Genomic DNA, 70,975 nt, shown 5'->3' with positions numbered 1-70,975 from the left:
GCCGTGAACCATTCCCCAAGCCGCACGCCTTTTGTTTCCAGATTTCTGTCACACAGGTCTTTGTGGTGGAGCGCGCACACCGAGTACCCATGAAACCACCTATACCAGGCGGGCGCTCCTCCTGGACCCCTGTTGGCAAAGCTGCTCAACTTCTGGGATAGAGAGGTGATCCTACAAGCTGCCAGAACAGGAGGCCCTCTTAGATGCAACAATGCTGCAAAATCCATCTTCCCGGACTTCTCGGCAGATCTGCAAAAGCAGAGAGCGCACTTCTTTGGGATTAAAAGGCAACTCTGAGATCTCCAGCTGCCATACTCCATGGCATATGGATGGTGACCGCACACGTTTCTTCTCCTCTCCGTCTGAGGCTGAGGAATGGCTGTCTAACAGGCATCAACCAGAGTGACTGAAATGTACACTTATCCAAGAAAAAGAATCAGCTATACTAATAGATCATAGACTGAACATGCGTCAACCATGTGATGGAGCAGCCAAAAAGTCAAATGCAATTGTGGGATGTATTAAGAGAAGCATAGAGTCTAGATCACGTGAGGTCATTATCCCCTCTACTCTTCCTTAGTCAGACCTCATCTTGAATACTGGGTCCAGTTCTGGGCACTCTGATTTAAAAAAAGGCATCGACAAACTGGAGCAAGGTCAGAGAAGAGTTACCAAGATGGTGAGCGGTCTGCAAATCATGTCCTACGAGGAACGGTTAAAGGATCTGGGAATATTTAGCAGAAGAGAAGGCTGAGAGGAGACTTAATAGCGGTCTACAAATATCTGAAGGGCTGTCACAGTGCAGAGGGATCAGCCCTATTCTCATCTGCACAAGGAAAGACTAGAAGCAATGGGATGAAACTGAAAGGGAGGAGACACAGATTAGATATTAGACAGTGAGGGGATCAATGAGTGGAACAGGTTGCCACGGGAGGTGGGCGAGTAATCCTTCAATGGGAGTTTTCAGAGGCCGGACAACCATCTATCTGGATGTTTTAGTGATCCTGCACTGAGCAGGGGGTTGGACCCGATGACCCTGGGGGTCCTTCTAACTCTACCATTCTATGAATCTATGACTACCTTCTTCTTTCAGGCAGAGAGCCTATTATCTGCTGAGTGGGCCCGCTTCCAAATTACCCTGCTTCGCCTCAGAGGCTCAATGATTAGAATATTTAATTTGCATTCAACTTCAGGTTAGCAGGCCCAGGATATATATGTGCATTTAAATGATAGGAGCCTGGAGGCATAGAGATAAAAGCTTTCCTCTATGTATTCAGTATGTGCCCATTATAACAAGAAAAATGCAAACGTCTCAGGACGTACCGCCTAGGATCGAGCGGTATGGATGAGAGACTGCTTTCTTCATGCAGAAAAGAGGACACAGCAAGAAGTATAAGACGGGAGCTAACATAACCTGCTACATAGGTGAGATCATTACCATTGCCAGGATATATATATATATATATATATATGGTTGCCCATGGATTGCCGTGTTCCTGACTGCTGCGGGTGTGACGCCCCAATGGTTCACAAGCACTACGCTCAGCACCCTCGCAGGGTGATGTTCACAACTACTCTAGTAGATAGATATGCACCGAAGAACAGTGTGCACCACAACTGAAATGCATAACCCTTATGAAAAGCCTGTGCGACACCAGGGTACCACATTCAGCACGGCGACGGGAAAGGCATGCCCTATAGGAACGAGCCGCACACCATGCTATGCTGAATGGTAGCACCGATCCATTCCTAACCTAGTAAGGGAGGTGAAGGGGCCCCGCCTTAAAGAAGAGCAGTAGCCTCGATAGAGACGGCCCCACGGTCTTCCTCCTGGGCCCTGTCTGTCCCTGAAAGGACCCCTGGAGAGATGAACCGAACAGCAAAGCAACACAGAAATGAAAAACAGAAATGCAACTGAAAAGGAACCCACAGCTACTCATCTGCAAGTAGCACAGAAGAGCTCCAAACTCCAGGGACTCCACTATGGAACAGAATAAGCAGCACTGAGCAAAGGGAGGCGTGAGAATATATAGCCACTATGCACATGGGAACTGGCAGAGTGAATGGGAAACCACACAACATCACCCTACTCCCAGGCATGACTAATCTAGCATGCATCAAAGACAGGCAGCACCAGCAGTCTCTGCACATGGTGCATTAACCCCTGTCCTCCATAACAAGGCAACAGGTCTTGACCTGTGTCCAGACCACCATGCCCCAACAGCATCAGGGTACAATAGTACCCTTCACTCCTAACCGTTGAAGAGGATGGACTCCAACTACACCTCAATCACCCGCATTTATAGAAGGCAGACATCGTGTGACGGTACATGTATTGGTACTTTTGCAGACATATCCCAGCCACTTTCAGACATTAGCCCCTTGCATGCTGCAGCTGTGCAATGCATACAACAGAGTACTAGACCCTTACACGGGCACTGCCCGCCCCCCAGCAAGCAGACATGTTTCAATGCTTCAATAAAGGCCCATTTAGCTAGCTGAAAGACAACGATGAGCCTTATCCATGCTGCATGCTGCATTCTTAGCGGGATACCGCTGACACTATTGTTTTAGCTGGTATCCCGCTTGGGGAACACAGCCGGAATATGAAGAAGACAAGCGCTCCAGCTGTGTTCTGCATACCCCGCTAGGAGCGCTTAGCGGGATATCAGCTGAGCGCTCTGAGAAGACAGCAGCTGTATGGAGAAGATAGCGGCCCCGCTTGTATTCTGCATACAGCGTGAGTCTTCATTTACACGCTTATGCAAAGCGAACGCTCAAAACTGTCCCATGAACTGCCGTGTGCGTGGATTTTGAGTGATAATCGTTGTGTCTAAATGGGCCTTTAGAATGATCTTCATTAAACACTGGGAGATACTTAAAAGTGATATTTTCCTATAGATACCATAACCCCCAGGCCCAATATAGTATTCTGTAAGGACGCATCAAAAAAATAGGGGCAATTTATCTACCCTACTGGGAGGATCCTATAAGTGCCAGCATGGAAGATGCACACGCTGCAACAATATAGCACACCACATGCAGCAAGCGGAGATATGACCGGGCACATTTACGACAATACAATACTGTTTAATCTGTAACCCGTCCGAAGTGGAGACTGACTTCAGATGGTCACCAAGCTCCAGTATTCATCATTCTATACGGCCCGTGTCACACCAGATTGATGACATCACAATGCACAGTCAACTGCCAGACAGGCAGGCTCATTAGCATGCAATATGTTTGTATGTCTGTCTGTCTATCTATCTTTAGATATACTATGTGTGAGGGATTAGCGTCTAGGATCAGTAGCAACCTGGGCATAAGCAATCAGAGACAGTGACACTTGTGATGAAGTCTTTAGTCCAGGCTTTGCCTGGGTTTATTTCCAAGCAAACAAAGCAAAGAACAGGCCTTAACATCAGGCAAACATAAAGGAAATCCTGCTCGTCTGAGCACTTACTATACGTGGAGCGTCCCTGTCTACACACTGGTAACCAAAATGGCTCCTGCACACAGCCAGCCAGGACTCTCAGACCTGCAGAGGTCTCAGCTCTCCTCTAGGCCCTGTAGGCCCAGGCTTTATAAGGCCTGGTACCAGCCTCACCTGGTACGTGGGAGTGACCATCCCACCCCTCACTTTGGTCACTTCAGGAAAAGCCAGCCCGGATTATGCGGCTTGGAGCCACTTACTTGCTACAGCGTGTTAGTAGCTTAATGCAACTAACACTATACTGCCGGCTTCCACCACCGAGCCCAGGCTGCTCGGTGGCACGTATCTGCCCAAGCGCTCCCCAAGGCAGCATAGGAGAGCATCCTAGGCGACACATACCTGCCCTCCAGCACCTTGCCGGTCACCGTCTCACATATGTAATCAATATAAATGATAGAATCCACATTGATATAATTAAGGTAATAACGAGAGATGAGCGAGCACACTCGCCCGAGCATTAGGGGACTCGAGATGCTCGTTACTCGAGACGAACACCACGCGGTACTCCAGTCAATTCCATGTCCTTCCCTGCATGTTTAGCGCCATTTTCTAGCCAATAGACATGCAGGGAAGGCATTACCACTTCCTGCTGTGACACGCCAGCCCTATCCCACCCCCCAGCAGTGAGTGGCTGGCGAGATCAGGTGACCGCCGAGTACCTAAAGCGGTCCCGCCCGTGCCTCGCCCCAGACACACGCTGGGAGAGTATAGGGACAGTGCTGCTGCTGATATAGGGTTAGCGTAGGATCCCGTCTACAAGAACCTCAACTGTCCTTCTTAGGGCCACATCTGACTGTGTGCATTACTGTTGTGGCAGGCTGTGAGCAGTAGTACCCCCCCCCCCCCCCCCATCTCGGGCTGTGCACGCCATTACAGCTATAGTGTTCTAAGTCTGCAGTGAATTATACAGAGTATAGGGAAAGAGCTGCTGCTTATATAGGGAAAGTGTTAGAGTAGGATCCTGTCTACAAAAACCCCAAAGCTCCTCCATTGGGCTGCATCTGACCGTGTACATTATACTTGTGGCCTGCTGGGAGTTGTAGTGCATCCATTTTTGTATTACGCATCTAGGCCTGTTCCCAGCCTTTCAGTAATAGGCGTTCTCAGGCTGCAGTGCCGTACAACCGGCTCTCACCATAAAACTGCACTCAAATATTTCCTAGCCTACAGCAAACGACTTCAGTTATACCGTTCTGTGTCTGCAGTGTATTAGACAGAGGTCTCACCGCTAAACAGTACCGTAATATTACCGGGGCCACTGCAAAGTATTTCAGCTCTGCCGCTGTGCAGAGCATCTCACAATACCCTTTCCTTTGTGGGGTTGAGATCGCCGCAGTTACCAGCACTATCCACTGGCGTTAGACTCTTCTCCCCCTCCACACAGCCTCTATAATCTACCAGTCTCTGCGAGCAGTAAATTACACCTCGGTATCAGCGCAAGACAGCGGGTAAATGTTTTCAAGTCACAGCATAGAGTCCCCGCTATCTACAAGTCTCTGTGTGCGGTGAATTAAGGCCCAGTTGTCAGTGCTGTACAGTGGGGTAATTTATTTGGCACTGCTCTATTCTTAATCCACCATGATGAGGAGTAGGGGTAAGGGTCGAGGACGCGGAGGTCCAAGTGAGGGTGTGGGCACAGGCCGAGTTCCTGGTCCAGGTGAATTGCAGCCGGCTGCTGCGGGATTAGGAGAGAGGAAAGTTTCTGGGGTCCCCAGATTCATATCATAATTTTTGGGTCTACTTAATAGACCTTTATTACAAACAGAGCAGTGTGAGCAGGTCCTGTCGTGGATGGCAGAAAATGCATCCAGCAATGTATCGACCACCCAGTCTTCTACGCAGTCCATTACTGCAACTCTGAATCCTCTTACTGCTGCTCCTCCTTCCTCCCAGCCTCCTCACTCCATGAAAATGACACATTCTGATGAGCAGGCAGACTCCCAGGAACTGTTCTGGGGCCCCTGCCTTGATTGGGAAATAATAGTTCCTCTCTCACCTCAGGAGTTTGTCGTGACCGATGCCCAATCTTTGAAAAGTTCCCGGGGTCCGGGTGATGAGGCCGGGGACTTCCGGCAACTGTCTCAAGAGCTTTCAGTGGGTGAGGAGGTCGATGATGATGAGACACAGTTGTCTATCAGTGAGGTAGTAGTAAGGGCAGTAAGTCCGAGGGAGGAGCACACAGGGGATTTGGAGGAAGAACCGCTGGACGATGAGGTGACTGATCCCACCTGGTTCGCTAAGCCAACTGAGAAGAGTTCTTCAGAGGGGGAGGCAAGTGCAGCAGCAGGACAGGTTGGAAGAGGCAGTGGAGTGGCCAGGGGTAGAGGCAGGTGCCAGAGCAAAGACCCCCCCCAACTGTTTCCCAAAGCACCCCCTCACGCCTAGCCACCGTGCAGAGGGCTAGGAGTTCAAAGGTGTGGACGTTTTTCAGAGAGAGCACAGACGACCGACGGACAGTGGTGTGCAACCTGTGTCGCGCCAAGTTCAGCCGGGGAGCCACCACTACCAGCCTCCCCACCACCAGCATGCGCAGGCATATGATGGCTAAGCACCCCACAAGGTGGGACAAAGGCCGTTCACTGCCTCCAGCACACCTCCTGTGCCCAAACCTGCCACTCAGATCCACCCCCCCCCGCTCACGACACAGGCACATGCGCCTCCCAGCCTGCAACCACACCCTCACCTCCACTGTCCTCCACTCCACCCAGCAATGTCTCTCAGCGCAGCGTTCAGCTGTCGCTAGCACAAGCGTTGGAGGAAAAGCGCAAATATGCCACCACGCACCCGTACACACAAGCTGTAAATGTGCACATTGCAAAATTAATCAGCCTGGAGATGCTGCCGTACAGGCTTGTGGAAACGGAAGCTTTCAAAAACATGATGGCAGCAGCGGTCCCGCGCTACTCGGTCCCAGTCGCCACTATTTTTCCCGGTGTGCCGTCCCAGCCCTACACCAGCACGTCTCCCGCAATATCAATCGTGCCCTCACCAACGTGGTTACTGGGAAGGTACACTTAACCACGGACACGTGGACAAGTACTGGCGGGCAGGGCCACTATATCTCCCTGACGGCCCATTGGGTGAATTTGGTGGAGGCTGGGACCGAGTCAGAGCCTGGGACTGCCCACGTCCTACCCACACCCAGAATAGCGGGTCCTACCTCGGTGCTGGTATCTGTGGCGGTCTATTCCACCCCCTCTAAACCCTCCCCCTCCTCATACGCAACCTGTACCTCTCAATTAAGAAGTGTGAGCAGCACGTCGCCAGCAGTCGGTGTGGCATGACAGCACAGCGGTGGGCAAGCATCAGCAGGCCGTGCTGAAACTACTAAGCCTAGGTGACAAGAGGCACACGGCCCCGAGCTGTTGCAGGGTCTGACAGAGCAGACCGACTTCTGGCTTTCGCCGCTGAGCCTCCAAGCGGGCATGGTCGTGTATGACAACAGCCGTAACTTGGTGGCGGCTCTGCAGCTCAGCAGCCTCACACACGTGCCATGCCTGGCCAACGTCTTCAATCTGCTGGTTCAGCGGTTTCCTAAAAACTACCCTCACTTGCCTGACCTGCTCGGCAAGGTGCGCCGCGTTGTTACTAATGCTGGGCTATGCCAATACTGCTGCTACGGAAATGTTACAGTCGTTTGTCTATTCTGTTACTAATACTACTCAAATGTTACTGGGGTCTGTCTATACTGCTGCAAATGAAATGTTACTGGGGTCTGTCTATGCTGTTACTACTCAAATGTTACTGGGTTCTGGCTTTACTGCTGCAAATGAAATGTTACAGGGGTCTGTCTATACTGTTACTACCGAAATGTTACTGGGCTCTGCCTACGCTGCTGCTACTAAAATGTTGCAGGGGTCTGTCTATACTGTTACTAGTGAAATGTTACTTGGTCTGTCTATTGCTGCTGCCAATGAAATGTTACTGGGGTCTGTCTATACTGGTGCAAATGAAATGTTACTGGGAACTATGCACATGGGCAGGAGAAACGGATGTCACCAATATTCACTTAATGGGGTACCACTAGGGAAAAGTGATATGGAAAAGGATCTGGGGGTATTAGTGGATAATACACTAAACTGGAGTAACCAATGCCAGTCAGCTTTTGCGAAGGCAAATAAAGTCTTGGGGTGCATTAAAAGAGGTATAGGGGCGAAGGACGAGAACATTATCCTTCCATTATATAAGGCACTTGTCAGGCCTCACATGGAATACTGTGTACAGATCTGGTCACCGTTGCTCAGGAAAGATGTCACAGTGCTTGAGGGGGTTCAAAGAAGGGCAACTAAACTAATACATGGAATGACGGGACTGGAATACCCAGAGAGGCTATCCAAATTGGGACTATTTACTCTAGAAAAAAGAAGGTTAAGAGGCGACCAAATAACCATGTATAAGTACATGAGGGGACAATATAAGGATCTCTCCCAAGATCTGTTTACACCCAGGACCATGACGGTAACAAGAGGACATCCGCTACGATTAGAGGAAAGTAGGTTTCATCACCGACATAGAAGGGGATTCTTTACTGTCAGAGCAGTTAGACTGTGGAACTCTCTACCGGAGGAAGTGGTGATGGCAAAATCCATAGAGGAGTTTAAAAGGGGACTAGATGTCTTTCTGGAGAGGAAGGATATAACAGGATATACATATTAGGTTAAGTGTCAATCTGGGTATATAGGAAGGTAGGAACTATTAGGGGTTGATCCAGGGATTAGTCTGATTGCCATTAGGGAGTCGGGAAGGAATTTTTTCCCCAAAAGGGCTAATTGGCTTCTGGCCTTGGGGTTTTTTGCCTTCCTCTGGATCAACTCAGTAGGATAGACAGGCTGGACTAGATGGACATTGTCTTCATTCAGCCTTACACACACTATGTATGTTACTATGTCTGCCTATGCTGTTACTACTCAAATGTTACGGGCTCTGCCTATACTGCTGCTATGGGAATGTTACTGGGGTCTGTCTATACTCTTACCACTGAAATGTTACTAATTCTGGGCTCTGCCTATACTGCTGCTACGGCAATGTTACAGGCTTGTGAAAACTGAGGCTTTCCTAAGACATGATCAGTGGCGAGGCCGAGCTAGTAGGTCCACAGTCACAGCAATTTTTATACCAACGCGGTTACTGGGAAGGTGCATATAACCACGGACACGTGTGCAGGACACGTACTGCCTCAAAAACATTCCCCTCCTCATCCTCCAACAATGAAAACATTCTTGGCAAATGCTTTCACAGTGGTCCATCTGGCAGCAGTCCAAGAATTTCACCTAAAACGACACAATAAGAAAGACCCCCCCAACCGATGATGAGGCCTTTACTTGTGATCATCTTTGGTAATTCCTAAGAAAGATGCGTGGTAGTAGCCGGAAACTTGGATTGCTTTTTGCTAACACTTTGAAATGGACAACAGAAAACATATGAATGAAGCCTTTCCATATTTCAGCTTGAGATGGGGAGGAGTGCAGACTTTCAGTACCTTGAATATCCTTTTCATTGCAATCAAATGCCCCTCTCTTGTCTCAGAAAATACAAACTTTTCCACATAGGTGTTGTCAATCTGTCTATACTGTTACTACTGAAATGTAACTGATACTGGGCTCTGCCTATACTGCAGCTACTGAAATGTTACTGGGGTATGTCTATACTATTACTACAGAAGTGTTAATAGGGTCTCCATGGACTTCTGCAACATAACTGTTAGTGGGGTCAGCTTATACCTTTGCTACAGGAGTATTACAGGGGTCTGTGCATACTATCAGTGCACTAAGTGTTCCCATTGTGGTGTTCAACGTACATGGCCACCCAAAAAATTATCCAGACTGACTAGGGCATGCAGTGTGGGCCGAAGCCTACCTGCATTTTATCTCACGTTACCTTAGCTATTCGGGGCACTGCAATGTTATGAATAATTCACAGGAAAAAGTCGAAAATCCAACAACCCTTAGTCTTCCAAGCAGACACGGTCGCCATAGGCAGTATCGCCACAAGGCAGGCACAATCGCCATCGGCAAAATCGCAGTAGGACAGGCGCAATCGCCATAAGCACTACAAATATGCCGGCAGCCAGACAATGCTGTGGAGGACAAACTTGTCCATGGCAGGCTAATATGCTGTCACTCACTCAACCCACCCCGTCAGTGGGTTCCAGGGAGCCACCCACACTGTGGTTTCACACAGACTTCCCATAGCGGAGTTCTACGTACCAGTGACAATGTAAATAACACATACTGACTGGAGCATGCAGTGTGGACCGAAGCCAACCTGTGTTTTATCACACGTTAGCTCTACTATCCGGGGCGCTGCATTGGGACAAACTAGAGTAGCGATACAGCGCTAATGAGATGAACACAGCTACGCTAGCATTGGAGTTCGCAGTAGGCCCGCGATTGCTGAGGGTTATTGCAGAGGCCTATGTCCTAGGTGCAGTGAAAGTCCGCTTCCTGCCTACGATGGCTGAGGCTTTGGGCCGAGGCCTATGTCGTTGGCGCGGTCCAAGTCTGCCACGTTTGGCCACTGTGATTTATTTATTGTTTATGTCTTGGGTTGCCTAGGACCCACCTATGCTGTTGGTGCAAACTTAGTTCCCATCGCAGTGTTTGACCTGTCTGGCACAAAGACACTGACTGACTTGGGTAGGGGGCAGAGTGCAGATGGCTTTCCCCTTGCGGTGTCGATTGAGCTATGCGACACTTAGACAAAATGAATACTGTGTGGGCACATGGATTCCCCATAGCTATGTAACTCATGCCCACGTTTGAAGCTCCTGACGGAGGTGGCACAGGATTGGAATGAAGATTGAACGTCAATTTCTCATCGATTCTCTACAGAATTGTGGGCTATCACCCCGCCCCTTTTAAAGAGGGTCGCTGCCTGGCCCCGCCAACCCTCTGCAGTGTGTGCCTCTGGTTCCTCGTCATGGCAGACACATTTATAAATAAACATGAGGGTGGTGTGGCTATGAGGCCAGCGTGTGGCATGAGGGCAGCTGAAGGCTGCACAGGGACACTTTTGTGTGCGCTGCGGACGCAGGGTCGTACGGGGGGGTTGGGCAGCATGTAACCCAGGAGAAGAGGCAGTGGTGTGTCTTGCAGGCGGTGCTTGTGCTTGGTTGGAGGTAGTGTGGTGCTTAGCTAAGGTGTGCCTTGCTGATGAGGGTTTGTCCGAAGTAAAAATTGTAAAAGGGGGGGGGGGGTCCACTCTTGCCGCTATTTTGGCTTAATAGTGGGACCTGGGAACCTGAGATACAGCCCTGCATGTTTCCCCTCGCCTGCCCTATCCGTTTCTGTGTCGTTTCCATCACTTTCTTGGGTTTTCTAGATTTTCACATAGAAAACCTTAGCGGAGCATGAGTTATATACAAAAATGCTCAAGTCGCCCATTGACTTCAATGGGGTTGGTTACTCGAAACAAACTCTCGAGCATTGCGGAAAGTTCGACTCGAGCAACGAGCACCCGAGCATGTTGGTGCTCACTCATCTCTAGTCTTGGCATAACATGAAGTGATTTCATGCTATTGTTATCGGACCACACCGGTACCGATCTGATGACCTCGTTGCCAGGTGCCAAATTGGTAGATATGGAAGCCCGTGATGAGCAATTATCTATCAATAGCATGAAATCACTCCATGTTATGTCAAGACACTTCTCCAGTGAGAATCCCAATGAAATTCTACTTTCTTATGAACATTGCCAACTCTTATACAGGAAGAAGAGGGCGTATCCAAATGTTGCTTGGTACAAAGATTAGTGTTACGTAGCTTACTGTTACAAAGGTGAAAATACTTATTGGTCATAAGACTTATTGACATCTACCAAATATTCTCAAAGCTCTTAAGGCCCGTCTCAGACACAGAATTACCTAAGTCAGGATATTGCTGTTGCATTAGAGAACATTTCTGCAATAGTTGTGTGTCTTCTCTGTTAACATAGCTCAGCCTTATTTAATTTGTCTGTTGACTTCTTATCTTAAAGTCCTAGTTCACGGCACTACAAAGCATAGGTTTCAGTCTTCTATTTAAGGGTCAATAGTCCAATAGAAGGTAAGAAACATAAACTTATTGCATTCTGAAACTTAACACTTTATATTCTATGACACTATTGATAGATAATTGCTAGCAAATCTTCTCATCACGGGCTTCCGTATCTACCAATTTGGCACCTGGCAACGAGGTCATCAGCTCGGTACCGGTGTGGTCTGATAACACAGAGGATGAGTGCTGCTCTGGTGAAGTCCTGAAGGCGAGCATGTGAGGTTCGTATTAGAGGGGTGTTTAGTCTGAGTGTGTTAACGGATGGGAGTGAGAAGGCTGTGTGGTGTACGGAAAGGAGGGATGTGATGCATGGTGGTGCGGCACCATGCACAGCTTTGTGGGTGCGGTTGACGAGTTTAAATTTAGTTCTGCAGCGGATGGGCAGCCAATGCAGCGACTGACATAGTGCAGAGGTGCCTGAAAAATGGCTGGATAGAAAAATGAGCCTAGCTGCCATGGTTAGTATGGATTGGAGCGAGTCTGGTGCGGGGGAAGCTGATGAGAAGCAAGTTGCAGCAGTCGAGTCTGGAGTGGTTGAGTGCAACCACCAGTGTTTTTAGGGTGTCCGTGGTGAGGAACGGACATAATTTGGCAATATGTCTGAGGTGTAGGTTGAATATTTGGGCAAGAGATTGGATGTGCGGGTGTCTATCAGACCAAAACCAAACCACTCGGGGTATTTAAAGCAAACTCGGATGCTAGTACTTCTGTGAAAGTCTCATGAAATCAGTTACAGTTCCTTTCATCGCTCCAAAGACAGCATGAAACATGAAGAAATTTTAATGGGCAAAGCAGGACAATTCATTCTGCGTATGTGTCAGATAGCTGAACACCGCGCTGGGAAACCGTTGTGTAACAAGAGTTTAGACGAACCACTGAAGCATTTCTGTACCAAGAGTACAAGCGAACACCTGAAAAATTGGTTTACCCAGAGTGCAGGTGAAACCCAGAAACTGTGTTTTTTTTTAACATAGAGCTCGTAGTTGCTTAATTTGTAACAGAGCCTGGATGCAGCCCTTCACAAAATTTAGTTTTAACAGAGCCTTTTGGCCCTCTGAAAACTTGGCTGTTCAGCGTGATGAGGAGGAAGGAGGAGGGGGAGGAAGATCAGAGAGGCATAGACCAAGCTACTTTTCCCCTTTTTGGGGGTGACAGGGGGTGCATGGTTCTCTAGTTCAGTGCAAGTTTGTACCACGTGTCCAGCTTTGACACCAACTAGTTGTGTAGAGCTGCTATTTGGCCCACTGAAGTACGTCCTCTACCACTAGCGTTGCCAGATGGGAAGTTTAGCATCAGCTTTTCCACCAGGTCCTAGTGGTATTGCATCACTCTCGTACTCCTTTCCTCTTCGGGAATGAGAGTGGAAAGCTTCTCATTATACCGTGGGTCGAGAAGGGTGAACGGCCAGTGATCCTGGTTGGCAATAATGCATCTTATGTGAGGGTCATGGGAAAGGCAGCTTAACATGGAGTCAGCCATGCATGCCAGAGTCCCAGTACGCAACACATCACTGTCCTCACTAAGAGTATGACTTTCATGATCCTCGCCCTCCTCCATCGCTTCAGTCCATACACGCTGAGCAGATGTGAGGAAAGTACCATGGGTACCCTATGAAGTGTGGGCGGCAGTCTCATCCCTCTCCTCCTCCTCCTCCACCCCCTCCTCCTCCTCCACCCCCTCCTCCTCCAATATGCATTGAGAAACAGGCATGAGGGTGGTCTGGCTATCAAGCAACATACTGCAATCCCCCATCTCCTGTCATAACCGCCAAGCGTCGGCCTTTATGCTTAGCAGCAAACTTCTCAGCAGGCAATGCAGCGGGATGGTTATACTGATAATGGCCACATCACCGTTCACCATTTGTGTAGACTCCTCAAAGTTTTCTAGAACCTGACAGATGTCTGCCATCCAAGCCCACTCCTCTGTGAAGAACTGCGAAGGCTGACTACCACTCCACCGGCCATGTTGCAGCTGGTATTCTACAATGGTTCTATGCTGCTCGTACAGCCTGGCCAACATGTGCAACATAGAATTCCAGCATGTGGGCATGTCGCACAGCAGTCGGTGCTCTGGCAGCTGGAACTGATGTTTCAGCGTCTTGACGGTGGCGGCATCTGTGGTGGACTTCCTTAAATGGGCGCACACGCGACACACCTTGCTGAACAGGTCAGACAAATGGGGGTAGTTTTTCAGAAAGCGCTGGACCACCAGATTTAGCACGTGGGCCAGGCATGGCTCGTGTGTTAGTCTGCCAAGCTACTGAGCCGCCACCAGGTTACGCCCATTATCACACACGACCATGCCTGGTTGGAGGTTTAGCGCAAAAGCCACAGATCTGTCTGCTCTGTCAAACCCTGCAACAGCTCTTGGGCAGTGTGCCTCTTCTATCCCAAGCCAGAGAAACCTTCACGGACGTAGGACCCGGAATTCTCGGTGTGAGTAGGACGTGAGCAGACCCAAGGTCAGACTCGGTCTCTGCCTCCATGAAGTTCACCCAATGTGCAGTGAGGGGGATGTAGTGTCCCTGCCCGCCAGCACTTGTCCATGTGTCGGTGGTTAAGTTGACCTTTCCAGTAACCACGTTTGTGAGGGCACGGTTTATGTTGAGTGAGACGTGCTGGTGTAGGGCGGGCATGCACACAGGGAAAAATAGTGGCGACTGGGGACTGAGTACTGAGGGACCGCCACCGCCATCATGTTGCGGAAAGCCTCAATTTATACTAGCCTGCATGGCAGCATCTCCAAGCTAAGTAGCTGTGTGATATGCACATTTAAAGATTGTGCATGTGGGTGGGTGGCCACGTATTTCCGCTTTCATTCCAACGATTGGGTTAGCGACAGCTGAACGCTGAGCTGGTGCGCTGGGACACATTGGTGGGGGACCGTGGAGGTGAGGGTGTGGGTCCAGGCCGGGAAACACTTGTGCATGCGTCCTGGGAGGGGGGTTGCATCTCAGTGCCAGGATGTAACACTGGGGAAGAGGCAGTGGTGTGACCCGCAGGCGGTGAACGGCTTGCGTTCCACCTTGTGGGGGTGCTTAGCCATCATATGCCTGTGCATGCTGGTGGTGGTCAGGATGGTAGCGGTGGCTCCCCGGCTGATCTTGGTGCAACACAGGTTCGCACCACTGTTCGTCGGTCGTCTGCGCTCTCAATAAAAACACCTCCAGACCTTCGAACACCTATCCCTCTGCATGGAGGCTTGCCGCGAGGGGGTGCTGTGGGGAACAGTTGGTGGATTATTTGCTGTGGAGCTGGTTCTCCCCCTGGCCACCACACTGCCTCTTCCTACCTGCTCTGCTGCTTGTTCTCCCCCCCCCCCCACCCCCCCTCCCTCTGAAGCCCTGTCTTCAGTAGGGTTTACAAGCCTGGTTGGGTCAGTCACCTCATCGTCCATCAGCCATCAATTCTTCCTCTTACTCCTCAGTCTGCTCCTCCCTCAGACTTATTGCCCTAACAACCACTTTGCTGACAGACAACTGTCTCATCCTCATCATCCACAAATAGCTCTTGAGACAGTTATTCAAAGTCCCCACCCTCATCACCCTGAGTCTGTGAAAGTTCCACATTTTCGGCATCGGTCACGACAAACTCCTCACGTTGCTGTGCAACCGGTTTTTTTTAGACTCGGGGCAGGGACGCAGGAAGAGTTCTTGAGTGTATGCCTGTTCAACACAAACTCCCTTTTTCCTGGAGTGACCAGGCTGGGAGGAAGGAAGAGCAGCCTGAGGATATAGAGGTGCAGTCCCTTGGGTGGCGTGAGTGGACTGTGTGGAAGACTGCGTATTGGATAAAGTACTGGAGGAGTTATTCGCTATCCATGTCAGCACCTGATCGCACTGCTGTGCTTTAAATAATGGTCTACCATGCGGACCTGCAAAATATGACATGAAGCTGGGGAGTGGAGACAAGCGGCGCTCTACCAATCCCTCAGCAGCAGGCACTGTTTCACCCTGCCAAGGACCTCGGCCTGTGCCCACACCCTCATTCTAACGCCCGCGTCCACGTCCTCGACCCTTACCCCTAATCCTCGTTGTGTAGGGTAAAGGACAGAGCAGGGCCAGAAAAAAAAAAAAATCAATGTATACCGCTGATACCTAGGGCTAATTCACCACCTGCAGAGGCAGAGACTGGTAAATATGAGAGGCTCAATGCAGTGCTAGAAAACATTTAAGAAGTGTAAATCACTGAAAACTATTCCTAATACACCGCACACAGAGACTTGTAGATTTGAGAGGCTTTGAGCAGAGCCAGAAAAAAAAAAATAACTAGTGTATAGCGCTGAGAAGCAGGGCTTATTCACCACCCACAGAGACTTGTAGACTTGAAAGGCTTTGAGCAAGGCCAGAAAAAATTGAACCAGTGTAAAGCGATGATACCTAGTAGTAATTTACCGTACACAGAGACTTGGAGATTTGAGAGACTCTGTTCAGGGACAGAAAATCAGTTACGGTTCATTTCATCACTCCAAAGACTGGATGAACCACAAAGAAATTCCACAGGCCAAGCTTGGCACAGTTGCCATCACCCAGGACCTTGGCCTCTCCACCCACCCTCAACAAACGCGGGCATAAAGTGGACTCAAATGCTAGTACTTCTGTGAAAGTCTCATTAAATCAGTTACGGTTCCTTTCATCGCTCCAAAGACAACATGAAACATGAAGACATTTTAATGGGCAAAGCAGGACAATTCAATCTGTGTATGTGTCAGATTGCTGAACACCATGCTGGGAAACCGTTGTGTAACAAGAGTTTAGACGAACCACTGGAAAATTGGTGGACCAAGAGTACAGGCGAACACCTGGAAACATTTGTTTAGCAAGAGTTTAGGTGAAGCCGAAAAAAGAAAATAGTTTGCTAAGAGTAAAGGTGTAGGCCTGAAAAAATAGTGTACCAAGAGTACAGGTGTACCCCTGAAAAATGTGTTTAGCCCTCCGAAAAGAAACAATAGTTTTTACAGAGCCGTTTGGCCTGCAGAAAAATTGGCTGCTCAGTGTGATGCCGTGCTGGTTTAGGAGAAGGTGGAAGAGGAGGAAGATCAGAGAAGGAAAGACCAAGCTACTTCCCTCCATTTTTGGCGGTGATATAGGATGCATGGTTCTTTAGTTCCAGCTTAAATAATCTTTATGCTTGGCTGCTCCCCATCGGTGGATAAGAGAAGTCAGGGGAAATCCAGCCTTTGTTCATCTTAATGAGTGTAAGCCTGTTGGCGCTCTCAGTCGACAGGCGGGTACGCTTATCCGTGATAATCCCTCCAACAGCACTAAACACCCTCTCTGATAATATGCTAGCGGCAGGGTAGGCCAGCACCTCCAGGGCGTACGGCGCCAGTTTGTGCCACGTGTCTATTGAACCAGTGTAAAGCACTGACATCTAGGCCTAATTCACCGCCCACAGAGACTGGTAGATATGAGAGGCTCAATGCAGTGCTAGAAAAAAATTAAAGCAGTGTAAAGCACTGAAATCTATTCCTAATACACCGCCCACAGAGACTCGTAAATTTGAGAGGCCTTGAGCTGGGCCAGAAAAAAATAACCCACTGTATAGCGCTGAGAACTAGGGCTAATTCAAAGCACGCATAGACTGGTAGATACAGTATGCTCCAATACAGCAACAGCACTTAGAGCCTCCCAAAAACTAAATATAAAACCCTAGTAGTACACAGCATAAAACCTCTAACAGTGGGCAGAATACAGCTGGGATGCTTGGGGGGAAAAATGGTGCACTACTGGTCCCAGCCAGCCAAAATGCTAAAGCACACACTAAGAGTAGTCCAAGAAAGGACTGTTGGGTTCATGTAGTCAGGATCCCTGCTTAATTGCTACCTAATCCCTACAGTAACACTTTCCCTATCTGCTGTAGATGTGCACAGGGTTGGAAAGTCTCAGCAGGAAGTGGTAATGCCGCCCCTGCGTGTTTAGTGGCTAAAATAAAAATGGCACTAAACATGTAGGAGGGGACATTAAAGTTTTTCAAGGAAAGGAAGGGAAGAGAAATCTTTGTGTGGTGGAAAGTGGGCCAGGTCCCACAATTAAGCCACAATGGGGACAAGAGCCTGCCCCCCCCCCCCCCTCCCACACACACACACACAGCAATTTTTACTTTGGTCAAACCCTCATTAGCAAGGCACACCTTAGCTAAGCACAACACTACCTGCAACCAAGGACAATCACTGCCTGCAGGTGACACTGCTGCCTCTTCTCCTGGGTTACATGCTGCCCAATCCAACGCACACTGCACTCCTGCGTCCACAGCACACACAAATGTTTCCCTGCGCAGCATTTAGCTGCCCTCATGCCACACGCTCGCTGCATAGCTACACCTCCCTCATGCCTATTTATAAGTGCGTCTGAGATGATGAGGAACCGGGGGCACACACTGCAGAGGGTTGGCAGGGTCAGGCAGCAACCCTTTTTGAATTCCAATCCTGTGCCACCTCTGTCGCAAAATTGTCAAGAGTCGCAAACATGGGCATAAAGGGGACTCAGGTGCCAGCCCAGCACTTCTACTCATTTCCACAATGCAGCAATACTCTGCGTGGGAAGTATGTGAGCGGGCCCTGGGTCAGGCTTGGTCCCAGCCTCCATTTTGTGTGACCCAAGGTACCGCCAATGACATAGCAGTGGGGACTCCATGTGTCCACACACTACTCCTTGTGTTTGGGTGTCGGGTACCTCATCGACAACGTAAGGGGAAAGCCATCTGCACTCTGCAGCCTACCCAAGTCAGTCAGTGTCTTTGTGCCAGACAGGTAAATCACCGCTATGGGAAGTCTGTGTGCACCCAAAGCATAGGTGAGTCCAAGGAATCCCAAGGCATGAACCATGAAGAAATCAGAGTGCCCAAACATGGCAGACTTTCACTGCACCAAGGACATAGGCCTCTGCACAAACCCTCAGCAATCGTGGGCATAGAGCTGACTCCGATGCTAGTACAGCAGTGAACGTCTCATTTAATTTGTTGCGGTTGCTTTCACCGTTCCAAAGACTGGAATAACCAGGGCCAAGTTCCACGGGCCCAACCTGGTGCAGTTGCATTTCCATCATGAACTAGGCCTCTGCACAAACCCTCAGCAATGGCGGGCATAGAGCGGACTTCAATGCTAGTGCAGCTGTGAACATCTTATTTGTGCAGTATCGCTCCTCTTGTTTGGCCCAAACCAGTCCCGCTTATAACTGTGGTAACGCAAGAGAAAATACATGTTGGCCTCAGCCCACAATTCATGCCCTAGTCAGTCAGTGTTTTTGGGCCAGATAGGTAAAACACTGTGATGGGAAGACTTTGTGCACCAATAGTATAGACAGACCCCTGTAACATTCCAGTAGCAAAAGTATGGGCAGACCCCTGTAACATTTCTGTAGCAGCAGTATAGGCAGATCCCAGTAACATTTCTGTAGCAGAAGTATAGGCGAACCCCTGAAACATTGGTGTACCATTAGTGTAGGCGAAGTCCGGGAAAAAAAGTTAGATCATAGAGATGAGCGAGCACCAAAATGCTCGGGTGCTCGTTACTCGAGTCGAAATTTCTGCGATGTTCGAGGGCTCGTTTCGAGTAATGAACCCCATTGAAGTCAATGGGCGACCCGAGCATTTTTGTATATCGCCGATGCTCGCTAAGGATTTCATTTGTGAAAATCTGGGAAATTCAAGAAAGTGATGGGAACGACACAGAAACGGATAGGGCAGGCGACGGACTACATGTTGGGCTGCATCTCAAGTTCCCAGATCCCACTATTAAGCCACAATAGCGTCAAGAGTGTGCCCCCCCCCCTCCCAACAATTTTTACTTCTGAAACACCCTCATTAACAAGGCATACCTTAGCTGAGCACCACACTACCTCCAACAAAGCACAATCACTGCCTGCATGACACCCCAATGCCACTTCTCCTGGGTTACATGCTCCCCCCCCCCCCCCCGCACGGCCCAGTGTCCACAGCGCACACCAAAGTGTCCCTGTGCAGCCTTCAGCTGCCCTCATGCCACACGCTGGCCTCATAGCCACACCACCCTCATGTCTATTTATAAGTGTGTCTGCCATGAGGAGGAACTGCAGGCACACACTGCAGAGGGTTGGCACGGCCAGGCAGCGACCCTCTTTAAAAGGGGCGGGGCAATAGCCCACAATGCTGTACAGAAGCAATGAGAAATCCAATCCTGTGCCACCTCCATCAGGAGCTACACACATGGGCATAGCAATGGGGAACCCATGTGCCACACATTATTCATTCTGTCAAGGTGTCTGCATGCCCCAGTCAGACCAGGGTTTTTTTTATTAATAGTCACAGGCAGGTACAACTCCGCAATGGGAATTCCGTGTGCACCCACAGCATGGGTGGCTCCCTGGAACCCACCGGCTGTACATAAATGTATCCCATTGCAGTGCCCTGGACAGCAGAGCTAACGTCAGATTAAATGCAGGTGGGCTTCAGCCCACACTGCATGCCTCAGTCAGACTGGGGTTCTTTATAAGTGGGCACATGCAGTTACAACTCTGTGTGGACCGACAGCATGGATGGCTCCCTGGAACCCATCGGCGGTACATAAATAGATCCCATTGCAGTGCCCAGCACAGCTGAGGTAACGTCAGGTTTAATGCAGGTGGGCTTCGGCCCACACTGCATGCCCCAACCTGACCGGGGTTTTTAATTCATAGACACAGGCATGTACAAATCCCCAATGTGAAGTCCCTGTGGACCCACATCATGGGTGGCTCCCTGGAACCCACCGGCGGTACATTAATAAATCCCATTGCAGTGCCCAGCACAGCTGAGGTAACGTCAGGTGTAATGCAGATGGGCTTCGGCCCACACTGCATGCCCCAGTCAGACTAGGGTTCTTTAGAAGTGGACACATGCAGTTACAACTCCGTGTGGACCGACAGCATGGGTGGCTCCCTGGAACCCACCGGCGGTACGAAAATAAATCCCATTGCAGTGCCCAGCACAGCTGAGGTAACATCAGGTTTAATGCAGGTGGGCTTCGGCCCACACTGCATGCCCCAGTCAGACTGGGGTTCTTTATAAGTAGACACATGCAGTTACAACTCCGTGTGGACCGACAGCATAAGTGGGTCCCAGGAAGCCACCGGCGGTACATAAATATATCCCATTGCATTGCCCAGCACAGCTGAGGTAACATCCCATTAAATGCAGGTGGTCTTTGGCCCACACTGCATGCCCCAGTCTGACCGGGGTTTTTAATACATAGACACTGGCAGGTACAAATCCCTAATGTGAAGTCCCTGTGGACCCACAGCATGGGTGGCTCCCTGGAACCCATCGGCGGTACATAAATGTATCCCATTGCAGTGCCCTGCTCAGCAGAGCTAACCTCACATACAATACAGGTGTGCTTCGGCCCACAGTGCATGCCCCAGTCAGAGTGGTAATATGTACCTTAACAGTAACCGCGTTGGTGAGATTGTGGTGGCGACTGCGGACCTAGTAGCACAGTTTTATTTAGTTTGTTTTTGAATGTGGCCAGGATTAAGTGGGCCGTGGCGGGGGGAAGCCTCTGTTTCCACACCCCAGTGACATAGCATTTCACTATAAGCACCCCTGTAAAGTAAGTAATACTTATTACTATATAAACCATAATCTCTAACACAAACTTCTGCATCTTCTGATTGTCATCTTCGGATACACCGGAGCGCTGGTTTATTTTTTATCTTCTATTGATTAGCATTAGCAGCGGTATAGGCAGAGCCCAGAATTAGTAACATTTAAGCAGTAGCATTAGGGACAGGCCCCAGTAACATATCACTAGCAGCATTATAGGGGGAGCACAGTATTAGTTCCATTTCAGTAGTAGTAGCAGTCCAGACAGGCCCCAGTAACAATTCCGAAGCAGCAGTATAGGGGGAGCACAGTCTTAGTTCCATTTCAGTAGTAGTAGCACTCAAGACAGGCCCCATTAACAATTCTGAAGCAGCAGTATAGGGGGAGCACAGTATTAGTTCCATTTCAGTAGTAGCAGTCAAGACAGGCCACAGTAACATTCCTGTTGCAGCTGTTTAGGAAGATAACAGTATCTTTCACATTTCAGTAGTTGCAGTATAGACAAGGCCCCAGTTACATTTATGTAGCAAAAGTGTAGGCCAACCCCACACACCTTGCTGTAGCATGAGTGCAGGCGAAGCCCATAAGAATTACTAGGATTACACTGTAGGCGAGGGTCCAAAAAAATTGGTGTACCAACAGTTCTAATGTACCTCAGAAAAATTGCCCATGCCCAACCAAGAGGGCAGGTGAAACCCATTAATCGCTTTGGTTAATGTGGCTTAATTTGTTACTAGGCCTGTAGGCAGCCCAGTTAAAATAAAAATTGGTTGAGGTGAAAGTTTCAACGCTTTAATGAGCATTGAAACGTATAAACATTGTTTACAAAAGTTATATGACTGAGCCTTGTGGGCCTAAGAAAAAATGCCCGTTCGGCGTGATTACGTGAGGTTTCAGGAGGAGGAGCAGGAGGAGGAATATTATACACAGATTGATGAAGCTAAAAGGTCCCCGTTTTGGATGGTGATAGAGAACGATGCTTCCATCCGCGGGTGCAGCCTACGTATTGCTTAGGTACCGCTGCTTTCCGCTGGTGGAGAAGAGAAGGTTGGGGAAATCCAGGCTTTGTTCATCTTTATGAGTGTAAGCCTGTCGGCACTGTCGGTTGACAGGCGAGTACGCTTGTCCGTGACGATTCCCCCAGCCTCACTAAACACCCTAGTTCAGGCCACGTGTCCAGCTTCGACACCCAGTAGTTGTAGGGGGCAGAGGCGTCACGGAGGACGGTCGTGCGATCGGCTACGTACTCCATCACCATCCTTTTACAGTGCTCCCGCCGACTCAGCCTTGACTGGGGAGCGGTGACACAGTCTTGCTGGGGAGCCATAAAGCTGGCAAAGGCCTTGGAGAGTGTTCCCCTGCATGCGCTGTACATGCTGCCTGATCTCCGCGCCTCCCCTGCTATCTGGCCCTCGGAACTGCGCCTTCTTCCACTAGCGCTGTCGGATGGGAATTTTACCATCAGTTTGTCCGCCAGGGTCCTGTGGTATAGCATCACTCTCAAACCCCTTTCCTCTTCGGATATGAGAGTGGAAAGGTTCTCCTTATACCGTGGGTCGAGCAGTGTGTACACCCAGTAATCCGTAGTGGCCAGAATGCATGTAACGCGAGGGTCACAAGAAAGGCATCCTAACATGAAGTCAGCCATGTGTGCCAGGGTACCTGTACACAACACTCGGCTGTCCTCACTAGGAAGATCACTTTCAGGATCCTCCTCCTCCTCCTCAGGCCATACACGCTGAAAGGATGACAGGCAAGCAGCATGGGTACCCTCAGCAGTGGGCCAAGCTGTCTCTTCCCCCTCCTCCTCCTGCCCCCCTCCACCTCCTCCTCCTCAATGCGCTGAGATATAGACAGGAGGGTGCTCTGACTATCCAGCGACATACTGTCTTTCCCCGGCTACGTTTCCGAGCGCAAAGCGTCTGCCTTTATGCCTTGCAGGGAACTTCTCAAGAGGCATAGCAGAGGAATGGTGATGCTAATGATTGCAGCATCGCCGCTCACCATCTGGGTAGACTCCTCAAAGTTTCCAAGGACCTGGCAGATGTCTGCCAACCAGGCCCACTCTTCTGTAAAGAATCAAGGAGGTTGACTCCAACCATGTTGGAGTTGGTATTCCACTATAGCTCTACGCTGCTCATAGAGCCTGGCCAACATGTGGAGCGTAGAGTTCCACCGTGTGGGCACGTCACACAGCAGTCGGTGCACTGGCAGATTAAACCGATGTTGCAGGGTGCGCAGGGTGGCAGCGTCCGTCTTGGACTTGCGGAAATGTGCGCTGAGCCGGCACACCTTGCCGAGCAGGTCAGGCAAGTGAGGGTAGTTTTTAAGAAACCGCTGAACCACCAGATTGAAGACGTGGGCCAGGCATGGGACGTGTGTGAGGCTGTCGAGCTGCAGAGCCTCCACCAGGTTACGGCCGTTGTCATACACGACCATGCCCGGTTGGAGGCTCAGCGGCGAAAGCCAGAGGTCAGTCTGCTCTGTCAGACCCTGTAACAGTTCGTGGGCCGTGTGCCGCTTGTCACCAAGGCTGAGTAGTTTTAGCACGGCCTGCTGACGCTTGCCCACCACTGTACTGCCGCGTCGCGCCACACCGACTGCTGGTGACGTGCTGCTCACACTTCTTAAATGAGAGGTAGAGGTTGCGTAGGAGGAGGAGGGGGAGGGTTTATAGTAGGTGACATAGTGCAAAGCAGATACCAGCACTTAGGTAGGACCCGCTATTCTGGGTGTGGGTAAGACGTGAGCGGTCCCAGGCTCTGACTCGGTCCCAGCCTCCACCAAATTCACCCAATGTGCCGTCAGGGAGATATAGTGCCCCTGCCCATCAGTACTTGTCCACGTGTCCGTGGTTAAGTGGATCTTACCAGTAACCGCGTTGGTGAGGGCACAATTTATGTTGCGGGAGACGTGCTGGTGTAGGGCTGGGACGGCACACCGGGAAAAATAGTGGCGACTGGGGACCGAGTAGCGCGGCGCTGCCATCACCATCGTGTTTTGAAAGCCTCCGTTTCCTCAAGCCTGTACGACAGCATCTCTAGGCTGATTAATTTTGCAATGTGCACATTTACAGCTTGTGCGTACGGGTGCGTGGCAGCGTATTTGCGCTTTTGCTCCAACTCTTCTGCTAGCGACAGCTGGACGCTGTGCTGAGAGACATTGCTGGATGGGGTGGACGACACTGGAGGGGAGGGTGTGGGTGCAGGCCGGGAGGCGCACGTGCCTGTGTCCTGAGCGGGAAGGGGGGGTGGATCTGAGTGGCAGGTTGGGGCACAGGGGACAAGGCAGTGGTGTAACCCGGAGGCGGTGAACGACCTTTGTCCCACCTTGTGGGGTGCTTGGCCCTCATATGCCATAGCCTGGTCGTGGTGGCTCCCAGGCTGATCTTGGCGCGACACAGGTTGCACACCACTGTTCACCGGTCGTCTGCGCTCTCACTGAAAAACATCCACACCTTTGAACACCTAGCCCTCTGCACGGAGGCTTAGCGCGAGGGGGTGCTTTGGGAAACAGTTGGAGGATTCTTCGCCCCTCTACCCCTGGCCACTCCACTGCCTCTTCCAACCTGTCCTGCTGCTGCACTTGCCTCCCCCTCTGAAGACCTGTCCTCAGTAGGCTTAGCAATCCAGGTAGGGTCAGTCACCTCATCGTCCAGCTGCTCTTCCTCCAAATCCTCTGTGCGCTCCTCCCTCGGACTTACTGCCCTTACTACTACCTCACTGATAGACAACTGTGTCTCATCATCATCATCCTCCTCACTCACTGAAAACTCTTGAGACAGTTGCCGGAAGTCCCCAGCCTCATCATCCAGACCCCGGGGACTTTCCAAAGGTTGGGCATCGGTCACGACAAACTCCTCAGGTGAGAGAGGAACCATTTTTTCCCACTCATGGCAGGGGCCCGAGAACAGTTCCTGGGAGTCTGTCTGCTCAGAATATGTCATTTTCATGGAGTGAGGAGGCTGGGAGGAAGGAGGAGTTGCAGCCAGAGGAATCAGAGTTGCAGTCCCTATCTGGGAGTAGTGGACTGTGTAGAAGACTGGGTGGTCGATACATTGCTGGATGCACTTTCTGCCATTTACGACAGGACCTGCTCACACTGCTCTGTTTGTAATAAAGGTCTACCATGTGGACCCATAAATTGTGATATGAAGCTGGGGACCCCAGAAACTTGCCTTTCTCCTAATCCCGCAGCAGCCGGCTGTGATTCACCTGGACCAGGAACTCGGCCTGTGCCTACACCCTCACTTGGACGTCCGTGTCCACCTCCTTGACCCTTACACCTACTCCTTATCATGGCGGATTACAAATAAAGCAGGGTCTAAATAAATTACCCCACTGTACAGCACTGACGACTTGGCCTTAATTCACCGCACTCAGAGACTTGTAGGTAGCGGAGACTCTATGCTGTGGCTTGAAAAAAGTAACCCGCTGTCTTGCTCTGATACCTAGGGGTAATTTACTGCTCGCAGAGACTTGTAGATAAGAGAGGCTGTGTGGAGTGGGAGAAGACTGTAAAGCCAGTGGATAGGTGCCGGTAACTGCGGCGATCTCAACCCCACCAAGGAAAGGGTATTGTGAGGCGCTCTGCACAGCGGCTCAGCTGAAGTGCTTCGCAATAGCCCGGTGATATTACAGTACTGTTTATTGTGAGAGTGGTATTTTACTGCACACTCCAGCCAGAAAAAAAATAACACGGCAGGCTGCAAACAGGCCTAGCTGCGTATTACTAAAATGGAAGCACTACAACTCCTATCAGCCACCCAGTAAAATGCACACGGTCAGATGTAGCCCAACAAGGAGCTTTTGGTTTTTTTTTTTTTGCGCAGAGGATACAGGCCGTATAGTGTATATCACTTTCCCTCTAGAAGTGGCTGTGGCCCTATGCTGTGCGTCTAATTTACTGCAGACACAGACCGCTATAAATAAGCAAGGAATTATTTGCGTACACTTTCACGCTGAGAGCGGTATTTTTACGCACACTCCGGCCAGAAAAAAAAAAAAAGAAAAAAAAAAAAAAAAACATTACGGAGGGCTGCAAACAGGCCTAGCTGCATAATACTAAAATGGAAGCACTACAACTCCCAGTAGCCACCCGGTAAAATCCACACGGTCAGATGTAGCCCTAAGAAGGACCGTTGGGGTTATTGAGGACAGGATCCTACACTAACACTCTCCCTATAGTAGCAGCAGCAGCACTTTCCCTATACACTCCCAGTGTGTGTCTGAGGCGAGCCGCGAGCGGGCCCGCTTTAAATATTCTAACTAATAGAGATGAGCGAGCGTACTCGTCTGAGCTTGATACTCGTTTGAGCATTAGGGCACTCGGGATGCTCGTTACTCGAGACGAGCACCACGCGGTACTCGAGGCAATTCAATTTCCTTCCCTGAAATGTTAGCACAATTTTCTGGCCAATAGACATGCAGGGAAGGCATTACAACTTCCTCCTGTGACGTTCCAGCCCTATCCCACCCCCCTGCAGTGAGTGGCTGGCGAGATCAAGTGACCCCCGAGTATTTAAAGTGGGTCCGCTTGCGGCTCGCCACAGTCACACACTGAGAGAGATCAGGGGCAGTGCTGCTGCTGCTATAGGGAGAGTGTTAGGCCTCATGTCCACGGGGAAAATCAGATCCGCTGCAGATTCTCAATGTAGAATCTGCAGCGGGTCCCTCCTGCCCCGCGGACATGAGCGCCGAAAATAGCAATTTAAAAGCATTTACCTATCCGGCGCGGGCGGGGAAGATCAGCTGTTCCTCACGGCCGGATCTTCATTTTCGGCCGGCGGATGAATTCCTGACGCCGGCGGCACGCCGGCGGCACGCCGGCGGCACGTCGCCGGCACGTCGTCGACGTGCCGCGCGCATGCGCCGGCACATCCGCCGAGCCGAAGCAACGGAGATGCGGCCGTGAGGAAGAGCAGAGCTTCCCGGTCCGCTGCGGGTGAGTAAATGCTTTAGATTCCTATTTTAGGTCTCCCGCGGATCCGGACGGCTTCCATAGGCTTCAATAGAAGCCCGCGGGAGCCGTCCCCGCGGGAGACCCGCATGAAAATGGAGCATGGTCCAGATTTTTTCATGCTCCATTTTTTAAAAAATCACTTTTATTGACGATCCGCGGGTATTTATGTACCCGCGGGTGGTCAATGCATCCCTATGGGATGCGGATCCGCATGCGGGAGATCCGCTGAGGATCCTAAATCATTTTTTCCCCGTGGACATGAGCCCTTAGTGTAGGAACCTGTGTACAAGAACCCCAACGGTCCTTCTTAGAGCTGCATCTGACCGTCTGCATTACTGTTGTGGCTGCTGGTAGCAGTTTTGCATTTATTTATTTTTTTATATCGGGCGTGCAGCCCCATTACAGCTTTAGCGTTCTCAGGCTGCAGTCTGTACTACTTTTCTCTATTTACACAGCCCCTATTGGACAAACCATCAGGAGATTTGGCCTCCAATACCACCTGTATGCTGATGACACCCAACTATACACCTCATCCCGTGACATCTCTGCACCTTTACTCCAAAACATCACCGACTGTCTGTCCGCTGTCTCTAACACCATGTCCTCTCTCTACCTAAAACTAAACCTCTCTAAAACTGACCTGCTGGTATTTCCACCCTCCACTAACCGACCTCATCCTGACATCTCCATCTCAGTGTGTGGCACCATAACTCCTAGACAACATGCCCGCTTCCTTGGAGTCATATTTGATTCTGATCTCTCTTTTACCCCCTACATCCAATCTCTGGCCCGAACATGTCAGCTGCACCTCAAGAACATCGCAAGAATCTGCTCTTTTCTCACTGTGGACACGCTAAAAATGCTTACTGTTGCCCTCATCCACTCCCGGCTCGATTATTGCAACTCGTTGCTGATCGGCCTCCCCTGCACCAGACTCTACCCTCTCTAATCCATCCTGAATGCGGCAGCCAGGCTCATCTTCCTGTCCAGCCGCTACTCGGACGCCTCTGCCCTGTGCCGGTCACTGCACTGGCTGCCCGTTAAATACAGAATTCAATTTAAACTCGCCACCTTCATCCACAAAGCCCTCCACAGCGCAGCGCCCCCCTATATTGTATCCCTCATCCACAACGCAGCACCCCCCTATATTGCCTCCCTCATCTCAATCCATCAACCAGCCCGGGCTCTCCGCTCTGCTAACGAAACCAGATTGAGCTCGCCTTTAATTGGAACTTCTCATTCCCGCCTCCAAGACTTCTCCAGAGCAGCACCGGTCCTCTGGAACGCACTACCAAAGGCTACCCGAGCAATCCAGGACTCGCAGAACTTCAGGCGTGCTCTAAAAATGCACCTCTTCAGGGAGGCATACCGCATTCCCTAAACAAACCCCTCTGCACTCCGCCTGATAACATGCTCCCTGACCTACTGACTGCAATCCCTGCTAGCCATCATAAACCGCTCCTGCAGTCATACCGATTCTGCTGTCACACGGCTAAATGTCTGACCATTGTCTATGTGTATAGCATCCCTCACTCTCCACCTCGCCATACCGTACACATCTCCAGCCCCTTTACCCTCTGTATCACCCCATTACTTGTAGTATGTAAGCTCGTTGGAGCAGGACCCTCACCCCTATTGTTTCCATCAATTGATTACTATGTAACCGTGGTTCTGTAATGTTTGTACTTTTGTCTTTCTGTATCCCCTGTCTATGTAAGCGCTGCGGAATATGTTGGCGCTATACAAATAAAGTTGTTTATTATTATTATTATTAGTAGTAATAGTAGTAGTAGTAGTAGTAGTAGTAGTAGTAGTAGTAGTAGTAGTAGTAGTAGTAGTAGTAGTAGTATAGGGACAGCGTTGCTGAGATATGGAGAGTGGTAGTGTAGCATCCTGTGTACAAGAACCCCAACAGTCCTTCTTAGGGCTACCTGTGACCGTGTGCATTTTACAGGTTGTCTGATGGGAGTTGTAGTCCATCACTATTGCACTTAGGCCTGTTTGCGGCCTTCCTGACTATATTTGTTTTCTGCCTGGAGTTTGCCTTACTAGACCGCTCTCAGTGACAAAGTCTAGGCACATAATTCCAAGATCATTTACATCGGGCTGTGTCTGCAGTGAATTAGAGACGCACAACATACGGCCACAGCGACTGATAGAGGGAAAGTGATATACACACTATATAGCCTGTATTCATTGACCAAAAAAAAAACCCCAACAAGCTCCTACTTAGGGCTACCGCTGAGCGTCTGCATTTTACTGGCTGCCTGGCGGGAGTTCTGGTGCATCACTATTGCATTGCTTCCATTTTTTCTGCCTGGAGTTAGCGTTACGATTCCGCTCTCTGCGTGAAAGTGTACGCATATGATTCCATAATTATTTACAGCAGTCGGTGTCTGCTCTATTCGTAATCCACCATGCTGAGGGGTAGGGGTAGAGGATGTGGACGTGAGCGAGGATGCAGAGTTCCAAGTGAGGGTGTGGGCACAGGCCAAGTTCCTGGTCCAGGTGTATCCCAGCCGGCTGCTGCAGGATTAGGAGAGAGGCAAGTTTCTGGGGTCCCCAGCTTCATATCACAATTTGTGGGTCCACGTGGTAGACCTTTATTGCAAACAGAGCAGTGTGAGCAGGTCCGGTCGTGGATGGCAGAAAATGCATCCAGCAATGTATCAGGCACCCAGTCTTCTACGCCACCCACTGCTGAAACACTGAATCCTCTGGCTGCTGCTCCTCCTTCCTCACAGCCTATACTGCTGCTACAAAAATGGTACTGGGGTCTGCATAAGCTTCTACTACATAAATGTTACAGGGGTCTGCGTATATTGCTGCTAGAGAAATGTTACTGGGGTCTGCCTATACTTCCACTACAGAAATGGTACTGGGGTCTGTGTATATTGCTGCTAGAGAAATGGTACTGGGGTCTGCATACGCTTCTGCTACATAAATGTTACAGGGGTCTGCTGCTACAGAAATGTTACAGGGGTCTGCGTATATTGCTGCTAGAGAAATGTTACTGGGGTCTGCCTATACTTCCACTACAGAAATGGTACTGGGGTCTGCCTATACTGCTGCTACAAAAATGGTACTGGGGTCGGTCTATACTTCTGCTACACAAATGTTACAGGGGTTTGCCTATACTGCTGCTACAGAAATGTTCCTGGGGTGAGTATATACCTCTGCTACAGGAATGTTACAGCGGTCTGTCTATACTATGGGTGCACTAAGTCTTCCCATCGCGGTGTTTTACCTATGTGGCACAAATAGTACAGTGGCTGACTAGGCCTGAATTGCTGTCCGAGGCCAAGTGGCTTGGCGGGGCAAAACTCTCCCATGGTTGGGCACTCCAATTTCTTCCTGTGTAATACCATCTTTGTGCACTTACAGCATAGGCTAGGCCAAGGAACACAAAGACTGCCTCTTCCAGTGTTGAGCTATCTATGTTGCGACACATGGATTTCTTGTTGCTATGTAACTCAGGGCACCTTGGGTCACAAAGGTGGAGGCTTGGAACCGAGCCTGACCCTGGGCCCGCTAGCGTGCTTCCCACACAGACTATAGCGGGTCCTGGTCATGGTGTCTTGGCCTTGTAATGCCACCTCCTCCCGCTTGGGGTCAGGGGATCAGCAATGCGCATCATGTGCTTTCTCCTGTGTTACCACAGTTATCGGAGAAACTTGTTTGGGCCAAAGGAGAGGAGTGTAACTGCATTAACGTTACAGGGGCCTGCCTATACTTCAGCTGCAGAAATGTTACAGGGATCTGCCAATACTGCTGCTACATAAATGTTTCTGGGGTCTGTGTATACTTCTGCAACTAAAATGTTGTTGTGGTCTGTCTATACTGTTACTACTGAAATGTACCTAATACTCGGCTCTACCTATACTGCTGCTACGGAAATGTTACAGGGGTCTGTCTATACTGTTACTACTGAAAAATTACTAATATTAGGCTCTGCCTATACTGCTGCTACAGAAATGTCACTGGGGTCTGTCTATACTGTTACTACTGAAATGTTACTAATACTGGGCTCTGCCTATACTGCCGCTACGGAAATGTTACTAGGGTCTGTCTATAATGCTGCTACTGAAATGTTACTAATACTGGGCTCTGCCTATACTGCTGTTACTGAAATGTTACTGGGCTCTGCCTATTCTGCAGCTACTGAAATGTTACTGGGATCCGTCTATACTATTACTACAGAAGTGTTAATAGGGTCTCCCTGGACTTCTGCAGCATAACTGTTAGTGGGGTCAGCTTATACCTTTGCTACAGGAATATTACAGGGGTCTGTGTATAGTATGGGTGCACTAAGTGTTCCCATCGCAGTGTTCTACGTATCTGACCCCCCAAAAAACCCAGACTGACTAGGGCATGCAGTGTGGGCCGAAGCAAACCTGTACTTTATCTCACGTTAGCTCAGCTATCTGGGGGCACTGCAATGGGATTTATTTGTGTACTTCCTGGGACCCACCTGTTAGCGCAAATTCGCTATCTTAGATATACTGTGCGTTTCCAAATTAAGATAATATGTGCAGGCCTGGAGAGCCTTTCAAAGAAACACACGGCTACATCATGTGCCCCAAAAAGCAAACTCTTCTTTATTCAGCGCGGGTCAAAACTTAAATCATTTCCAACACAGGAAGTCAGGCAATTTAGCAGTTACAGTGAGCTGATAGGCTACTTCTCAGAGGGAGGTATTTGTGAGGTAGCTTGTGATCTCATCCATCTGGGAGGAACTTCAGTGAGCACGCTCAGTTCATTCTTGAATTTAGCTTCATGAGAGAAACATCCTGTGTTTCTCCTCTCTGTTGTCCAAGACAAAGCACTCCTAGATAGCTTTCTGCCAGTTAGAACCGGTTTTTCCAGTTCTTGAGCACACGGCACTAGCTGTGGAGGTGGGGGGGGGGCGATGTTCCTTCTCCCAGAGGTTTAAAACATTATAGAAAATACATTATATTCACAGTTGATAACAGAAAATATATACAAAATGGTGAACATATAGGATATCTCCCACACACCCATGCTGTGGGTCAACCCTGACTTCCCATAGCGAAGTTTTACCTGCCTGTTACTATGAAAACAGGCAGGTAAAATGTGGTCTGGCTCAGCGTTTGGTCTTTCTTGCCTCATTTAGTTTCTAGCCACCGGACAGTATACATACCATATAACACAATCTAACTCTCATACGGGCCCTTCATTTTATACACACAAATTCACACTCACTGGGGTTTTCACTCACTCATTCATAGACTGATAAGTATCTCATGTGAAGTAGAAACTGGGATTGTATTTACTGTTCATAGAACTTCCCATATTGAACAAAGTATATATTTATAAGAAAACTCTTATGTACCGCGGTTTTTACATATTTTGTTCAGAATAGGCTATCCAATGACAAACACCATACAACTTATGCCCATTTCCATACTTATATTCACCACTCCAGATAGCATTATCACCATTCATTGTTAAACCTTCTACCTTTCCTTAACTCATTGACTTGCTTTTTCCTTCACCCATTTTTTTGTGTGTCCAGTTATGTTTTTACAAACAAAACATCATCTCATTGAATTTTCTTGCGAGTCTTTGATTTTTCTCACACCTCACGACGCAGGTTTGGCTTATCTCACTAATAAGCACTTACAGTTTCGACCCTGCTCTTTTATGTCGTAATTAGAAAAATCCTATTATTATTGAGATTCTCTACTCCCGCACCTCATGGCACAGATCTGTACTTTTTGCACCACATTGTGGAACCTCAACAGCCTGCTTGGCCTGCCATAATCGGAGGAGACTTCTCTGGCGCGCCCACATCTACCATCAGACAGGCCTCTCTGCTGTCTGGTATCAATTACTCCAAGCCAAAATCCTTTGAGTTGATGTATGCCAACATGGCAAATGCAAGCACTCCATGTGCGCCCCTCCCCCCACATAACAAAGGGAGACCTCTTCAGCCACATGTTGCACAATGGAAACTCTCTGACCGCATGGACAAACTACTGTTTTTAACCAGAATCACTACTATAACCTTCAGCTAAAATTGCTTACATCAACTTTCCTTTTTGCTTTTCTTTTAACAAGTTATACTGCACTTTCTTTGTTCCTTATTAACCTGCACAGTCTGTTCACACCATTCACTTCTACAGAGAATATATAAACCCCCATAGCTCACACCTTCTTTCACTCAGGACATTTTCTTCACAGACAACATAAAAACAACACAGTATATCTATTTCATAGTTCTTTAGATACAGACTTATCATATTTCAACTCACCCGGCCTGGGGCGGATCATAGCAGAGAGGGAGAGATGGTACAGGTACAAGAATAACTTATTACCTTGTTTGAGCTCATTATCTGTCCGTCTCTGCTTCGAAGTCCCCTTGTGTCCGGATAACGATGAAATATCTCCATATCTCTGTATCTTCATTATCTCAGCAGTGCCTCCAAATTTGTTAGCGCAAATTCGCTATCTTAGATATACTGTGCGTTTCCAAATTAAGATAATATGTGCAGGCCTGGAGAGCCTTTCAAAGAAACACACGGCTACATCATGTGCCCCAAAAAGCAAACTCTTCTTTATTCAGCGCGGGTCAAAACTTAAATCATTTCCAACACAGGAAGTCAGGCAATTTAGCAGTTACAGTGAGCTGATAGGCTACTTCTCAGAGGGAGGTATTTGTGAGGTAGCTTGTGATCTCATCCATCTGGGAGGAACTTCAGTGAGCACGCTCAGTTCATTCTTGAATTTAGCTTCATGAGAGAAACATCCTGTGTTTCTCCTCTCTGTTGTCCAAGACAAAGCACTCCTAGATAGCTTTCTGCCAGTTAGAACCGGTTTTTCCAGTTCTTGAGCACACGGCACTAGCTGTGGAGGTGTGGGGGGGGGGGCGATGTTCCTTCTCCCAGAGGTTTAAAACATTATAGAAAATACATTATATTCACAGTTGATAACAGAAAATATATACAAAATGGTGAACATATAGGATATCTCCCACACACCCATGCTGTGGGTCAACCCTGACTTCCCATAGCGGAGTTTTACCTGCCTGTTACTATGAAAAAAGGCCAGACTGACTAGCATGCAGTGTGGGCCGAAGCCAACCTGTATTTTATCTCACGTTACCTCAGCTATCCGGGGCGCTGCATTGGGACAAACAAGAGGAGCAATACAGCGCTAATGAGACGTTCACAGCTATGCTAGCATGGGAGTCCGCTCTAGGCGCACGATTGCTGAGGGTTTGTGCAGAGGCCTATGTCCTGGGTGCAGTGAAAGTCCGCCTCCTGCCTATGAATGCTGAAGCTGTTGGCCGAGGACTATGTCCCGGGGGAACTGCAACTGCGCCAGGTTGGGGCTGTGCAACTTTTCCCTGCTAATCCAGTCATTGGAGCGGTGAAAGGAAAGCTAACTGATTTGATGAGCCCGTCGCAGATGAACTAGCATCGAAGTCCGCTTCATGCCTACGATTGCTGAAGCTGTGCGCCGAGGCCTATGTCGTCGGCGCGGTGCAAGTCTGCCATGTTTGGCCGCTCTGATTTATTTATTGTTCATGTCTTGGGTTGCCTAGGAACCACCCAAGCTGTTGGTGCAAACTTAGTTCCCATCGCAGTGTTTGACCTGTCTGGCACAAAGACACTGGCTGACTTGGGTAGAGGGCAGAGTGCAGATGGCTTTCCCCTTGCTGTGTCGATTGAGCTATGCAACACCTAGACAGAATGAATACTGTGTGGGCACATGGATTCCCCATTGCTATGTAACGCATGCCCACGTTTGCAGCTCCTGACGGAGGTGGCACAGGATTGGAATGAAGATCAAACGTCAATGTGTCACTTTTGTGTGCGCTGCAGACGCAGGGTGGTGCGGGGTGGGGGTTGGGCAGCATGTGACCCAGGAGAAGAGGCAGCGGTGTGTCCCGCAGGCAGTGCTTGTGCTTGGTTGGAGGTAGTGTGGTGCTTAGCTAAAGTGTGCCTTGCTAATGAGGGTTTGTCCGCAGTTTGTCCGAATCTACACAATGCTGCAACATCAGCAGCGAGGGGCATTTTCTGCTCAGCCATCGTGGTAACTTCCCGGAAAACCTTGGTGCCCTCAGCCATGAGCAAGGTGGACGATCCCACCAAGATGTGAAGGTCATGGAGGCAGGGTATCAGGGTAGACGGGGTGCATATATCAGGGCCGACTATTATTGGGGCATCAGTCCGGATTGCCAAAGATTGAACAACACTCCGTGACAAGATATCAGCCTAAAGGTCGCCCTTTGCCGCTGCTACTTGCACACAATGTGACACAAGAACACTAGACCCTTTGTACGGACACGGTGACCTTTACATAAACATTACATTCAGAACTCATTTATTGTATTGTTCTCCATTGTATGTCCATGTTGTTCATTGTGAGCAGATTATTGACCCGCCGGCCGCACCGTGTACTGCGGCTACTGCCTTTACATGTATGACTGCGGGTAGATACAGTGACCGGAGACTAGTGGGTTAAGGGTTAAATGTACATAGCTAGGCCGGTGTCCCGTGGGAAGTCACGCATGGGGCAGCCCGGACAGGGAGCTGTCTCCCGTGAAGCTTCTTGATGGCACCCGATGGTATTTATTATCCTCTCCTCCCCACGGGGGCATCACGTAGACATAGAACAAGAGCAGCGTCCGAGGCAGCTAGGAGAGCCCGTCCTAGAGAGCGCTCCCCCCTCCCCTCACACCTGCCCGGAGGAGGGTTCATGGGAGGGCATGAGGTGCAGCAAAGCCGGAGTGACCCTACTGCACTGAGAAGGAAGCTGGAGGCCGGCCGGGAGACGGAGCTCAGCTACAGTTGTACTGATGCCGTACCATCTGCGTTGCTCCTATTCACGTACAGCTGAGCGGCCCTGGTGCATTATGTCTCCAGCGGATGTAAGGGTGGAAACATGGGTTGGGAGCCCTGAGTTAGATGGTACGTCTAGGCGAGGGGCACGACGGTGGACCGGCTGCCGCACACACACCTCCCCACATGTACCGCCCATTCCCCTGGCAAGCTCACATATCTCCGCTCCCGTACACCGATGGCACTAGCGCCGCTGCCACGGCGAACCCAGCTCTCGCTGTCCATGGCGCCGCTGGTGGCCAGCTCTGCCGATGACTGTGCGCTGCTTTTGTTCGGCCGGAGCAGTGGCTTGCCTACAAGAGCTCCACTAGCTGCCCCTGACACTGCTCTTTTTCTGGGTAGCCTCATTGGGCGCTAAATAGAAGAGCTGATTAGCGATCTGGAGGGGTTTATGGGACCGGGTTGTGGGAGAAGCGGGGGGTCTCACAGTACCGATGGTCCTTCAGGGTCTGTGAAAGCTTTCTGGACCAACATGCTCTGCCATAGGAATCCCAGCGGACACTGTACAACATCTGCTGCCCCGGGGATCTACAGTAGAACCCTCCCTGCGGGTTCTGTACGATGTCACCGACTGCGGCACTGGATCTGGCGCTGAGAGTCCCGCTGTATCACTGCTCCGCTCGGACATCAGTGACTGACAGGCCATCGCCGGCTGCAGGAGAACCGCGGGTAGAAGGCTTTGTTCAGGCGTCATTTCTTGGCGATCTACATCCCGATTAGAGCGTTGTTAGATGCCACCGCTCTTCAGCCAAATCCCAAGTTCCATCTTCACCGTCAACGATTGATGGGAACTACAGAGCCGATGCAATGGCCGTCGCGTCCAGCACATGATATCCCTGGGATGATATAGAACGGGCAGCAGCCCGCGGGAGGACATGCACCTGCAGAGAAGAAGAATCGCTTCTTCTTGTGGACAACCACACCCATCATGTCCGGGGTATTAAAGGGACGATAACGTGTGGCATTCCCGATCGTCTGAGTGTACAGGGGGGTACTGGGTTTCCTCATCTTACATTGCGCCGCAGTATAGAGAAGTCTGCAGTATATACAGTATACATTCAGCACCCGGGAGCTGGCAGTGAGCGGAGGCGCCGCCTGTGCTACACCTCTGGGCTCTCGGCAGCTCCAGGTCGTCCTCACATTGTGCAATCAGCTTCTGCACGATGGAGATTGTGGAGTAGACCCCGGGGATGGTGACAAGTGCCGGGAATAGAGGGAAGGCGCTCCCGCAGCGGTTTTATCTCCGCAGATAGGCGGTGATGTGCAGATCGGGAGAACTATGGCGAAGATCTCGTGGCCTCCTCTCCGCTCCTCCCCGGAACCTCCGCCAGCGGCGGCTATAGACGGTTGCATGAGATGTCAGAGAGTGAGGAGTCACGTTGAAAGCGAGCTCTCCTGTCCGGTTCTGACCGGTAACGGACTCTTATTCCGGGCAGGGAAGCACAAGAGGAGAACGGAGCGGAGAGGAGGCCCGGATGGGATAAGGCACTAGCTGTGCTCAGTGTCAGCCAATAGCAGCTCAGGACGGGCCTGCTTACGAGCCAATCAGAGCGCGGCCGCTGTACATATAAGAGGCGCCACCAGCGCCGCTCTCAGAGTTTCTCTTCCAGGAGAGTTTTACTATTTGATTTCCGCAGCACACAATGGCAGAAACCGCGCCAGCCGCCGCTCCTCCTGCCGCCGAGCCGGCTGCCAAATCCAAGAAGCAGCCGAAGAAATCCGCCGCAGGGGGCGCCAAGAAAAGCAAGAAGTCCTCCGGTCCCGGCGTGTCGGAGCTGATCGTCAGAGCCGTGTCCGCCTCTAAAGAGCGCAGCGGGGTGTCTCTAGCCGCCCTGAAGAAGGCTCTGGCTGCCGGAGGGTACGATGTAGAGAAGAATAACAGCCGCCTGAAGCTGGCCGTCAAGTCTCTGGTCACCAAGGGCAGCCTGCTCCAGGTGAAAGGCAGCGGCGCCTCCGGCTCCTTCAAGCTGAACAAGAAGCAGGAGACTAAGGACAAGCCGGCCAAAAAGAAGCCAGCGTCTGCGGCCAAGCCCAAGAAGCCCGCTGGAGCCAAGAAAGCGGCGAAATCTCCTAAGAAGCCCAAGAAGGCTCCGGCCAAAAGCCCGAAAAAAGCAAAGAAACCTGCAGCGGCCGCCGCCAAGAAAGTGGCCAAGAGCCCGAAGAAAGCCTCAAAGCCGAAGGCCGCCCCAAAGCCCAAGAAGGTGACGAAGAGTCCGGCTAAGAAGGCGGCCAAACCCAAAGCTGCCAAGAGTCCGGCTAAGAAGGCTGTTAAAGCCAAGAGGAGTGCGGCTAAGAAATAAGCTGAAGCCGCCCGTGCATTTACCCCACAAAGGCTCTTTTCAGAGCCGCCACCTTCTCACCGCAGAGCTGTATTATCACTGCCTCGAATTCTGTTCTAGATAGCAGCGCCCCCATAGCGGCTACAGGGGACTTCATATCAGTTGGGAGTCTAGGGAGCGAGGGGGAGGCTGTAGAGGGGGAGTAATACGAGACATTGTCGCCGCATCACCCCCGTTACTGTTGGGCACTGTGACCAACGTGTGTATGGATGCCGGGCTGAGTGTGAAGAGGGAGGGGACTCGCCGACCTAATGCATTTCCCATAAAAGCAGCACAGCTTCTAATGGGGGAGACTGCCGTGCAGCGTGGAGTGTGTGTTTCTGCGGACATATCAATGCAGGGAAGCAGCTGAGAACATGATTTCACAGACACCCGTACGTATCATGCTGAGGTAGGGCAAGCCTCTGCCGAACGCTGATTGGTCGTCAAGCGTTTTGGCGGGCTAGTGGTTTGTTCGAAAAAGCCAATGAGATGTAGGGGGCGTTGTTTCTAAGAGCCAATAGGGAAGAGCAAGTAGGGTATAAAGGCTCTGCTCTTTCTACGGCTCCCATCATATCACATCTGTGTGCATCTCTACAGCAGCGCTATGGCCAGAACCAAGCAGACCGCTCGTAAATCCACCGGAGGGAAAGCTCCCCGCAAGCAGCTGGCTACGAAGGCCGCCAGGAAGAGCGCTCCTGCCACCGGCGGAGTGAAGAAGCCTCACCGCTACCGTCCAGGTACAGTGGCTCTCCGTGAAATCCGTCGCTACCAGAAGTCCACCGAGCTGCTGATCCGTAAGCTTCCCTTCCAGCGCCTGGTGAGAGAGATCGCCCAGGACTTCAAGACTGATCTGCGCTTCCAGAGCTCAGCGGTCATGGCCCTGCAGGAGGCCAGCGAGGCTTACCTGGTAGGACTGTTCGAGGACACCAATCTGTGCGCCATCCACGCCAAGCGGGTCACCATTATGCCCAAAGACATCCAGCTGGCCCGCAGGATTCGTGGAGAGAGGGCTTAGATCTGCTCTGGGCACCGCATGGAACACAAAGGCTCTTTTCAGAGCCACCAAATCCTCCTCAAACGAGCTGCATCCTGTCCTCCGCTGTCATTCTTCCGATTCCCTCCCCATTTGGGTTCACAGCCAGCCTGTCCGCAATAATGTGTCGTCAGCAGGAGGTGGTCTGTTAACCCCTTCAGTGACCTAGTCAGTACCTCGGGTAATTTATGCCATTTTCTCATATTTCCATATTGTAGAAAGAGACAAAGCGATGAAGTTGTCAGTGAGAGGCATCTATCGGTTCCTGTAGTCCGCCGGGAGGGAAGGGATTAGTGTTGATGATGTATTTTATATGTGGATGTTATCTCATTGTACCAAGGAGAAAGAAAGCAATACAAAAACAACAATAATACTACACAACGACATGAGGCACCTAGCCAGGAGGCTTTTGAGAGTTGTAGAGGAAGCGGGTAAATTCCAAATTTCAAACGGTTCTGTGCTAAACCAATCAGCAAGGAAGGGGAGTGGCCAACATGTAATTGCCCCATTAGGAAGGCCTTAAACTTGCGTCATTTATTATTGTTTTCTAATTCTGCTCTTTCACCATAACACAAAGGCTCTTCTCAGAGCCGCTCACATCTTCCAAGAAAAGGCTGTAATCCAACTCCTTGTGGGGGGTTGCCGCTGATTCTGTCTGATTGCCAGTCTGATAATTGGAATGTCCCAGGTGAAGGAAGAGCTTCCTGGCCCGCGCGTACTTCAGGCTCTAGTCCCTTTTCCCTCCTACCGATAGAGAGGAGGAAGCAGGCTGCGGCGCACTGATTGTATGTCCTCCTTGCACTAAAGCATACGGCCTGCCCGCTAATCCGTGTAGTGCTACCATATTGGAGGCGTCCTGCACGGCCGTCCTCTCATATAGAAGTGCTGCAATTGCACCAAGATCTCCCAAGGACCCGCGGAGCCATTATTTTATATAGAGTTGTGGTCATAGCACCCAGCTCTCCCAGAATACTGCACTGACATCGTGTTGCAGGACTCTGGGAGAGCTGAATGATATAGCCGCAGCACTAAACCTAGGCAAGAGGGTGGCCCTGCAGATCTCTGAGAGATACAGTCTGCGCCTCTATGTGAGGGGATGACCGCTGTCACTCTGGTCCACGCCAGGCTATCTTGGCTCCCATTCCCACTGCTGCTGCTACTCTGGTCCCTGCACCGCTCTCGTTCCCTTTGCGGCCGCTGGAGTAAAAGGAGTCAAGAGGCGCCTGGACACCTCTACATGCGGAGCTGGGGAGTGTGAGGCTCTTCTCGTCATGCTCCTCCTCCCCTTTCCTGGCGCTTCAAGCCTCTCATTGTCAGGCATCCCGGGTTGCCTCCGCTACCCCCTTGTACCCACTACAATGCACTACAGCCCCCAGCATGTCATCCTTGGACAACTATGTCGTCTGCCTCCGACCCTTTGTGCACCCCACTGCTTCGGTCACACACACTCCATGTAACCCGTGTAATCACTGACGGGGAATCTGATAGAGCGGCGATCAGGGCTGCCGGTATCTGATCAGCAGGGGATACACTGTGCTCAGATTACCGCGAGCAGCAACAGTCGCCGATTATCTGATGGCTTTATTGTCCGGTGCGGCGCCACTAAATCTAGGTAGAGCGCCGCACAGTGCCCACCAGTATGGAGGCGTCCGCGGGTGCTCTAGAGTGACGGCTCTTCTGCCCGCGGGTCCCCCGGATGGTTTAGAGATCTGCCTATTCCCAGGACACAAGCTCCAGGTCCGCTCACTATCAGCTCCCCGGCCCGGCTGTCACGTATTCACCATTTCTGAGAGAACAGTTGGGGTTATCAGCGAGCTGCCGGGACGGGTACATATCGGGAGAAGCATGCGGCCGGCGCTGTACACTCCACCGATCACACTCGGTTAATATCCCGAACTCCCGCGCTGGGTTTCTAAATATTCCCTAAAGTGTGCTGGAACTGCACCTTGTGTCGGCGATCCTCCTAGTTGCTCTTTACCATCCGCAGCTTTCTTCTAATTCATCCCAGCTGCATTACTGGCGATATAAACCACGGGTTCTGAGCAGTCCGTCAGGGCATCGTCCATAACAATGCTGCGGCCGCTTTGTCCTCACACCGGGAGCAATGCATCAACACCCGGCAGCCGCGCCGACATAACGGCGGTCTATCCCCACCTACTGCCAGCAGGAGACATGATTGCTATTGCTGGAAGGCAATAGGACAGAGCCCCCCCGAGCGCTTGTGGACACGGGGAAGAAAACGGAGCCCCAAACCGCAGCAGGCGGTGGAGTCTGAGATGATCATCTGTGTTCCGCTGCTGCCTCCCCCAATAATGCCATTTATACTGCACGATGCAGAAGAGACACCAGAGAGAACTAGCACACAATCTGGTTATCATTCACTCTACAGCAACGTATTACAATAACCTACACACCGACTAGGAGGTGGCAGCTCTGCTGTAGACGGGGTGGGTGGCTCTTAGAAGAGCCTTTGGGGTGATCGTGCACGGCGGGCCACTAGACAGATTACTTGGCGCTGGTGTACTTGGTGACGGCCTTGGTGCCCTCGGACACGGCGTGCTTGGCCAGCTCCCCGGGCAGCAGCAGGCGCACGGCGGTCTGGATCTCCCGGGAGGTGATGGTGGAGCGCTTGTTGTAGTGAGCCAGGCGGGAGGCTTCCCCTGCGATGCGCTCGAAGATGTCGTTGACGAAGGAGTTCATGATGCCCATGGCCTTGGAGGAGATGCCGGTGTCGGGGTGGACCTGCTTCAGCACCTTGTACACGTAGATGGCATAGCTCTCCTTCCTGGTCTTCCTACGCTTCTTGCCGTCCTTCTTCTGAGTCTTGGTCACGGCTTTCTTGGAGCCCTTCTTGGGCGCTGGAGCAGACTTGGCGGGATCAGGCATGATAACGTAGAGATACTTTCCTCACTAGAGAGAACAGTGTTCTTGCACCTCCCAGCGCTGCGGTATTTATAGCGGGGCCATGCAAATGAGGACCGCCGTCTGCTTGCCGTTCTACTGGAGCGACATGTGGCCTCTGTGAGCGTCTTTAGCCACGCCCAGTGCAGCTCATTGGTTCTTCCTCAAGTCTGGCCTCTATTGCGTGTTTGCAATCTACCCAATTAGAAGAGAGGAGGGCGGAGCAGCAGGTTATAAAAATCAACAGAACTGCGCCTTCTCGTTATCACAACTTTCAAGGTGTTTTATCCTAATTCTGCTTTCCTGTGCTAGAAGATGTCTGGACGCGGCAAACAAGGAGGCAAAGTCCGTGCTAAGGCCAAGACTCGCTCATCCCGGGCAGGACTGCAGTTCCCTGTCGGCCGTGTACACAGGCTTCTCCGCAAGGGCAACTACGCTGAGAGGGTGGGTGCCGGCGCTCCGGTCTATCTGGCAGCAGTGCTAGAGTATCTGACCGCTGAGATCCTGGAATTGGCTGGCAATGCCGCCCGGGACAACAAGAAGACCCGCATCATCCCCCGTCACCTCCAGCTGGCTGTGCGCAACGACGAGGAGCTGAACAAGCTGCTCGGTGGGGTGACCATCGCCCAGGGAGGCGTCCTGCCCAACATCCAAGCCGTGCTGCTGCCCAAGAAGACCGAGAGCAGCAAGACGAGCAAGAGCAAGTGATCGTGCCGATCCCTCCATAGAACCAAAGGCTCTTCTAAGAGCCACCCACATGCTCCTTATAACAGAGCTTCGCCGCTTCTATGCTGTGATACTCGGTGGCCGGTACGCCGGCTGCACCAGGAAACTGTATAAATGTAGTACAGGACTTTCCACAAGGAGGCAGAGGTTGGGGCGGATGCCAATGTGGCCATCCCTGTCACCGGCAGAAGCGGACAATCGTCCTGCTCTAGGTGACCTCATGTCCAGAGGACGGGCGGCTGTAGGGGTTAACAGAGTCCTCTGTTTGGTCACGTATATACAAGAATCGGAACGCTTCCGTTGTGTTTCGGATAGAACACCCAGCTTTCTCAGGGTCCTGCGTGGGCCGTATGCTTACAAAGCGTTGCAGCCGCATCATCCAGCCCTCTCAGAGCTCTGCACGGTCGCCCCCTTAGAAGTGCGCTCATCATGTCACCCAGTTCACCACGGCCATGCCCCTTTTATGGAGGTGTAGCTATATCACCCAGCTTTCCCAGAGCCCTGCACGGCACAGGCTGGTTTTGGATTATAGTAAACCTACAGGGATTAGACGTCCTCTTGCGTTACGGGTGGAGCAGGTAGAGGATTCCACCGCCCGTCGTAGGGCTGGGATTAGGGGGTGTATCTGAGGGTTCTTTACCTCCAGCCCCGAGCGCCTCTATATCAGACGGCCTGGTCACTGATTACACGTGTTACATGGATGAATGGAGGACAGGAAGAGCGGGAGACGCGATCAACTGAGCGGGAAGTTCAAAATCTCCGGGGATCAGCCAATGAGCGGGAAGAATCTGACTATAGCCCCGCCCATAGGCGGCACTAAAACCACCCGACCTCCAACGGCAGGTCTGTTAACCCTTCACCGCACTCATTAATTCAGGCCCAGCTCCTCGCGTATTATAAACATAACCTGCCTGCCCTAAACAGGTTAAGGGGTTTAAAAGCGTGCCGTGACCGCAGCCTGAAGCGCACCCTGTCGGGGAGGCTGCTACACCCCGGCTGTATCATGTCAGAGCGCATAGACTATCACCGCTGCTGACGACCCCACAAGGAGTTGGATTACAGCCTTTCCTTGGAAGAGGTGGGCGGCTCTGAGAAGAGCCTTTGTGTTATGGAGAAAAAGCAGAATTATTAACCTCCGAAGCCGTAGAGAGTGCGGCCCTGGCGCTTGAGCGCGTACACCACGTCCATAGCAGTGACGGTCTTGCGCTTGGCGTGCTCGGTGTAGGTGACGGCGTCGCGGATCACGTTCTCCAGGAAGACTTTCAGGACGCCGCGAGTCTCTTCATAGATGAGGCCGGAGATACGCTTGACGCCACCCCTGCGAGCTAGACGGCGGATGGCAGGCTTGGTGATGCCCTGGATGTTATCACGGAGCACCTTCCTGTGCCGCTTGGCGCCGCCCTTCCCAAGACCTTTCCCTCCTTTACCGCGACCAGACATCTTCCACGTTGTCAGTAGAAAGCAATAAGTGCTCAGCGCAGAGCCCTACTCTATATAGACAGCGAGCGGACCAGAGAGGGAACTACTGATCAGGGCCGTCATTGCGGGGCGTTTCTTTTAGTTGTCTAGCGTAAAGGCCCATCCCCTCTCCCTGCTGATTGGCTGAATACAAGAGCCCTAGCCATCTTGTGCAGCCGACTGGCCTGTCAGCTCCTGAAGCAGTGGGAGAGAAGACGGAGGAGGGGTGACGGAGACAAGGGCCATGCAGCAGAGAGCCGCTGGAGCGTGAATCCCTCCTGTAAAGCGAGCAGTGCAGCTGCTGCCACAAACACGTGGGGGCGAGGGGAGAGCGCGCAGGGAGGCTTCGGTGAAGGGGAGTACTAGAGCTCTGCTGCATCAGCGCTCCCCTGCCGGGGGAGCAGAGAGACACTCAGGAGCCACAACAGACAGCTGTGGGCGGCAGGAACATCAGGGCACCGTGTATAACAAGGAGGCCCCATAACCTGTGACAGTCCCCAGCACAGGGCATACAGTGGCACTTCTACTGCCACCCCAAGAAGCGCCAGGATTACTCCTCCTCTGCTGTGGCCACCATGCTGTGCAACACTCTGCAGATTCTCAAGACCCGGAGTCCCCCTTTACAGTCATCAATGAAGTGCAAACCAAACGACTTCCCTGTGTGACTGCTGCCAGACACTGCTGTATACTCCTTATGTCTTAGGGGCCTTTACAGGTCTACTTAAGGAGCTTTAAGCAATTTGCAAAATCCCCTACAAAGGCAAGAAACGCAGAAGTGGTTCTGCTATGGGACCCACTAGACAGAACTCTCCCAGTGATAAACTAAAGATGTTTGCGAGGGGGGAACCCCCCGACACGGAGCCTACTACATCATCTGCATCAGGAGACGTGGCCTCTGCACCAACCGCCTGTTTGAGTTCGCTTGCTGGGTTGGTTCAGACTTTGCAATGACTGTCCGATCGGCTCTTATCAGCGATGCAGACAGCTACTGTGAATCTAAGAGACCGCGTCACTAGTACAGAGGACAGGATCTCTGTGCTGGATGATACCGTATCCCCGACGGCAGCTACTGTGCGAGAGCTTACGGCAAAAGCAGAAATCTGGAAACAAAAGGCGGGCGGCTTGGGAAATGGTTCACGGCGGTATAAACTGTGTTGTGGGCCTGCCAGAACACACTGAGGGGCAGAGACCGCAGGGGATCATGGAACGGTGACTACCTGAATGCTTCCCTGTCACACAGGTCTTTGTGGTGGAGCGCGCACACTGAGTACCCATGAAACCACCTATACCAGGCGGGCGCTCCTCCTAGACCCCTGTTGGCAAAGCTGCTCAACTCCTGGGATAGAGAGGTGATCCTACAAGCTGCCAGAACAGGAGGCCCTCTTAGATGCAACAATGCTGCAAAATCCATCTTCCCGGACTTCTCGGCAGATCTACAAAAGCAGAGAGCGCCCATCTTTGGGATCAAAAGGCAACTCTGAGATCTCCAGCTGCCATACTCCATGGCATATCCTGTGCGACTGCGAGTGGTGGATGGGGACCGCACAAGTTTCTTCTCTTCGTCGTCTGAGGCTGAGGAATGGCTGTCTAACAGGCATCAACCAGAGTGACTGAAATGTACACTTATCTAAGGAAAAGACTTGGGTATACTAATAGATCATAGACTGAACATGAGTCAACAATGTGATGGAGCAGCCAAAAAGGCAAACAGAATTCTGGGATGTATTAAGAGAAGCACAGAGTCTAGCTCACGTGAGGTCATTACCCCCCTCTACTCTTCCTTAGTCAGACCTCATCTGGAATACTGGGTCCAGTTCTGGGCACCCCACTTTAAAAAAAGACCGACAAACTGGAGCAAGTTCAGGCAAGAGATATCAAGATGGAGAGCAGTCTGCAAAGCATGTCCTATGAGGAACGGTTAAGGGATCTGGGAATGTTTACCTTGTAGAGAAGAAGGCTGAGAGGAGACTTAATAGCTGCCAACTAGAGATGAGCGAACGCGTTCGTCCGAGCTTGATATTCGTGCGAATATTAGGGTGTTCGGGATGTTCGTTATTCGTGACGAACACCATGCGGTGTTCTGGTTACTTTCACTTCCTTCCCTGAGACGTTAGCGCGCTTTTCTGGCCAATTGAAAGACAGGGAAGGCATTACAACTTCCCCCTGCAACGTTTAAGCCCTATACCACCCCCCTGCTGTGAGTGGTTGGCGAGATCAGGTGTTCGCCTAATATAAAAGTCGGCCCCTCCCGCGGCTCGCCTCAGATGCGGTGTGAGTTAGATGAGGGACAGTGCTGTTTATACCGGAGCTGCTGTAGGGAAAGAATTGGTAGTTAGTGTAGGCTTCAAGACCCCCCAAAGGTCCTTATTAGGGCCACTGATAGCTGTGTGTTGGCTGCTGTTAGCAGTGGGATTTTTTTTTTTTTCTCAAAATCGCTCTGCAGACCGTTGCACCTGGCATTAGGGACAGAAGTGCTGCATAGGCAGGGAGAGTGTTAGGAGTGAGTGTAGCCTTCAAGAACCTCAACGGTCCTTTCTAGGGCCATATTTATCCGTGTGCAGTACTGTCCAGGCTGCTGTTGGCTGTGCTGCATTTTTTTTGGGCTTCTCAAAATCGCCTCTGCAGAGCATTCCACCCTCCATTGATACTGCAGGGAAAGAATTGTATAGGCAGGGCCACAACACAGTTATTATTCATTGAATATACGCAGTGCTGCCTGTTGGTGGGAAAAAACTGAAAACAAATCTATTTGTCCAGCCTCTGTCCGTCCTAACGCCTGTGGACACGTGTGAGCTGCGTGAAAAACATTGCTAAATCATACGCAGCCAGCTACGCTTTACTGCTGGGTTCGCCATTTGCTTTCCTTAATTGGGAAAAAAAATACCTGCTCTCCAAGAGTTATAATAACTCTGCTACCCTCACGTTCTGTGACACATAAGCAGGGACACAGCACAGTTATTAAACTTCTCAGGTTCATTGAATATACGCAGTGCTGCCTGTTGGTGGGAAAAAACTGAAAACAAATCTATTTGTCCAGCCTCTGTCCGTCCTTACGCCTGTGGAGACGTGTGAGCTGCGTGAAAAACATTGCTAAATCATACGCAGCCAGCTACGCTTTACTGCTGGCTTCGCCATTTGCTTTCCTTAATTGGGAAAAAAAATACCTGCTCTCCAAGAGTTATAATAACTCTGCTACCCTCACGTTCTGTGACACATAAGCAGGGACACAGCACAGTTATTAAACTTCTCAGGTTCATTGAATATACGCAGTGCTGCCTTTTGGTGGGAAAAAACTGAAAACAAATCTATTTGTCCAGCCTCTGTCCGTCCTTACGGGCGGTGGAGACGTGTGAGCTGCGTGAAGAACAGTGCTAAATCATACGCACCCAGCTACGCTTTACTGCTGGCTTCGCCATTTGCTTTCCTTAATTGGGAAAAAAAATACCTACTCTGCCAGAGTTATAATAACTCTGCTACCCTCACGTTCTGTGACACATAAGCAGGGACACAGCACAGTTATTAAACTTAGATAATTCATTCACTAGAGGCAGTGGGGCCTTTCGTTTTCCAAAAAGGGCAAAAATTATATTTGGCCTGCAGTCTTGCGCCAATTTATTTCCTGCCTGTGAAATCAAATCACTGGTAATACAGCATGCTGAGGGGTAGGGGTAGGCCTAGAGGACGTGGACGCGGCCGAGGACGCGGAGGGCCAAGTCAGGGTGTGGGCACAGGCCAAGCTCCTGATCCAGGTGTGTCGCAGCCGACTGCTGCGCGATTAGGAGAGAGGCACGTTTCTGGCGTCCCCACATTCATCGCCCAATTAATGGGTCCACGCGGGAGACGGTTATTAGAAAATGAGCAGTGTGAGCAGGTCCTGTCCTGGATGGCAGAAAGTGCTTCGAGCAACCTATCGTCTACCCGCAGTTCTGCGCCGTCCACTGCTGCCAATCCGAATCCTCTGTCTGCTGCTCCTCCTTCCTCCCAGCCTCCTCACTCCACTACAATAACACCTGCTCAGGAGCGGGAGCACTCCCAGGAACTGTTCTCGGGCCCCTGCTTAGATTGGGCAGCAGCGGTTCCTCTCCCACCAGAGGAGTTTATCGTCACTGATGCCCAACCATTCGAAAGTTCCCGGGGTCCGGGGGAAGAGGCTGGGGACTTCCGCCAACTGTCTCAACAAATTTCTGTGGGTGAGGAGGACGATGACGATCAGACACAGTTGTCTTGCAGTGAGGTAGTAGTAAGGGCAGTAAGTCCCAGGGAGCAGCGCACAGAGGATTCGGAGGAAGAGCAGCAGGACGATGAGGTGACTGACCCCACCTGGTGTGCAACGCTTACTCAGGAGGACAGGTCTTCAGAGGGGGAGTCAAGGGCATCAGCAGGGCAGGTTGCAAGAGGCAGTGCAGTGGCCAGGGGTAGAGGCAGGGCCAGACCGAATAATCCACCAAGTGTTTCCCAAAGCGCCCCCTCGCGCCATGCCACCCTGCGGAGGCCGAGGTGCTCTAAGGTCTGGCAGTTTTTCACAGAGACGCCTGACGACCGACGAACAGTGGTGTGCAACCTTTGTCGCGCAAAGCTCAGCCGGGGAGCCAACACCAACAGCCTCACCACCACCACCATGCGCAGACATATGATGGCCAAGCACCCCGCAAGGTGGGACAAAGGCCGTTCACCGCCTCCGGTTTGCACCCCTGCCTCTCCCCCTGTGCCCCAACCTGCCACTGAGATGCAACCCCCCTCTCAGGACACAGGCACTACCGCCTCATGGCCTGCACCCACACCCTCATCTCCGCTGTCCTCGGCCCCATCCAGCAGTGTAGTTCAGCGCACCGTTCAGCCGTCGCTTGCGCAAGTGTTCGAGCGCAAGCGCAAGTACGCCGCCACGCACCCGCACGCTCAAACGTTAACCGTCCGCATCGCAAAATTCATCAGCCTTGAGATGCTGCCGTATAGGGTTGTGGAAACGGAGTCCTTCAAAAGTATCATGGAGGCGGCGGCCCCGCGCTACTCAGTTCCCAGTCGCCACTACTTTTCCCGATGTGCCGTCCCAGCCCTGCACGACCACGTCTCCCGCAACATTGTGCGCGCCCTCACCAACGCGGTTACTGCCACGGTCCACTTAACTACGGACACGTGGACAAGCACAGGCGGGCAGGGCCACTACATCTCCCTGACGGCACATTGGGTGAATTTAGTGGAGGCTGGGACAGAGTCAGAGCCTGGGACCGCTCACGTCCTACCCACCCCCAGAATTGCGGGCCCCAGCTCGGTGCTGGTATCTGCGGAGGTGTATGCTTCCTCCACTAAAGCACCCTCCTCCTCCTCCTCCTCCTCCTCTGTCTCACAATCAAGATGTGTTAGCAGCAGCATGTCGCCAGCAGTCGGTGTCGCGCGGTGTGGCAGCACAGCGGTGGGCAAGCGTCAGCAGGCCGTGCTGAAACTACTCAGCTTAGGCGATAAGAGGCACACGGCCCACGAACTGCTGCAGGGTCTGACAGAGCAGACCGACCGCTGGCTTTCGCCGCTGAGCCTCCAACCGGGCATGGTCGTGTGTGACAACGGCCGTAACCTGGTGGCGGCTCTGCAGCTCGGCAGCCTCACGCACGTGCCATGCCTGGCCCACGTCTTTAATTTGGTGGTTCAGCGGTTTCTGAAAAGCTACCCACGCTTGTCAGACCTGCTCGTAAAGGCGCGCCGGCTCTGCGCACATTTCCGCAAGTCCCACACGGACGCTGCCACCCTGCGCACCCTGCAACATCACTTTAAGCTGCCAGTGCACCGACTGCTGTGCGACGTGCCCACACGGTGGAACTCTACGCTCCACATGTTGGCCAGGCTCTATGAACAGCGTAGAGCTATAGTCGAATACCAACTCCAACATGGGCGGCGCAGTGGGAGTCAGCCTCCTCAATTCCTTTCAGAAGAGTGGGCCTGGTTGGCAGACATCTGCCATGTCCTTGGTAATTTTGAGGAGTCTACCCAGGTGGTGAGCGGCGATGCTACAATCATTAGCGTCACCATTCCTCTGCTATGCATCTTGAGAAATTCCCTGCAAACCATAAAGGCAGCTGCTTTGCGCTCGGAAACGGGGGCGGGGGAAGACAGTATGCCGCTGGATAGTCAGGGCACCCTCCTGTCTATTTCTCAGCGCGTACAGGAGGAGGAGGAGGAGGAGCATGAGGAGGATGAGGAGGAGGGGGAAGAGACAGCTTGGCCCGCTGCTGACGGTACACCGGCTGATTGCCTGTCATCCTTTCAGCGTGTATGGCCTGAGGAGGAGGAGGAGGAGGAGGAGGATCCTGAAAGTGATCTTCCTAGTGAAGACAGCCATGTGTTGCGTACAGGTACCCTGGCACACATGGCTGACTTCATGTTAGGATGCCTTTCTCGTGACCCTCGCGTTGCACGCATTCTGGCCACGACGGATTACTGGGTGTACACACTGCTCGATCCACGGTATAAGGAGAACCTGCCCACTCTGATTCCCGAAGAGGAAAGGGGTTCGAGAGTGTTGCTATACCACAGGACCCTTGCGGACAAGCTGATGGTAAAATTCCCAGCCGACAGCGCTAGTGGCAGAAGGCGCAGTACCGAGGGCAAGGTAGCAGGGGATGTGCGTAGATCGAGCAGCATGTACATCCCAGGCAGTGCAACAGTCTTTAAGGGCCTGGCCAGCTTTATGGCTCCCCACCAAGACTGTGTCACCGCTCCCCAGTCACGGCTGAGTCGGCGGGAGCACTGTAAAAGGATGGTGAGGGAGTACGTAGCGGATCGCACGACCATCCTTGGTGACGCCTCTGCCCCCTACAACTACTGGGTGTCGAAGCTGGACATGTGGCCTGAACTAGCGCTGTATGCCCTGGAGGTGCTTGCTTGTCCTGCGGCTAGCGTCTTGTCGGAGAGGGTGTTTAGTGCGGCTGGGGGAATCATCACAGATAAGCGTAGCCGCTTGTCAACCGACAGTGCCGACAGGCTAACACTCATCAAGATGAACAAAGGCTGGATTTCCCCAGACTTCTCTTCTCCACCAGCGGACAGCAGCGATACGTAAGCAATACGTAGGCTGCACCCGCGGATGGAAGCTACGTTCTCTCTCACCATCCAAAACGGGGACATTTCTGCTTCATCAATCTGTGTCTAATATTCCTCCTCCTCCTCCTCCTGCTCCTCCTCCTGAAACCTCACGTAATCACGCTGAACGGGCAATTTTTCTTAGGGCCACAAGGCTCACTCAAATAATTTTTCAGAACAATTTTTATAAGTTTCAATGCGCTTAAAAGCATTGGAACTTTCACTTGAACCAATTTTTCGTTACACTGGGCTGCCTCCAGGCCTAGTTACCACTTAAGCCACATTAACCAAAGCGATTAATGGGTTTCACCTGCCCTCTTGGCTGGCCATGGCCAATTTTTGGGATGTACATTAGTACTGTTGATACAGCAATTTTTGGGGGCCCTCGCCTACAGTGTAATCAAATTAATTTTTAGCCCACCTGCATTACAGCTGACGTTACCTCAGCTGTGTTGGGCAATGCAATGGGATATTTCTATGTACCGCCGGTGGGTTCCAGGGAGCCACCCATGCTGTAGGTGCACACTGAGTCTTTAATACATCTGTACACTTCTAAAGAACCCGTCTGACTGGGCCATGCAGTGTGGGCCGAAGCCCACCTGTATTACGCACGACATTACTACCTCAGCTGTGTTGGGCAATGCAATGGGATATTTCTATGTACCGCCGGTGGCTTCCTGGCACCCACCTAGGCAGTGGGTCCACAGGGAGTTTAACCTACATGTGTCCACTTGTAAAGAACCCCAGTCTGACTGGGGCATGCAGTGTGGGCCGAAACCCACCTGCATTAACCCTTTCCAGTCCACTGTGTGACCTGTGAAGACATTAGGGTTTAAGGCTGTACAGCTCCGTTGTTGGTAGACGTCCGTCGGGGTTCTCTTACTGTATATTGCCAGCCTCTCTGCTGTCGGAGCCTATCCTACGTGTCACCTCATGCAGTACTGGCTTTAGCCAGCATATAACGCCGTTGTATAACGGCAGAAAAAGAGTAAGCCCCCTAGGAAAACCATATACAAATTGGATTGGAAAGGGTTAAGCACAACATTACTACCTCAGCTGTGTTGGGCAATGCAATGGGATATTTCTGTGTACCGCCGGTGGGTTCCAGGGAGCCACCCATGCTGTGGGTCGACAGGGACTTCACAATAGGGAGTTGTACCTGCCTGTGTCTATGAATTAAAAAGCCCGGTCTGACTGGGGCATGCAGACACCTTGACAGAATGAATAGTGTGTGGCACATAGGTTCCCCATTGCTATGCCCACGTGTGCAGCTCCTGATGGCGGTGGCACAGGATTCTATTTCTCATTGCTTCTGTACAGCATTGTGGGCTATCGCTCCGCCACTTTTAAAGAGGGTCGCTGCCTAGCCGTGCCAACCTCTGCAGTGTGTGCCTGCGGTCCCTCGTCATGGCAGACGCAATTCTAAATAGACATGAGCGTGGTGTGGCATGAGGGCAGCTGAAGGCTGCCCAGGGACACTTTGGTGTGCGCTGTGGGGGGGGAGGGGGGGCGGTTGGGCAGCATGTAACTCAGGAGAAGTGGCAGTGGAGTGTCATGCAGGCAGTGATTGTGCTTTGTTGGAGGTAGTGTGGTGCTTAGCAAAGGTATGCCATGCTAATGAGCGCTTTTCAGAAGTAAAAGTTGTTGGGAGGGGGGGGGGGCCCACTCTTGCCGCTATTGTGGCTTAATAGTGGGACCTGTGAACTTAGGATGCAGCCCAACATGTAGCCCCTCGCCTGCCCTATCCGTCACTGTGTCATTCCCATCACTTTCCTGAATTGCCCAGATTTTCACACATGAAAACCTTAGCGAGCATCGGCGAAATACAAAAATGTTCTGGTCGCCCATTGACTTCAATGGGGTTCGTTGTTCGAAACGAACCCTCGAGCATCACGGGAAGTTCGTTACGAATAACGAACACCCGAACATTTTGGTGTTCGCTCATCTCTACTGCCAACATATATGTGAAGGGCTGTCACAGAGCAGAGGGATCAGCCCTATTCTCATCTGCACAAGGAAAGACTAGAAGCAATGGGATGAACCTGAAAGGGAGGAGACACAGATTAGATATTAGACAGTGAGGGGGATCAATGATTGGAACAGGTTTTCACGGGAGGTGGGGAATTTTATTTCAATGGAAGTCTTCAGAGGCCGGACAACCATCTATCTGGGATGTTTTAGTGATCCTGCACTGAGCGGGGGGTTGGACCCGATGACCCTGGGGGTCCTTTTAACTCTACCATTCTATGAATCTATGACTACCTTCTTTCAGGCAGAGAGCCTATTATCTGCTGAGTGGGCCCACTTCCAAATTACCCTGCTTCGCCTCAGAGGCCCTATGATTAGCATATTTAATGTGCATTCAACTTCAGGTTAGCAGGCCCAGGATATATATGTGCATTTAAATGATAGGAGCCTGGAGGCATAGAGATAAAAGCTTTCCTCTATGTATTCAGTATGTGCCCATTATAACAAGAAAAATACAAACGTCTCCGGACGTACCGCCTAGGATCGAGCGGTATGGATGAGAGACTGCTTTCTTCATGCAGAAAAGAGGACACAGCAAGACATATAAGACGGGAGCTAACATAACCTGCTACATAGGTGAGATCATTACCATTGTCAGGATATATATGGTTGCCCATGGATCGCCGTGTTCCTGACTGCTGCGGGCGTGACGCCCCAATGGTTCACAAGCACTACGCTCAGCACCCTCGCAGGGTGATGTTCACAACTACTCTGGTAGATAGATATGCACCGAAGAACAGTGTGCACCACAACTGAAATGCATAACCCTGATGAAAAGCCTGTGCGACACCAGGGTACCACACTCAGCACGGCGACAGGGAACGCATGCGCTGTAGGAAGAGCCGCACACCATGCTATGCTGAATGGTAGCACCGCTCCAGGGAGGATGAAGCCTGGCCCTAACCTAGTAAGTGGGGTGAGGGGGCCCTGCCTTAAAGAAGAGTAGTAGTCTTGATAGAGACAGCCCCACGGTCTTCCTCCTGGGCCCTGTCTGTCCCTGAAAGGACCCCTGGAGAGATGAACCGAACAGCAAAGCAACACAGAAATGAAAAACAGAAATGCAACTGAAAAGGAACCCACAGCGACTTATCTGCAAGTAGAAAAATACCCAGCACAGAAGAGCTCCAAACTCCAGGGACTCCACTATGGAACATAATAAGCAGCACTGAGCAAAGGGAGGCGTGATAATATATAGCCACTATGCACATGGGAACTGGCAGAGTGAATGGGAAACCACACAACATCACCCTACTCCCAGGCATGACTAATCCAGCATGCATCAAAGACAGGCAGCACCAGCAGTCTCTCCACATGGTGCATTAACCCCTGTCCTCCATAACACGGCAACAGGTCTTGACCTGCGTCCAGACCACCATGCCCCAACAGCATCAGGGTACAATAGTACCCTTCACTCCTAACCGTTGAAGAGGATGGACTCCAACTACACCTCAATCACTCGCATTTATAGAAGGCAGACTTCTTGTGACGGTACAGATATTGGTACTTTTGTAGACATATCCCAGCCACTTTCAGACATTAGCCCCTTACATGCTGCAGCTGTGCAATGCATACAACATAGTACTAGACCCTTACACGGGCACTGCCCCCCCCCAGCAAGCAGACATGTTTCAATGTTTCAATAAAGGCCCATTTAGCTAGCTGAAAGACAACGATGAGCCTTATCCATGCTGCATGCTGCATTCTCAGCGGGATGCCACTGATACTATTGTTTTAGCTGGTATCCTGCTTGGGGAACACAGCCGGAATATGAAGAAGACAAGCGCTCCAGCTGTGTTCTGCATACCCCACTAGGAGTGCTTAGCGGGATATCAGCTGAGCGCTCCGAGAAGACAACAGCTGTATGGAGAAGATAGCGGTCCCGCTTGTATTCTGCATACAGCGTGAGTCTTCATTTACACGCTTATGCAAAGCGAACGCTCAAAACTGTCCCATGAACTGCCGTGTGCGTGGATTTTGAGTGATAATCGTTGTGTCTAAATGGGCCTTTAGAATTCTCTTCATTAAACACCGGGAGATACTTAAAAGTGATATTTACCTAATAGATACCATAACCCCCAGGCCCAATATAGTATTCTGTAAGGACACATCAAAAACATAGGGGCAATTTATCTACCCTACCGGCAGGATCCTATAAGTGCCAGCATGGAAGATGCACACGCTGCAACAATATAGCACACCGCATGCAGCAAGCAGAGATATGACCGGGCACATTTACGACAATACAATACTGTTTAATCTGTAACCCGTCCGAAGTGGAGACTGACTTCAGATGGCCACCAAGCTCCAGTATTCATCATTCTATACGGCCCGTGTCACACCAGATTGATAACATCACAATGCACAGTCAACTGCCAGACAGGCGGGCTCATTAGCATGCAATGTGTTTGTATGTCTGTCTGTCTATCTTTAGATATACTATGTAATCAATATAAATGATAGAATCCACATTGATATAATTAAGGTAATAACGAGAGATGAGCGAGCACACTCACCCGAGCATTAGGGGACTCGAGATGCTTGTTACTCGAGACGAACACCACGCGGTACTCCAGTCAATTCCATGTCCTTCCCTGCATGTTTAGCGCCATTTTCTAGCCAATAGACATGCGGGGAAGGCATTACCACTTCCTGCTGTGACACGCCAGCCCTATCCCACCCCCCAGCAGTGAGTGGCTGGCGAGATCAGGTGACCGCCGAGTACCTAAAGCGGTCCCGCCCGTGCCTCGCCTAAGACACACGCTGGGAGAGTATAGGGACAGTGCTGCTGCTGATATAGGGTTAGCATAGGTTCTTGTCTACAAGAACCCCAACTGTCCTCCTTAGGGCCACATCTGACCGTGTGCATTACTGTTGTGGCTGGCAGGGAGCAGTAGTGCCCCCCCCCCCCCCCCATCTCGGGCTGTGCAGGCCATTACAGCTATAGCGTTCTAAGTCTGCAGTGTATTATACAGAGTATAGGGAAAGAGCTGCTGATATAGGGAAAGTGTTAGAGTAGGATCCTGTCTACAAAAACCCCAAAGCTCCTCCATTGGGCTGCATCTGACCGTGTACATTATACTTGTGGCCTGCTGGGAGTTGTAGTGCATCCATTTTTGTATTACGCATCTAGGCCTGTTCCCAGCCTTTCAGTAATAGGCGTTCTCAGGCTGCAGTGCCGTACAACCGGCTCTCACCATGAAACTGCACTCAAATATTTCCTAGCCTACTGCAAACGACTTCAGTTATACCGTTCTGTGTCTGCAGTGTATTAGACAGCGGTCTCACCGCTAAACAGTACCGTAATATTACCGGGGCCACTGCAAAGTATTTCAGCTCTGCCGCTGTGCAGAGCGTCCCACTATACCCTTTCCTTTGTGGGGTTGAGATCGCCGCAGTTACCAGCACTATCCACTGGCGTTAGACTCTTCTCCCCCTCCACACAGCCTCTATTATCTACAAGTCTCTGCGAGCAGTAAATTACCCCTAGGTATCAGCGCAAGACAGCGGGTAAATGTTTTCAAGTCACAGCATAGAGCCTCTGCTATCTACAAGTCTCTGTGTGCGGTGAATTAAGGCCCAGTTGTCAGTGCTGTACAGTGGGGTAATTTATTTGGGCCCTGCTCTATTCTTAATCCGCCATGATGAGGAGTAGGGGTAAGGGTCGAGGACGCGGAGGTCCAAGTGAGGGTGTGGGCACAGGACGAGTTCCTGGTCCAGGTGAATTGCAGCCGGCTGCTGCGGGATTAGGAGAGAGGAAAGTTTCTGGGGTCCCCAGCTTCATATCACAATTTTTGGGTCCACTTAATAGACCTTTATTACAAACAGAGCAGTGTGATCAGGTCCTGTCGTGGATGGCAGAAAATGCATCCAGCAATCTATCGACCACCCAGTCTTCTACGCAGTCCATTACAGCAACTCTGAATCCTCTGGCTGCTGCTCCTCCTTCCTCCCAGCCTCCTCACTCCATGAAAATGACACATTCTGAGGAGCAGGCAGACTCCCAGGAACTGTTCTGGGGCCCCTGCCTTGATTGGGAAATAATAGTTCCTCTCTCACCTCAGGAGTTTGTCGTGACCCATGCCCAATCTTTGAAAAGTTCCCGGGGTCCGGGTGATGAGGCCGGGGACTTCCGGCAACTGTCTCAAGAGCTTTCAGTGGGTGAGGAGGTCGATGATGATGAGACACAGTTGTCTATCAGTGAGGTAGTAGTAAGAGCAGTAAGTCCGAGGGAGCAGAGCACAGAGGATTCGGATGAAGAACCGCTGGACGATGAGGTGACTGATCCCACCTGGTTCGCTAAGCCAACTGAGAAGAGTTCTTCAGAGGGGGAGGCAAGTGCAGCAGCAGGACAGGTTGGAAAAGGCAGTGGAGTGGCCGGGGGTAGAGGCAGGTGCCAGAGCGAAGAGCCCCCCAACTGTTTCCCAAAAGCACCCCCTCACGCCAAGCCACCCTGCAGAGGTCTAGGTCTTCAAAGGTGTGGACGTTTTTCAGTGAGAGCACAGACGACCGACGGACAGTGGTGTGCAACCTGTGTCGCGCCAAGATCAGCCGGGGAGCCACCACTACCAGCCTCCCCACCACCAGCATGCGCAGGCATATGATGGCCAAGCACCCCACAAGGTGGGACAAAGGCCGTTCACCACCTCCAGCACACCACCTCCCCCTGTGTCCCAACCTGCCACTCAGATCCACCCCCCCCCCGCTCACGACACAGGCACGTGCGCCTCCCAGCCTGCAACCACACCCTCACCTCCACTGTCCTCCACTCCACCCAGCAATGTCTCTCAGCGCAGCGTTCAGCTGTCGCCAACACAAGCGTTTGAGCAAAAGCGCAAAAACGCCACCACGCACCCATACGCACAAGCTGTAAATGTGCACATTGCAAAATTAATCAGCCTAGAGATGCTGCCGTACAGGCTTGTGGAAACGGAAGCTTTCAAAAACATGATGGCAGCAGCGGTCCCGCGCTACTCGGTCCCAGTCACCACTATTTTTCCCGGTATGCCGTCCCAGCCCTACACCAGCACGGCTCCTGCAACATAAATTGTGCCCTCACCAATGCGGTTACTGGGAAGGTCCACTTAACCACGGACACGTGGACAAGTACTGGGGGGCAAGACCCACGGACACGTGGACAAGTACTGGGGGGCAAGACCACTATATCTCCCTGATGGCCCATTGGGTGAATTTGGTGGAGGCTGGGACCGAGTCAGAGCCTGGGGCCGCCCACGTCCTACCCACACCCAGAATAGCGGGTCCTACCTCAGTGCTGGTATCTGCGGCGGTCTATGCCACCCCCTCTAAACCCTCCCCCTCCTCATACGCAACCTGTACCTCTCAATTAAGAAGTGTGAGCAGCACGTCGCCAGCAGTCGGTGTGGCATGACAGCACAGCGGTGGGCAAGCATCAGCAGGCCGTGCTGAAACTACTAAACCAAGGTGACAAGAGGCACACGGCCCCGAGCTGTTGCAGGGTCTGACAGAGCAGACCGACGTCTGGCTTTCGCCGCTGAGCCTCCAAGCGGGCATGGTCGTGTATGACAACAGCCGTAACTTGGTGGCGGCTCTGCAGCTCAGCAGCCTCACATACGTGCCATGCCTGGCCAACGTCTTCAATCTGGTGGTTCAGCGGTTTCTTAAAAACTACCCTCACTTGCCTGACCTGCTCGGCAAGGTGCGCCGCGTTGTTACTAATGCTGGGCTATGCCAATACTGCTGCTACGGAAATGTTACAGACGTCTGTCTATACTGTTACTAATACTACTCAAATGTTACAGGGGTCTGTCTATGCTGTTACTACTCAAATGTTACTGGGTTCTGCCTACGCTGCTGCTACTAAAATGTTACAGACGTCTGTCTATACTGTTACTGATACTACTCAAATGTTACTGGGGTCTGTCTATACTGCTGCAAATGAAATGTTACTGGGGTCTGTCTATGCTGTTACTACTCAAATGTTACTGGGTTCTGGCTTTACTGCTGAAAATGAAATGTTACAGGGGTATGTCTATACTGTTACTACCGAAATGTTACTGGGCTCTGTCTACGCTGCTGCTACTAAAATGTTACTGGGCTCTGCCTACGCTGCTGCTACTAAAATGTTACAGGGGTCTGTCTATACCAGGGGTGGGCAATTAATTTTCCCATGGGGCCACATGAGAAATTGGAATGGTTTTAGAGGGCCAGACCAACATACGAAGGCTCCATGCACATTGCCTTAACCCTTTCCAGTCCAATGTCGGGCCTGCCCCGACATCATAATTTCCCTCCACAGCTCCGATGTCGGGGCAGGCCCGACACTGCAGTGCAGGAGTGGATCTGCACCCGATCGTCAGGCACATCGGGTGCAGATGCACTCCTGCACTGGTCCTCATCGAGGACCCCCGAGGAGAAGGCAGAAAGGGTTTTTAACGGTGTTTCACCCCGTTTTACGGCGCGGCCCCCGTGTATGCCAATGGAGAGGGGAGCGGTAAGGAGCACTCCCATCTCCTCTCCGCAGCAGCACGCCGTAGTTTCGCTTGGGTTACGGGCCGGGCGAAACTACAGCAGTGTGCATGAGCCCTTAACTTCATTCAGGACACTCTTTGCGGGCCGGTCCGAGCTATTCAGCGGGCCGGATGTGGCCCGCGGGCCGTGCTTTGCACAGGTCTGGTCTATACTGTTACTAGTGAAATGTTACTTGGTCTGTCTATACTGCTGCCAATGAAATGTTACTGGGGCCTGCCTATACTGCTGCAAATGAAATGTTACTGGGGTCTGTCTATGCTGTTACTACTCAAATGTTATGGGTTCTGCCTATACTGCTGCTACGGAAATGTTACTGGGGTCTGTCTATACTCTTACCACTGAAATGTTACTAATTCTGGGCTCTGCCTATACTGCTGCTACGGCAATGTTACAGGCTTGTGAAAACTGAGGCTTTCCTAAGACATGATCAGTGGCGAGGCCGAGCTAGTAGGTCCACAGTCGCAGCAATTTGTATACCAACGTGGTTACTGGGAAGGTGCATATAACCACGGACACGTGTGCAGGACACGTACTGCCTCAAAAACATTCCCCTCCTCCTCCAACAATGAAAACATTCTTGGCAAATGCTTTCACAGTGGTCCATCTGGCAGCAGTCCAAGAATTTCACCTAAAATGACACAATAAGAAAGCCCCCACTTCATCCTGGCCACATTCCGAAAACCAACTAAATACAACCGTGCTACTAGGTCGACACTCCACAACTTCATCCTGGCCACATTCCGAAAACCAACTAAACAAAACAGTGGTGGTAGTCCGTTATCCCTAGCTGAAGCTTTCAGCCGACTGGTAGAACAATGGTGGCTTCCAACTTGTTGGTACTGCTAAGTCCAAAGATAAGCGTACAGCTGAGATCGGAATATAGGTGACTATAGAACACAGCATCCCTGCAGGGCAAGGGACAGAGTAGCAGCAGGCATCGATCCTTGGTGGAAGCAGGCCAGCTGAGAACCACATACTCCCTGAAGGATTTTGGACTGACCGATGATGAGGCCTTTACTTGTGATCATCTTTGGTAATTCCTAAGAAAGATGCGTGGTATAGCCAGAAACTTGGATTGCTTTTTGCTAACACTTTGAAATGGACAACAGAAAACATATGAATGACGCCTTTCCATATTTCAGTTGGAGATGGGGAGGAGTGCAGACTTTCAGTACCTTGAATATCCTTTTCATTGCAATCAAATGCCCCTCTCTTGTCTCAGAAAATAAAACTTTTCCACATAGGTGTTGTCAATCTGTCTATACTGTTACTACTGAAATGTAACTGATACTGGGCTCTGCCTATACTGCAGCTACTGGAATGTTACTGGGGTGCGGCTATACTATTACTACAGAAGTGTTAATAGGGTCTCCCTGGACTTCTGCAACATAACTGTTAGTGGGGTCAGCCTATACCTTTGCTTCAGGAGTATTACAGGGGTCTGTGCATACTATGAGTGCACTAAGTGTTTCCATCGTGGTGTTCAACGTACATGGCCACCCAAAAAATTACCCAGACTGACTAGGGCATTCAGTGTGGGCCGAAGCCTACCTGCATTTTATCTCACGTTGTTGGTGCAAACTTAGTTCCCATCACAGTATTTGACCTGTCTGGCACAAAGACACTGACTGACTTGGGTAGGGGGCAGAGTGCAGATGGCTTTCCCCTTGCGGTGTCGATTGAGCTATGCGACACCTAGAGAAAATGAATACTGTGTGGGCACATGGATTCCCCATAGCTATGTAACTCATGCCCACGTTTGAAGCTCCTGACGGAGGTGGCACAGGATTGGAATGAAGATTGAACGTCAATTTCTCATCGATTCTCTACAGCATTGTAAGCTATCGCCCCGCCCCTTTTAAAGAGGGTCGCTGCCTGGCCCCGCCAACCCTCTGCAGTGTGTGCCTCTGGTTCCTCGTCATAGCAGACACACTTATAAATATACATGAGGGTGGTGCGGCTGAGGCCAGTGTGTGGCATGAGGGCAGCTGAAGGCTGCGCAGGGACACTTTTGTGTGCGCTGCGGACGCAGGGTCGTACGGGGGGGTTGGGCAGCATGCAACCCAGGAGAAGAGGCAGCGGTGTGTCTCGGAGGCGGTGCTTGTGCTTGGTTGGAGGTAGTGTGGTACTTAGCTAAGGTGTGCCTTGCTGATGAGGGTTTGTCCGAAGTAAAAATTGTAAAAAGGGGGGGGGGGGTCCACTCTTGCCGCTATTGTGGCTTAATAGTGGGACCTGGGAACCTGAGATACAGCCCTGCATGTTTCCCCTCGCCTGTCCTATCCGTTCCTGTGTCGTTTCCATCACTTTCTTGGGTTTTCTAGGTTTTCACGTAGAAAACCTTAGCGGAGCATGGGTTATATACAAAAATGCTCAAGTCGCCCATTGACTTCAATGGGGTTGGTTACTTGAAACAAACTCTTGAGCATCGCGGAAAGCGCGACTCGAGCAACGAGCACCCGAGCATGTTGGTGCTCACTCATCTCTAGTCTTGACTAGAGATGAGCGAACACCAAAATGTTCGGGTGTTCGTTATTCGAAACGAACTTCCCGCGATGTTCGAGGGTTCGTTTCGAATAACGAACCCCATTGAAGTCAATGGGCGACCAGAGCATTTTTGTATTTCGCCGATGCTCGCTAAGGTTTTCATGTGTGAAAATCTGGGCAATTCAAGAAAGTGATGGGAATGACACAGAAACGGATAGGGCAGGCGAGGGGCTACATGTTGGGCTGCATCTCAAGTTCACAGGTCCCACTATTAAGCCACAATACCGGCAAGAGTGCCCCCCCCCCCTCCCAACAACTTTTACTTCTGAAAAGCCCTCATTAGCATGGCATGCCTTTGCTAAGCACCACACTAGCTACAACAAAGCACAATCACTGCCTGGATGACACTCCGCTGCCACTTCTCTGCCGCTTTTAAGCGCATTGAAACTTATAAAAATTGTTCAGAAAAATTGTTTGAGTGAGCCTTGTGGCCCTAAGAAAAATTGCCCGTTCAGGTTTCAGGAGGAGGAGGAGGAATATTAGACACAGATTGATGAAGCAGAAATGTCCCCGTTTTGGATGCTGAGAGAGAACGTAGCTTCCATCCGCGGGTGCAGCCTACGTATTGCTTACGTATCGCTGCTGTCCGCTGGTGGAGAACAGAAGTCTGGGGAAATCCAGCCTTTGTTCATCTTGATGAGTGTTAGCCTGTCGGCACTGTCGGTTGACAAGCGGCTACGCTTATCTGTGATGATTCCCCCAGCCGCACTAAACACCCTCTCCGACAAGACGCTAGCCGCAGGACAAGCAAGCACCTCCAGGGCATGCAGCGCTAGTTCAGGCCACGTGTCCAGCTTCGACACCCAGTAGTTGTAGGGGGCAGAGGCGTCACCGAGGATGGTCGTGCGATCCGCTACGTACTCCCTCACCATCCTTTTACAGTGCTCCCGCCGACTCAGCCTTGACTGGGGAGCGGTGACACAGTCTTGGTGGGGAGCCATAAAGCTGGCCAGGCCCTTAAAGACTGTTGCACTGCCTGGGCTGTACATGCTGCTCGATCTCCGCACCTCCCCTGCTACCTTGACCTCGGTACTGCGCCTTCTGCCACTAGCGCTGTCGGCTGGGAATTTTACCATCAGCTTGTCCGCAAGGGTCCTGTGGTATAGCAACACTCTCGAACCCCTTTCCTCTTCGGGAATGAGAGTGGGCAGGTTCTCCTTATAGCGTGGGTCGAGCAGTGTGTACACCCAGTAATCCGTAGTGGCCAGAATGCGTGCAACGCGAGGGTCACGAGAAAGGCATCCTAACATGAAGTCAGCCATGTGTGCCAGGGTACCTGTACGCAACACATGGCTGTCTTCACTAGGAAGATCACTTTCAGGATCCTCCTCCTCCTCCTCCTCCTCCTCCTCCTCCTCAGGCCATACACGCTGAAAGGATGACAGGCAATCAGCCGGTGTACCGTCAGCAGCGGGCCAAGCTGTCTCTTCCCCCTCCTCCTCATCCTCCTCATGCTCCTCCTCCTCCTCCTGTACGCGCTGAGAAATAGACAGGAGGGTGCTCTGACTATCCAGCGGCATACTGTCTTCCCCCGCCTCCGTTTCCGAGCGCAAAGCAGCTGCCTTTATGCTTTGCAGGGAATTTCTCAAGATGCATAGCAGAGGAATGGTGACGCTAATGATTGCAGCATCGCCGCTCACCACCTGGGTAGACTCCTCAAAATTACCAAGGACATGGCAGATGTCTGCCAACCAGGCCCACTCTTCTGAAAAGAATCAAGGAGGCTGACTCCCACTGTGCCGCCCATGTTGGAGTTGGAATTCGACTATAGCTCTACGCTGTTCATAGAGCCTGGCCAACATGTGGAGCGTAGAGTTCCACCGTGTGGGCACGTCGCACAGCAGTCGGTGCACTGGCAGCTTAAAGCGATGTTGCAGGGTGCGCAGGGTGGTAGCGTCCGTGTGGGACTTGCGGAAATGTGCGCAGAGGCGGCGCGCCTTTACGAGCAGGTCTGACAAGCGTGGGTAGCTTATCAGAAAGCGCTGAACCACCAAATTAAAGACGTGGGCCAGGCATGGCACGTGCGTGAGGCTGCCGAGCTGCAGAGCCTCCACCAGGTTACGGCCGTTGTCACACACGACCATGCCCGGTTGGAGGCTCAGCGGCGCAAGCCAGCGGTCGGTCTGCTGTGTCAGACCCTGCAGCAGTTCGTGGACCGTGTGCCTCTTATCTCCTAAGCTGAATAGTTTCAGCACGGCCTGCTGACGCTTGCCCACCGCTGTGCTGCCACACCGCACGACACCGACTGCTGGCGACATGCTGCTGCTAACACATCTTGATTGCGAGACAGAGGTTGCGGAGGAGGAGGAGGAGGAGGAGGAGGAGGAGGGTGGTTTAGTGGAGGAAGCATACACCTCCGCAGATACCACCACCGAGCTGGGGCCCGCAATTCTGGGGGTGGGTAGGACGTGAGCGGTCCCAGGCTCTGACTCTGTCCCAGCCTCCACTAAATTCACCCAATGTGCCGTCAGGGAGATATAGTGGCCCTGCCCGCCTGTGCTTGTCCACGTGTCCGTTGTTAAGTGGACCGTGGCAGTAACCGCGTTGGTGAGGGCGCGTACAATGTTGCGGGAGACGTGGTCGTGCAGGGCTGGGACGGCACATCGGGAAAAGTAGTGGCGACTGGGAACTGAGTAGCGCGGGGCCGCCGCCTCCATGATACTTTTGAAGGACTCCGTTTCCACAACCCTATACGGCAGCATCTCAAGGCTGATGAATTTTGCTATGCGGATGGTTAACGTTTGAGCGTGCGGGTGCGTGGCGGCGTACTTGCGCTTGCGCTCCAACAGTTGTGCAAGCGACGGCTGGACGGTGCGCTGAACTACACTGGTGGATGGGGCCGAGGACAGCGGAGGTGAGGGTGTGGGTGCAGGCCATGAGGCGGCAGTGCCTGTGTCCTGAGAGGGGGGTTGCATCTCAGTGGCAGGTTGGGGCACAGGGGGAGAGGCAGGGGTGCAAACCGGAGGCGGTGAACGGCCTTCGTCCCACCTTGTGGGGTGCTTGGCCATCATATGTCTGCGCATGCTGGTGGTGGTGAGGCTGTTAGTGTTGGCTCCCCGGCTGAGCTTTGCGCGACAAAGGTTGCACACCACTGTTCGTCGGTCGTCAGGCGTCTCTGTGAAAAACTGCCAGACCTTAGAGCACCTCGGCCTCTGCAGGGTGGCATGGCGCGAGGGTGCGCTTTGGGAAACAGTTGGTGGATTATTCGGTCTGGCCCTGCCTCTACCCCTGGCCACCGCACTGCCTCTTGCGACCTGCCCTGCTGCTGCCCGTGCCTCCCCCTCTGAAGACCTGTCCTGTGTAGGCGTTGCACACCAGGTGGGGTCAGTCACCTCATCGTCCTGCTGCTCTTCCTCCGAATCCTCTGTGCGCTGCTCCCTTGGACTTACTGCCCTTACTACTACCTCACTGCAAGACAACTGTGTCTCATCGTCATCGTCCTCCTCACACACAGAAAGTTCTTGAGACATTTGGCGGAAGTCCCCAGCCTCTTCCCCCGGACCCCGGGAACTTTCGAATGGTTGGGCATCAGTGACGATAAACTCCTCTGGTGGGAGAGGAACCACTCCTGCCCAATCTAAGCAGGGGCCCGAGAACAGTTCCTGGGAGTGTTCCCGCTCCTGAGCGGGTGTCATTGTAGTGGAGTGAGGAGGCTGGGAGGAAGGTGGAGCAGCAGACAGAGGATTCTGATTTGCAGCAGTGGACGGCGCAGAACTGCGGGTTGACGATAGGTTGCTCGAAGCACTTTCTGCCATCCAGGACAGGACCTGCTCACACTGCTCATTTTCTAATAACCGTCTCCCGCGTGGACCCATTAATTGGGCGATGAATGTGGGGACGCCAGAAACGTGCCTCTCTCCTAATCGCGCAGCAGTCGGCTGCGACACACCTGGATCAGGAGCTTGGCCTGTGCCCACACCCTGACTTGGGCCTCCGCGTCCTCGCCCGCGTCCACGTCCTCTAGGCCTACCCCTACCCCTCAGCATGCTGTATTACCAGTGATTTGATTTCAGAGGCAGGAAATAAATTGGCACAAGACTGCAGGCCAAATATATTTTTTTCCCTTTTTTTGAAAACGAAAGGCCCCACTGCCTCTAGTGAATGAATAATCTAAGTTTAATAACTGTGCTGTGGCCCTGCTAATGTGTCACAGAACTTGAGGGTAGCAGAGTTATTAACTCTGGCAGAGCAGGTATTTTTTTCCCAATTAAGGAAAGCAAATGGCGAAGCCAGCAGTAAACCGTAGCTGGGTGCGTCTGATTTTTTAACGTTGTACACGCAGCTCACTCGTGTCCACCGCCCTTAGGACGCACAGAGGCAGGACAAATAGATTTGGTTTCCCTTTTTTTTCCACCAAAAGGCCGCACTGCGTATATTCAATGAATAATAACTGTGTTGTGGCCCTGCCTACACAATTCTTTCCCTGTAGTATCAATGGAGGGTGCAATGCTCTGCAGAGGCGATTTTGAGAAAAAAAAAAAAAATGCAGCACAGCTAACAGCAGCCAGCACAGTACTGCACACGGTTAAATATGGCCCTAGAAAGGACCGTTGAGGTTCTTGAAGGCTACACTCACTCCTAACACTCTCCCTGCCTATCCAACACTTCTGTCCCTAATGCCGGGTGCAACGCTCTGCAGAGGCGATTTTGAGGGGAAAAAAAAGGCACTGCTAACAGCAGCCAACACACAGGTATTACTGGCCCTAATAAGGACCTTTGGGGTTCTTGAAGCCTACACTAACTGCTATTTCTCTCCCTACAGCAGCTCCGGTACCAGCAGCACTGTCCCTCACTAACTCACCAGGCATCTGAGGCGAGGGGCCGACTTTTATATTCGGCGGACACCTGATCACCCAGCCACTCACAGCAGGGGGGGTGGTATAGGGCTGGAACAACACAGGGGGAAGTTGTAATGCCTTCCCTGTCTTTCAATTGGCCAGAAAAGCGTGCTAACGTCTCAGGGAAGGAAGCAAAAGTAACCGGAACACCGCGTGGTGTTCGTTACGAATAACGAACATCCCGAACACCATAATATTCGCACGAATATCAAGCTCGGACGAATACGTTCGCTCATCTCTAGTCATTAGGTTTGCAATGCTAAAGTCAGCTGGCCAGTCAATTGGAACCTGATTAGCCACTCCCAGCTGTTTCCTAGTCATACCTTAAACTTTTACTATAATATCAGTGTAAGCATGCATGCCACGCGGGTGGCTGCCACGCGAATATAATGCTGTTATGAAGTATGCTGTAGAAAGTATGAGACAGTTTGACCATGGCAGTTCGACATGGTAGGAGGCAGGTAGGCCACAAACTCTGCCTAAATACTTTGCACTTCAAAGCTATCGCTAATGCTGTCACCTCTGTTCTCATTCTTGCTCTCAGTTTCAGAACTTCTTTCAAGTGCCCACCTCTGGGGCACTCTATACACATTAGCCCCTCTCTCCTGTCCTCGCCTATGCACAGCTCTCATCCACTCTTTACCTTCTTGCTTAGCCTCAAACCCCCTAGTGCCACTAACAAAAATAACAGCCGCCCTCATAAATCTCCTAGCCATCTGCTAACCCTCTCTATCCTGCTGCTACTAGCTGCTGGGGATATCTCTCCCAATCCTGGCCCACCCTCCACAGCTCCTAGCTATCAACCCCTACCTGACTCACTAAGAAAATCCCCAAGCCCAACTGCTAGCCCATGCATAGCCTCCCCTGACTCCTTTAAATGTGCCCTCTGGAACTGCCAGTCAGCATGTAATAAACTCCCCACCATCCATGACTTTTTTACTGCTAAATCTTTAAACCTGCTAGCTCTCACAGAAACGTGGATCCAGCAGTCTGACACAGCCTCCCCTGCTGCACTGTCTTACAATGGCCTGCAGTTCTCCCATACCCCGAGACCAGATGACAGGCGTGGCGGAGGAGTAGGTGTTCTTCTTTCCCCGAAATGCACCTACCAGGTCACCCCCCCCTGTACCCTCACTCACGTTTCCATCATTTGAGGTACATATGCTACGGCTTTTCCGCCCGCTGTCCATGCGAGTAGCAGTTATCTATCGCCCCCCAGGTGCTCCTCGCCTGTTTTTGGACCACTTTGCTGCCTGACTCCCCCACTTCCTATCCTATGAAATTCCAACCCTCATCTTAGGTGATTTTAACATCCCCACTAATGACCCTATGTCCCCATCTGCCTCTAAGCTTTTTTCGCTCACCTCCTCCCTTGGTCTCTCTCAACTCACAGCCTCTCCCACTCACAGGGATGGCAACACTCTTGATCTGGTCTTCTTCCGTCTCTGCTCTGTTTCCAACTTCACTAACTCCCCTCTCCCGCTCTCGGATCATAACTTCCTCTCTTTCTCTGTCACGCTCCCTACCATCTCTCCAGACCCACCTACCTACAGTACCTACAGGAACCTTAAGGCCATTCACACCCAGGACTTTGCTGAATCCCTACAGTCCTCTCTGTCCCCCATCTCTCTCCTCTCCTGCCCCAACCTGGCTGCCGCTCACTACAACACCGCTCTCAAACATGCCCTGGATGAAGCAGCGCCCCCCAGAACCTGAGCCATTCGATGTAGAACACGGCAACCCTGGCTCACACCTCATACACGCTTCATCCGGCGGTGCTCTAGAAGTGCTGAACGGCTGTGGAGGAAGTCGCAAACGGCACCAGACTTCCTCCACTACAAATGCATGCTCAGAACCTACAACCTCGCCCTCCACCATGCCAAACAAGTCTACTTCACCTCTCTAGTCTCCTCATTATCGCACAACCCTAAACGGCTCTTTGATACTTTTCACTCCCTTCTCAGCCCAAAACCGCAGCCCCCAGTGACGGATCTCAGTGCTGAAGAGTTGGCTGCTTACTTCAAAAAGAAAATAGACGACATCCGTCAGGAAATAACTTCCCAATCCCAGACTAGCCCTGACCCCAGTCCTGTCAGCACTGCATCTAGCTCCTGCTCACTGTCTGTACTCAGACCAGCGACAGAGGAAGAAGTCTCCAAATTGCTCTTCTCTGCTCGCCCCACCACCTGCGCTAGCGACCCTCTCCCCTCACACCTCCTCCGTTCCTTCTCCCCAGTGGTCATCTCCCATCTCACCACTATATTCAACCTCTCTCTGACCTCTGGCATATTTCCCTCTTCTTTCAAACACGCCATCATATCCCCACTGCTAAAGAAACCGACTCTGGACGCGACTGATGCTGCCAACTACAAACCCATCTCAAACCTCCCCTTCATCTCCAAACTACTAGAACGCCTAGTTTACTCCCGCCTTGTAAGCTATTTATCAGAGAACTCTCTCCTAGACCACCTACAGTCTGGCTTCCGACCTCAACACTCGACAGAAACTGCCCTTACTAGGGTATCCAATGACCTACTGACAGCCAAATCGAGGGGCGATTACTCCCTACTGATCCTCCTCGACCTTTCTGCAGCATTTGACACTGTTGACCACAAACTCCTCCTCAGTATGCTACGCTCAATTGGCCTAAAGGACACTGCCCTCTCCTGGTTCTCCTCTTACCTATCTGACCGCTCTTTCAGTGTCTCCTTTGCTGGCTCTACCTCCCCTCCTCTTCCCCTTGCTGTTGGGGTCCCCCAGGGCTCGGTCCTTGGCCCCCTTCTCTTCTCTATCTACACAGCCCCTATTGGACAAACCATCAGGAGTTTTGGCCTCAAATACCACCTGTACGCTGATGACACCCAGCTATACACCTCTGCCCGTGACATCTCTGCACCCTTCCTCCAAAACATCACTAACTGTCTGTCCGCTGTCTCTAACACTATGTCCTCTCTCTACCTAAAACTAAACCTCTCTAAAACTGACTTACTGGTATTTCCACCCTCCACTAACCGACCTCCTCCTGACATCTCCATCTCAGTGTGTGGCACCATAACTCCTAGACAACACGCCCGCTGCCTTGGGGTCATATTTGACTCTGATCTCTCTTTTGCCCCCTACATCCAATCTCTGGCCCGAACATGTCAGCTGCACCTCAAGAACATCGCAAGAATCCGCTCTTTTCTCACTGTGGAGACGTTAAAAACGCTTATTGTCGCCCTCATCCACTCCCGGCTCGATTATTGCAACTCGTTGCTCATCGGCCTCCCCTGCACCAGACTCTACCCTCTCCAGTCCATCCTGAATGCGGCAGCCAGGCTCATCTTCCTGTCCAGCCGCTGCTCGGACGCCTCTGTCCTGTGCCGGTCACTGAACTGGCTGCCCGTTAAATTCAGAATTCAATTCAAACTCGCTACCTTCATCCACAAAGCCCTCCACAGTACAGTGCCACCCTATATCGCCTCCCTCATCTCAATCCATCAACCAGCCCGGGCTCTCCGCTCTGCTAATGAAACGAGACTGAGCGCCCCTTTAATTCGAACTTCTCATTCCCGCCTCCAAGACTTCTCCAGAGCAGCATCGGTCCTCTGGAACGCACTACCAAAAGCTACCCGAGCAATCCAGGACTCGCAGAACT

At 51.5% G+C, this 70,975-nt stretch overlaps 5 protein-coding genes across 5 annotated transcripts; 3 read left to right on the top strand and 2 right to left on the bottom strand.

The window, feature by feature from the left end:
* The first annotated feature begins 37,539 nt into the window (after positions 1–37,539).
* On the top strand, positions 37,540–38,231 carry LOC136599333 (histone H1B-like). Its single transcript, XM_066588792.1, has one exon. It carries the CDS (start codon positions 37,555–37,557, stop codon positions 38,209–38,211), a length of 657 nt encoding a protein of 218 aa, XP_066444889.1. The 5' UTR covers positions 37,540–37,554; the 3' UTR covers positions 38,212–38,231.
* Positions 38,232–38,824: 593 nt separating this feature from the next.
* On the top strand, positions 38,825–39,308 carry LOC136599329 (histone H3). Its single transcript, XM_066588789.1, has one exon. It carries the CDS (start codon positions 38,837–38,839, stop codon positions 39,245–39,247), a length of 411 nt encoding a protein of 136 aa, XP_066444886.1. The 5' UTR covers positions 38,825–38,836; the 3' UTR covers positions 39,248–39,308.
* A 2,436-nt stretch (positions 39,309–41,744) lies between these two features.
* Positions 41,745–42,166, bottom strand: LOC136599332 (histone H2B 1.1). Its single transcript, XM_066588791.1, has one exon. The coding sequence runs from the start codon at positions 42,149–42,151 to the stop codon at positions 41,771–41,773; it is 381 nt and encodes a 126-aa protein (XP_066444888.1). The 5' UTR covers positions 42,152–42,166; the 3' UTR covers positions 41,745–41,770.
* Positions 42,167–42,475: 309 nt separating this feature from the next.
* Positions 42,476–42,874, top strand: LOC136599330 (histone H2A type 1). The gene has a single exon (XM_066588790.1). It carries the CDS (start codon positions 42,482–42,484, stop codon positions 42,872–42,874), a length of 393 nt encoding a protein of 130 aa, XP_066444887.1. The 5' UTR covers positions 42,476–42,481.
* Positions 42,875–44,020: 1,146 nt separating this feature from the next.
* LOC136599320 (histone H4) lies at positions 44,021–44,332 on the bottom strand. Its single transcript, XM_066588781.1, has one exon. It carries the CDS (start codon positions 44,330–44,332, stop codon positions 44,021–44,023), a length of 312 nt encoding a protein of 103 aa, XP_066444878.1.
* Between the last annotated feature and the right edge of the window lie 26,643 nt (positions 44,333–70,975).

The sequence above is a fragment of the Eleutherodactylus coqui genome, unplaced genomic scaffold (genome assembly GCF_035609145.1).
Source record: "Eleutherodactylus coqui strain aEleCoq1 unplaced genomic scaffold, aEleCoq1.hap1 HAP1_SCAFFOLD_161, whole genome shotgun sequence".
NCBI lineage: Eukaryota > Metazoa > Chordata > Amphibia > Anura > Eleutherodactylidae > Eleutherodactylus > Eleutherodactylus coqui.
Note: the sequence above shows the minus strand (reverse complement) of the source record. Positions and strands in the feature narration are given on the sequence as shown.

Excerpts from the sequence above, each read along its gene's own strand:
- LOC136599333 (XM_066588792.1), top strand. The coding sequence starts at position 37,555 with ATGGCAGAAACCGCGCCAGCCGCCGCTCCTCCTGCCGCCGAGCCGGCT.
- LOC136599332 (XM_066588791.1), bottom strand. The coding sequence starts at position 42,151 with ATGCCTGATCCCGCCAAGTCTGCTCCAGCGCCCAAGAAGGGCTCCAAG.
- LOC136599330 (XM_066588790.1), top strand. The coding sequence starts at position 42,482 with ATGTCTGGACGCGGCAAACAAGGAGGCAAAGTCCGTGCTAAGGCCAAG.
- LOC136599320 (XM_066588781.1), bottom strand. The coding sequence starts at position 44,332 with ATGTCTGGTCGCGGTAAAGGAGGGAAAGGTCTTGGGAAGGGCGGCGCC.
- LOC136599329 (XM_066588789.1), top strand. The coding sequence starts at position 38,837 with ATGGCCAGAACCAAGCAGACCGCTCGTAAATCCACCGGAGGGAAAGCT.